General features: G+C 32.3%; 2 long non-coding RNA genes across 12 annotated transcripts; both read right to left on the reverse strand.

The window, feature by feature from the left end:
* Positions 1–3,147: 3,147 nt before the first annotated feature.
* LOC143256822 (uncharacterized) lies at positions 3,148–11,704 on the reverse strand. Of its 3 annotated transcripts, XR_013031551.1 has the most exons (3): positions 7,961–11,683; positions 4,094–4,298; positions 3,148–3,278 (listed from the first exon to the last, which is right to left on the reverse strand). It is a non-coding gene; the product is annotated as an uncharacterized LOC143256822 (long non-coding RNA). The 3 variants fall into 3 exon arrangements; XR_013031552.1 differs by lacking the exons at positions 3,148–3,278; positions 7,961–11,683 and adding an exon at positions 11,690–11,704 and having other exon boundaries at positions 3,309–4,298; XR_013031550.1 differs by lacking the exon at positions 3,148–3,278 and having other exon boundaries at positions 3,309–4,298.
* A 10,663-nt stretch (positions 11,705–22,367) lies between these two features.
* On the reverse strand, positions 22,368–34,941 carry LOC143256823 (uncharacterized). 9 transcript variants are annotated; one of them, XR_013031560.1, is made up of 6 exons: positions 34,529–34,775; positions 33,437–33,500; positions 29,723–29,819; positions 27,092–27,296; positions 24,279–24,615; positions 22,368–22,584 (listed from the first exon to the last, which is right to left on the reverse strand). It is a non-coding gene; the product is annotated as an uncharacterized LOC143256823 (long non-coding RNA). The 9 variants fall into 9 exon arrangements; XR_013031557.1 differs by lacking the exons at positions 29,723–29,819; positions 34,529–34,775 and adding an exon at positions 34,798–34,892; XR_013031561.1 differs by lacking the exons at positions 29,723–29,819; positions 33,437–33,500 and adding an exon at positions 26,100–26,903 and having other exon boundaries at positions 34,529–34,785.
* Positions 34,942–58,425: the final 23,484 nt, after the last annotated feature.

Raw genomic sequence — 58,425 nt, forward strand, 5'->3', positions numbered from 1 at the left:
ATATTATTATTTGTATTTATTTTCTTAAACTTGTCTCAAAGCTACAGAGGACTGTACGAGTAAAAACATTTATTGATAAATAAGAATATAACAGAACACAACTGCTTAATGTTAGGAAGATATAAAAAATTTAAATTTGAAATATTATAATGTCAAGTTCTTGGTACTGGTTACATATATACATGCGTGAAACCTTAACTTTTATCATACATTAAAGTAAATAAAGTTTCATTAGATAATGTGAAACATAAATAAAACAATACATTTTCTCTGGGATTAAAAATCGATAAATAAAAAAAATATCGGTATTGTTTTAGTTTGTTTCCAAAATCGAGGGAGACATCTTCAGAGTTGTAGTTAGCTATCGAAATCGTGCTGAGCTGGAACTCCAAGAAGCAGCTGCTAGTCAAAATAATACATAATACAGATTCCAGTACTGTGAAATACATCCGAGACACTGATCCTGTAGTCCAGAGCTTAGCTATGCCCCTAGATAGCTGTAAACTTAGTTATAGTGACGTATTCTTTATATATCACCCCTTTTCATTTGTTCTTGTTTTCCAGCATATACATCCACTTGAAGAGTATGTATTGGTACCTTTTCAAGCCATTAACGACAGTAGATGTTCACTTTTAACGTAAACACTGTCACACGTTTCATTTATTTGTTTGAAAATAGAAAAGAAAAGAACATCTGTAAATTGAAAAACTGCAAAGCAAAATAGAAAAACACAAAAAGGCTAGTATATCACCACTTTTTACCAAAGTAACCACACCAGTGTTAAGGAAGCTCAGTAGGACTTTCACCTCTACACTTACCAAGTGACCCATCAGGTATAGTTTCTCAAAGTTTTCATTGTACTTCTTTACATATTCTTTGACATAATAGTGTGAACAGTCTTGTCATACGAGAATCGGATAATGAAATAGAACCGATCTCTTCGTTTTTACATTTATTTCAGTCTGGACTCAGGTAAGATATCAAGATACGTTTCATTCAGATGCAAATATTCACTCTCATCCTATTCATCAATATTTATTACATCATCAATTAGGTTAATATGTCTCATATTTATTAATTTAGTTTCAAATGCATTAAGTAATTCATGAACGTTCACTGTAAAGTCTTCCAAGACTAGTAAAAGTTAAGGTAACATCTAATACAACACATTACCGAAACTGCGTATCCACGTATTGTTACCCTAACAATCATCTGTTATGACACTGAGTCAGTCTTATGTATTTCATAGTTTGAAAAATGTCTAAAATTCAGCTACAAGGTCGAAGCATTTTTTAAATAAAGTGGTTAAAACTCTAGAAAAGTTAGAAATATAACATTATAATATATTTAAAACTTGAATCTGATTTTTATATTGTACCTAGTTGTTTTCATCTTTTCCTTGATGACTAGTTAAAATAATTGTGTTTCTGTACTATTAACATTAGTAGTTTCAGATAACTAGTGTCAAATACATTCCATAAAAAGGAATCAGAGAAATGGAAATTGCGTTTTTAAATCAAGAACTTACAATGATGACAAGTCACTCCTTGGAGTACTTACACTGATGACAAGTTTGGTGAGATCTCCAGTACTTTCACTGATGACAAGTTTGATCAGATTAAGTACTTACACTGATGACAAGTTTGATGAGATCCAGTACTTACACTGATGACAAGTTTGGGAGAGACCTCCAGTACTTACACTGATGACAAGTTTGATCAGATTAAGTACACTAACGACAAGTTTGATGAAATTCAGTACTTACACTGATGACAAGTTTGGTGAGATCTCCAGTACGTACACTGATGACAAGTTTGGTCAGATGTGTGTTTTGGATTATTTTGTAAAGATGGTAAAGCCATATCATTCTACATAATGATATAAACAAAGTTATTTCTATTTCGTTAGATCACTGTGTTACCGGAGATCAGCAGTGTAAGTACTGGATCTCATCAAAATTGTCATCACTGTAAGTTCAAATGTTGCTTATTTCATTACCAACAGGTAATTTTAACATGGTAACAAAACTAACATGCTAGCCAGCCATGGTAACAAAATTAATGTTTTAATCAACGTTTATTGTTATCCAAATCAGATATGTGATGATTGGACTTATGATCTGAAACTGATCATCTCAGCTCACACTATATCCACTAGATTTGCATAAGCTTCTCTCACTTGCCTCTTTCAAAGTCAATCACAGAATTTAAAGTATTTCAAATTGTTTCTGAACAATGTCCAGACCTCAGTAAAGAAATATTGATGTTTTACCACTTGAAAAACCATCAGATGAATGAAAACTGGCTGATCAGAGCAGGTTAATACAAGTTGGTTACATGTACCATTAGCATGAATGTAGCACTATATACAAACCAATATTACACATCTGGACAGCTTCATTCAAAACACAAACAGATGACCAGTATCTGCCAATTTAGGTCACCCACAACTAAAACTATTACCAGAGAACCAGTCTTAACAATGCCATCCGTTTACCAGACATAGCGGAAACTGGATAATGTGTCAATGTACAGACGGTTAGAGCCAGACTTTACGTGGTAAACTGAATGATGTATCAGTTATGGATGGTTACACACTCAGTGAGGTGTATTGTCATCACAACAAGTGACACAAGATATTTTTACAGATAAGTTAACCATTTAGAGATAGTTTGTGGGCTAATTTCGGTATAGTTATTACATGGACCATAATTTAATAGATGATGTACATACTATGTACAGCTGTCAATGTACCCCTACTTAATTACCAGGGTTCTTAAGAGTACATCATAGGTTATAATAGCTATAAACTTTATAATGTTTATGTACAGTTATACAAACCAATAATTTTTAGAAATACATTTTGATATATATCTCTGCTGTGTTAGTACTTATTTTGTTTTTAATGTAATTACTAATGGTGTTTGTCTGATAATTTTATAGATATAATAAACTGTTATCAGTCCCATATCACTGTGTTGTTTTATAAATGTATCTATTGTTGAAGGAGTTATTCATACAAAGCTTTTAGTTGAATTTTATTCAGTTTGTTTAAAGTTAGGCACAAAACTAAACAATGAGATATGTTTGCTCTTCCTACCATGGGTATCGAAACCAGTTTCTAGCAATGTAAGTCCGAACACATACTGCTGTGAATTTTATTCAGTGATTTGGAAAGTTACAATATGTCATCATTCTAATAACATTCAATTATTAATACTTTAAACAGCAGGCATAATTCATGTTGTGGTTCCAGAAGATAAACAATCTTTAAAAACCTGAGAAATAAAAAATAAACACACATGTACACAGAAAGTGAAGCCATTTTTATATCAATACAAACCAAAGCTAAAACTACTGTAAGAAATGTACTAGAGAATAGTGAGTGTTTAATTTCAAATAATGAAAAGTTACTTATCTATAAATTCAAATATTGAATTACACCATTAAAAGGACTGAAAACAAACCAGATTCATATGAAACAGTTGTCATAAAAACACTGTCTTTTCACTTTACCAATACTGAAGTAAAAAATGATTAACACTTGACAATATAATTATGAAGAATTTAACAATCATTAAGTCATGAAATAATCCAAATAATAACACAACACTAAGCAGTCTTGCTTATCCAGAAATCAGCCCTTCTTCAATAAAATTATTATCAACAATTCTTAACACTATATACAAACACTGTTCTTAGTTCATATCCTAACTCTTCTTATATAGTCTACACCAACATTTGTTCTCCTCTCTTCTCTCATGAATTATATTATTGGATAATGATGTTATTGTGCAGTAAAGGCCCTCTCTCTACCAATAGGAGAGTGATGTCAATTCCATGTTTGCTAGCTCCATCTGTACTCATAAATCTTCATTATTGATGAGAAAAGAAGTCGTAAGTTCCTAAAACAAAGTATACACATCAGGAAACTTGTGAGTGAAGTGGCTATTTAATAGGTGGAACAGGGTACAGATGGTCTACTATGAGGTACATCGCTCTTAATACATTATAATCTGTAAAGCAGATTCACTGGATAGATGTTCATGAGGTCGAGTGTTTAAAAATAAAGAGTTAAAGATCTGGTACTTACTCTATTATTGATATATAAAACCACCATGAAATTGTCAGAATGGATAATAATCAAACCATCCACTAACATTGGTACGAAATGTAAACATCTCCGTTTGATAGAATAAAGGTCGAGCACACTGATGTGGAGGAATTGCTTATGCTGGCCCAGATGTCTGAGGTGAGATAGCTATTCAGAGATGTACCACAACCAGAAAGATAAGCATCTGTGAAGAGATGTAGGTCTGGTTTGAATTGATTGTGATTTATGACATAAAACTACTTCATAAGTAGCTGAAGCCTCAAATATTGATCAACATTGGGAATAGAAACCTGGATTTTAGTGTTATAAGTCCATAAACTTAAAATTGATCCATCGATAACCCAACAGTACAAAAAACTAAAATAAATAGTATACGTCTGCATGTAAAATATAAGTAACTTTTACACGTGAAACTGGTTAATGTCGTCCTTGTGTACAGTGAGCTTATAATATAAATCAGTCAGTTATGAAGTTAACTGGAAATTCTTTGTTTTCCAGAACGAGAGTTTAGGTGGCAGTTGCATGAAAGCTAGTGTCACGCAAATACTTAAGAAAGATGCTAACAGAAGATAAAATATTTCTCTGAAATGGTAAGTATCTAATTGAAACAAATTTTTATGTAAGAAAATGTTAACTTTCCAAAATCAGATCTGTGGTGACTAACCAGCAGGAGATAATACAAGGGGTGGGGGGTTCCATCTTCTCCTTTACATTTGATGATGTGTTAAAATCTTCCTTTTTTGTACTTTTATGTTTTGCATGTTGTTTGTTAGTGTTTCCTTTATTTTATAGTTGTTTATTAACTAAAGTTTCAAGATTCACTCTAGATGAAATTGAATCTTGAATTTCATATGAATTTTAATACCCTTTTCACTGAGGAAAATTTTCAAAACATTTCTCAATGGGGCTGAATTTTCTTCCTTTTATTTTAGGTTGATCCACTTCTAATCTGTCTTATACTGAAATTATTTCTATTTTGAGAGTCATGTCTATGATGGAAGTCCCTATACCTTTGACTCATACTTACTTTCACACGTTACTGAGTATGATTGAATGAATGGAAGATTTCTGTAGGTTCACTGAAATTCTCTATCAATCCCTATCTATTCTACAAGATCCTTTGTATCAGTTGAATACTCAACGTCTGTATACATTTACCACCTATCTAAGAAAGAAAAGCCTCTCTTTTTTGGGCCTTCGTACCACATCCTTCAGCTCAGATGGTAAATTAATTTATTCAGGATTATACCAAGTTATCCACATACCTGCCAATTTCCACACATTAAAATTATATAGATATGATGAAAAATCATACGTACAGTTACAGAACAACTTATTACACATTGATTTTCTAAGACAATTATCATAAACTCTTGCATTTCAAACTTTCCAACATCATTTAGGGTTTAATAAACACCATAATAAACAGAAAAAAGTTTAAACAAAACATCACTGGTGATGAAAAATGAATTAAGAAGTGTCATGAGATAAAAGTAAAGATACAGAATGGAACACAGCTGTGAAATGATGTACACATAATGAGAGAAGATACAGAATGGAACATAGCTGAGAAATGATGTACACATAACAAGAGAAGATACAAACTGGAACATAGCTGTGAAATGATGTCCACATAATGAGAGAAGATACAAACTGGAACATAACTGAGAAATGATGTCCACATAATGAGAGAAGATACAGAATGGAACACAGCTGTGAAATGATATACACATAATGAGAGAAGATACAGAATGGAATATAGCTGTGAAATGATGTCCACATAATGAGAGAAGATACAAACTGGAACATAACTGAGAAATGATGTCCACATAATGAGAGAAGATACAGAATGGAACATAGCTGTGAAATGATGTCCACATAATGAGAGAAGATACAGAATGGAACACAGCTGTGAAATGATATACACATAATGAGAGGATGGCTGAATACTGTCCTCAAGAGGAAACGAAGTTGACAAAGCCTTGAGTTGTAGATGGAAATAAATAAACAAGCTAAATTTCCCATTGAAAACGGGAGATGAAAGAGATTAAAACCATAGGAAGTGAAGTTGTAGGCTGCATAATGAAAATCACTAATATATGAAAATAAGCTGTTACGTCATCAACATGTAACTACTTTACCTAGCCATTGTTGAGATTTGACTTATGTGAGGTAGTTCTTCTCTCACAATAGAGACAGAAATAGTAATACAAGCTTGTAAGTTCATAAGCTTAAAAATATAAGTCAAAAACCAAAGTAAATCTCTATCATTTAAAAATGCATCTTTCGAATGCAGAACTATATAGGGAGCTAACAATTTGGTAGGTGGTGTCCACTCTAACTGTTAGAAAGCAAATGTATCATCCCACTTTTGCCACTCTCTTGCTTTACATGTGGCTTTTGGACAAGCTGCACATGTACTTTCCATTCCTATATCCTTTGTTCCATATCAGAGAAGATTATAACTGGCTGAGTATTCCACAATCTACAAAATCCTACTGATTATTTTGTGAGAGAATTGGTTTTAGAAAGGAATTTGACCAACCAAATAATAATAGTTGACTAAAGAACCCTCATCATACATTCTCCAGCTGGTTTATTCCTGAGAGGTCTGGTACAGAAAAAGAGATGGATCAGTCTAGATGTATTGGTAAATAAGATAAACCAGACAGCATATCTACAGTTAAGAATGTCATACTCATTTTTACATACAATTTAGTGACCTAGACTTTCAAGATGGAAGAATAATATACCTGGTTAGTGTGTTTTCTCACTGGCTTATTTCTCTTACAAAAATAACATTCCAACCAGATTCTTTGGACACTTTCCGAGGACTGCTTGTCTAGGTTCCTAAACCAAGTAAATGTGAGATCCCCAGTGACATTCCTGTTGTTACATTAGTTTCAGTAAGATATCGAATCAAAGTTAATATTTTCTTACAGTGAAAATATATTTCTGACAGATACTATACTCTCCTCACACTTCTGGTGCTTCTTTTCTGACTAATACAGAATTGAAGAATGTGTACTACAGTAAACAGGAAGTTAGCTGTGATAGTGGTGTGTGTTTTAGTGAAGAGTTGTTCTTGGACATTTACATGCTACAACGCAGCTAAATCACATTGAAACGTAAAGTAGGTGGGAGTTTCAAGGCTAGGAGAGAGTATAAACATTTTCACTCTTTGAAGGTTGCAATGAACAATAAGAATTCTTATTGAAAATAGTATGAAAACTGATATTTTAGGGTATGTACAGTGATATGATATAACTTCCTATGTATACATAACACATAAACCATCAGTTATAAATATAACTAGAAAAATAAAACTGAATATAACACATGGCAACCGATAATGTACTTAATATTTAAAATTAATTTATAAATAAAATCAGGTATAATAACTTTATATCAAACACAAAATATTTAAATAAAAATGTTGTTGAATAACTTATTGAAAAAATATGTCGAGGAATAAATATTTTTGCAAGTATAACATCGCATACAACATGAAATTATATTGTGTGTGTGTTATTATAACATTATATAACATTAAATTATATTGTGTGTGTTATTATAACATTATATTGTGTGTGTGTGTGTGTTATTTTGTAATAAAGCCATATCGAGCTATCTGACATGTTCACTGATGACAATGAAAACCCTGATTTTATCCTTGTAATTCTGTAGTAAAGTGCTGTACCACCTCGGGTTTCCAAGAATTTCCAGGTATGTCAGTGTTTTTAAATATTTTAATCTAACCAAGACTGTGCTAACGTATCTACTTAAATAGATGTTACAAACTTGGGACTTCCTAATAGAGCCACAAGTCTATTCATGTGTTATTACTGATATAGTCACCAATATGGTTGCCTTCAAACTTTACTCATCTTGGCTCATTTATTGTAGATGATATTTAAGTCACAGTGTGGGGATGCTTTCTCGGTAAACACAGATGAATTCCTTTGAGATGGACCAAAATTACCAAGAGGTCCATCATATACTTTGAACTTTAAATACGAACAATTAATGTGGACTTAAATCGAGAGGTGAAAATGTAAAAACATGTACAAATTACATGGTTAGCAATTAAGTAATAAAGATATTTCACGAGGAAAACATCAGTACTTATTAAAAACTAGATTTATTTTAATATGTTAAATATCATGAGATCAGTTAAAATAATCTATGAAGTTTAAAAACGTATTATATTCAATTTTTACAAACTTATCACTGAGAAAGAGAATATGTTTTGGAATAAATTATCTATCACAAGTGTCAATCATGTCTTAGCTGTGTACAGTTTCAAAAATTAATGTTTTCATTGTTTATTGTACAAAAAATTACTTGAATAAATATCTCTATAAATGATTCCTTTTTAGTGATTATTTGTTAGTGCTCGTAAAAAGTTTATCATATCATATTTTACTTCATCTTTCATTATATTTTAATTTTTTACATATATTTTTCTTTTATTCTTACCTATCAATTTAACTTGTAATGAGACATATCTAATATTTATACAATAAACAATATTTAACAGTTTTACAGACATTTCAGTTTGAATAGTTTGATCTAAAACAGCTTCGTTTTTTTTTTTTTTTTTTTTAAAGAATTTCCAACTCATAAATGAGACACCAAGACTGAAATTCTAATAAACATTTGGCCTGGTTTTTGAATAAATTTGGTATTAATTGAAATGTCATATATTGTTACTAGTTTTTGCCAAATGTTGGTTATTTTTCTGCCTATATCGGAAATATATGGTATGCAACAGTATATGGTTTCATGATTTTTTGATTTGTAAGGTATATTTACTTTTGTTGGTTGATTTTCCTTTATGTCTAGGTGTGTGCGTATTATATTTAACTATGGTTTGTGGAGGAAACTTGTTGATGTTGATGAAGTATTGTTTTATTTTGTCTAATTCATCATTAATTTAATCTGGTGAGCATGTTTCGTTTCTTAGTGTGTTGAGTTTTTGTTCTGTTTCATGTGCTGTGTCCCAAGGTATGTATAGTCCGGTATGGATGATTTTTCGGTGGATTTCTGTTTTAAATTGCGTGTCGGTTCTTGTAATTTTGAGTTAAGAAATGATATTTGATTGCTTTCTTTCTGTTCACATGTGAAGTTAATGTTGGGATATATAGAGTTAATGTGATTAAAAAAAATTAAGCGTGTGTTGTGTGGATGTGAATCTCGCAATCATGTCGTCTACATATCTGTACCAGTTTAGTGGCGGATGTAATGCTGTGTTCATTGCTTGTGTTTCAACTTGTGTCAGAAAAATATTGGCTAGAATTGGTGATACTTGGTTGCCCATGCTTAGGCAATTTGTTTGTATATAGTTGTGGTTGTTGAACATGAAGTTTGTCTTCATTGTTGTGAATTCTATGAGGGTTGCTGGGAATGTCTATTGATGAGTTAGAGTCTCGAATACAGAGTTCTAAAGCTATCTTACAGGTTTCAGTGGTTGGGACTTCTGTAAAGAGGGATATAACATTGAAACTGGCCATTAAGGCTTTATGATTAAGTTGATTAAGATTAGACTTGAAATTAAAAGAGTCTTTGATGAATGAGTTGGCTGATGTTACATATTTGGAGAATGCCCATGCTTTGTATTTACCAAGATTGTAATTAAACAATTCATATGTGGATGTTATTGGTCATATTGGATGATCTGGTTTAAGAGGTTTGGGGATGCCGATTATTTGTGGTGTGTGTGAGTCGGTCTTGCGTAGGTAGGAATAAAGTTTTTGAAACTGTGTTGGCTTTTTCATTTTTAGTAGTAATTTGTTCAGTTGCATTTCATGTGTCTTTGTTGGATTTGTGTGTATTGGTTTTAATTTGTTTTTTCTCCGATAGGATGTTCTTTATTTTTTGGATGTATTCATTCATGTTCATTATGACTATAACGTTTCCTTTATCTGCTTTTAAAATTTTTATGTTTTTGTCTTGTTTTAGGTTTTAATGGAATTAATGTCTCTTTTGTAAGATTGTTTTTAGCTTTCTGTTGTGAAATTATGTTGACGGTTTAGTGAGAAAATTATTTGAAAAAATCGTTTAAAATGTTGTTTTTAGGTGTTTTTGGAAAATATAAATTTTTAATTTTTTTGGGAAGTTTGGCTGTCGAAAGTCAATAAAATTGTCAGAGTTGTCTTTCTGTTGGTTGTTTTCTGAGGAAAGTATCACAAGTCTCCTGGCTAGGTCTTCTAAACATGTTTTAATTTCTAATGTTGGACCTTAGAACCAACCTAGAAAGTAACCAATATTTGGCAAAAACTAGTCGCAAAATATGACATTCTAGTTAATACCAAATTTATTCAAAAACCAAGCACAAATCTAAGTTCTATATTATGTAAAAACTACAATGACAAACACCACACCAATATTATTTATAAAATACAATGTGATAACTCCCACGACTTCTATATTGGAGAAACAAGTAGAAAAATGGAAACCACATTCAAAGAACACAAACAGTCACTTTCACACGTTTTCAAACACTGCAATTCAATCTTTGGCTTTCCTTCCATCCAACAGTTCCTCAACTGCAGAAGTAAAACCCTGGAATTTATTCTTCAACAGAACAGAATTATTATGATCAATTTCCTAACTTTTAAGTCAAATAGTGTTCTTTCTGCCTTCCTGATTGTCAATGTTAGTTGATATATCTTTTCCATGTAAATGTTTAAGCTCCTCCTGAAATCTTACTGTCATTCTCCACAGTCTACACTTTACCTGCCTCTTCTTTAATGAGGATAATCTCAATTTACAAATTCTACACATAAATTGCACATCTTCATTACTAGCTTCCTTCAAAATACCTGCCAGTCCAAAGCTCCCAAATGAAATCCCGTCATTGTGCTCGTTACATCTGACAAACTCTTTGAACGCTTGTCTCCAAGTCTTAACCGTTGTATTGATACTTGCAGCCTTACAGTTATCAATACTAATTAGCATAATCTTTTGCTAACAGCTACTACTGAGCTTAACATTTAAGAACCAATTACATTATTTTTTTTATCTCTACTCCTTCTTCACAATAACGTAATGAAGTTTAGCTATATAGAACTTTATAAATTAGTATAACTGTCAACATACGTGAGGTTAATAACAAAATATTGTAGTCTGATTTATAATCTACCTATTTTTATAGGCTGGATCTAAACTAGCGATCTTACTTGAAGTAATAAAGTTAATTCTTAAAACACCAAAAGATATTAAAACTTTTATAATAGGCTCGTTACAGTTACTTGAGTTCACTAATTTTTGCTGTAATAATAAAATACGAAGAGAAAAACAGTTTTAGTAAACTATATTTTAGATTATATTTACTTAATATAAAAATATATTTATCCTGTTCCACGATTTATCACAAGCTTATCTTTAACAAAGCCTAAAGTACCGTTACAATGTTAAGCCTATTTAAAAATTAAACCTTGTTGTAAAATCAACACATTTTAAATTTTAAGTTTAAATTGTGACCATCTTTCTTTTATTTACAAATCAGACTATATCTAGTTGTTATTTAACCCAAATGACTTCGAATTTTAATATCAAGATTAATAAACTCACAAATTTATAAGAGCGCATCTCAAAACTCAGATTTGATGATGAGCGTTAACATCTAAAAATATACATATATATTTGATAGCGTTTAAACGACAAAAAGCAACCAGAGCGTTGAGAGAATTTTTGTTCAATCGGAACTTTAGAATGAACAGATTTAAATAATAACAAATGCAACGAAATGTACAAAATAACATTTGATACACACGTGTTAGAAAAACTACTGTAAAGAAAGTCTCAGATATAAGAATAAACCATTAATATAATGATAAATATGAAATATTATTACTTCATCAGCTTTTGTGTCCTTTCCAACAATATAGTAAGCTACTTTAGAAATACTCAACAATATACACCGTATCTTAGGAACCAAACTATCACTACACTAAGTATCGAAGTCTCTGTGAAAAAACAACTGCGGCGTATATTTCACAATATTAATTTAACTAACATAATTACAAAGGCTCTTTGGAAGATTTTAGTTGACATTATAATGATGTCTATTCTGGAGTGTTTAACTCATGTATTTGTGTTGCTTCTAATATGCTGTTGGAAGGATATCTTAATCTTGAATTTCTTTAGGGGTTTAATCGTAACATCAATAATGGCTTCTATATGCTATTTAATTAAAGTAATGATGGCTTCCAGTAAATGTAAAACCATGGAAGATATGAAAGATGCTTTAAAATATATGTCTAAAGAAATCTGTACGGATATCTTGATATATCTGATTATAGTTGAGGTAGCTGACCTACGACGACTACATTACGTATCCATGATGAATATCGCAAGATACCTGATTAACGTAGTTGTGGTGGTTCTCCTAATCTGTTTAATTACCTCAGCCATGATAAATGCACTAAAACATTCAAATAATGTCTTTATAGTGGTTATCCTAAGTTGTTTCCTTAATATAATCCTGATGGTTCTCAGCAGATGTTTGACGAACATTGTCATGATAGCCGTATTAATATGTTTAACTTCATTATTCATATTAATTGTTTTGATGCGTGTGACTAAAATTGGAATAATAGATATCGTGAGATACTTACCTGAAAAGGTGATGATCAGTATCTTAGAGAAACTGATTAAAGTAATAATAATGATTACACTCCGATTTATAATAAAAAAAATACATGATAGCTGTCCCATATATCTCATTTTACGTAGTAATTAAGGTTAAAATATTTTTTTTTAATTTAATACGGAAATGATTAGTGATGTCGATAAACACCCACGTGTAGAGAAATTTCTATGCAAAAACGGCTCGTTTGGGTTGAGAAATTATTTTACATGAAAGAGCGAACAACGTTTCGACCTTCTTCGATCATCGTCAGGTTCACAAAGAAAGAGGTAACTGACCGGAAGCTGACCACATGTTTGGAAGGGGTTGTGCAACTGAGTGTCGGAATGTAGAGGTCGGTGTTAGATGTTTGAATATATAATTTTATTTATTTTATTATATTAATATAGCTATAAAGGCATTCCTTTATATTGGTTTATTTTGGGTTTAAGTTGTTGTATAAGTAAGGCTTCATTAATTTTGCGTTTGTTTATGTTTGTTTCTTTATTTAGTATTTGAGTGTTTTCTATGGTTATGTTGTGTTTATTTGACTTGCAGTGTTCGAAAACGTGTGAAGGTGACTTTTTATGTCCTTTGAATCTGGTTCCCATTTTTCTACTTGTTTCTCCAATATAAACGTCGTGGCAGTTATCACATTGTATTTTATAAATAATGTTGGTGTGGTGTTTGTCAGTGTAGTTTTTACATGGTATAGACCTCAGTTTTGTGCCTGGTTTTTGAATAAATTTGGTATTAACTGGAATGTCATATTTCGTTACTAGTTTTTGCCAAATGTTGGTTATTTTTCTGCTGATGTCAGGAATATATGGTATGCAGGAGTATATGGTTCAGTGATTTTTTGATTCGTGAGATATATTTACTTTTGTTGATTTTGCTTTCTGTCTAGGTGTGTGCGTATAATGTTTTCTACGGTTTGTGGAGGAAACTTATTGATGTTGATGAAGTATTGTTTCATTTTGTCTAATTCATAGTTAATTTTATCTGGTGAGCATAGTTTTATGGCTGTGTCTATTTGGTTTCTTGATGGTTTTGTGAGACAATTCTTTGAAAAAATCGTTTAAGATGTTGTTTTTTGGTGTTTCTGGAAAATATAAATTTTTAATTTTACCTGGGAAGTTTGGCTCTTGGATGTCAATAAAATTATCTAAGTTGTCTTCTATCTGTTGGTTGTTTCCTTGTTTTTGTTTTCTGTAGAAAGTATCACAAGTCTCCTGGCAAGATTTTCTAAACATGTTTTGATTTCTATAGTTGAAATGTACCTAGGTGCTATTGCGAAGTTGAGTCCTTTGGGACTCAGCACATGAAACAAAACAAAAACTCAACATACTAAGAAACCAAATAAACATAGCCATAAAACTATGCTCACCAGATAAAATTAACTATGAATTACACAAAATAAAACAATACTTCATCAACATCAATAAGTTTCCTCCACAAGCCGTAGAAAACATTACACGCACACACCGAGACAGAAAGCAAAATCAACCAACAAAAGTAAATATATCTCACGAATCAAAAAATCACGAAACCATATACTGCTGCATACCATATATTCCTGACATTAGCAGAAAAATAACCAACATTTGGCAAAAACTATCAACGAAATATGACATTCCAGTTGATACCAAATTTATTCAAAAACGAGGCACAAAACTGAGATCTATACTATGTAAAAACTACACTGACAAACACCACACCAACATTATTTATAAAATACAATGTGATAACTGCCACGACGTCTATATTGGAGAAACAAGTAGAAAAATGGGAACCAGATTCAAAGGACATAAAAAGTCACCTTCACACGTTTTCGAACACTGCAAGTCAAATAAACACAACATAACCATAGAAAACACTCAAATACTAAATAAAGAAACAAACATAAACAAACGCAAAATTAAAGAAGCCTTACTTATACAACAACTTAAACCCAAAATAAACCAATATAAAGGAACGCCTTTATAGCTATATTAATATAATAAAATTATATATTCAAACATCTAACACCGCCCTCTACATTCCGACATTCAGTTACACAACCCCTTCCAAACATGTGGTCAGCTTCCGGTCAGTTACCTCTTTCTTTGTGAACCTGACGATGACCGAAGAAGGTCGAAACGTTTTTCGCTCTTCCATGTAAAATATTTTCTCAACCCAATCGAGCCATTTTTGCACATGTAGTTATGATGATTGTTACGAGAAAAAAAAAAAAATCGTATATAGAGAATATAAATTCTTTGATAATTATCAAAATTTTTGTAATCAGTCAAGTAGACTAGTATATGGGAATAACATATTAAGAAAAATTTAGTGTTTAGTAAACATCAAAGATATCACACACTGTAAAGAACAACATGGAAATGAAATCCAAAGAGCTATTGAAGTGAGTGTAAAATCTTCCAAATAAACAATTTATTCATGTCTTATCTGAATGATGTTAAACGTTTTATAAACTTAAGAAACACCGAGATAAATTAATTCAGTCAGTATTTATTAGACGATTAGGTGTGACAGCATTATTACAGCTAATTATCTGATTGATAGTTGTACAGAAATATTTGTTCATGCTGATTACTGAATAAAGAAATAGAAGTGAATGAGTACAAGTGAATTTGTAACAAAATATTACATAACAACTATGCATTTCAAAAAAAAATTATAAATAATTTAATTATGGGTTCAAAGCCAGGGTGTTTTTTAAAGTAATTATGACAATAAAAGTACTTTTTTTGCGTTTATTTCTTTTGTATGCAGTAAGATTTTTACAGCTTCTTTGAAGGGAAGAAAAATCTGAAGGAATATTACGTGTTTAAGTACAAATTATTCAAAGAATAGTCAATGAACTCCGATGCATGGAGGATGTTGGATGAGCGGTTAAGCTTATGCTAACAGTAATATTTAGCTGAGTTAAGAAAACTACAACACATAACCACGATTTTGTGTTAAGATATCTAAAAAGGAGAAAACTGACAGAACCAGAATGTGTAATATTTATAATGAAGATTACACTGAAACCAGAAAATAACCAGTATAGTGATTATTTTTATCACAGTTATTAGGGTGATAACCGTGATTTACTTTAACCATTGACTTGTGAAATACTCTCAATCACTGTAGAGCACGTGGCAAAATACCAAATGACAATTACTGTATCTTTGGTTTTAATAGTTTAGAAACGAAATTTATGGTATATTGATAATGATACAAAATACAGTTAAATTTGAACTCAACATCAAAGTAAACTATCATTAACTGATTACTACTTGGTCCTAGTTATTTAAGAGATTGTGATATAAGTAAAATAGTTTTGTTGTAGAGATTGGCTTTAGTTTTAAGAAAGGAGGTTTTAGGGTTGTTTAAGAGTTCTTCTGGTTTATATGAATTTTACTTCAAAGGTTTTCATCGTTTCTTTGTATTAGTTTCTTATCAAAACACCTTGGATGTGATAAAATGAAATCAAAATTGGCGACTAAAGTGTTAGCTACACTTAAAGCGTTGATAAGAATTTTACAGCAAATATCCATTCACTGGTTAACCAGTTTCTGTTCAGTTTAGAGTATTATGATGAATAAAACAACAACAACAAAACATCAATGCGTAGCTTATTTAACTGAATATTTAATGTACATTCTTATCAATACTGTCAGTGTAGCTACCAGTTTGGCCTTCAGTTTTTATTTTATTCTTTCAAGCTAAGTTAAAAGACTTGATAGTTATTTTAGGTTTGTCAGAAAACCGGGAGGTTCTCAAAAATGAATGATTTTGTATTCGCCCCCTTTTCTGGCTTTCAGTAATTTTGATGGGTTTATGGTTGTTTCTCTGATAAGTTGATTTGTCGTGGTTCAGGCGTGAAGAAAAACTATAAAGGAGGAGAGTTGTCTTCTTGATGGTGATTTGACAAGGGGTGTTTTAAAACTTTCTGCCTGAAATCGATAAACCGATCACGAGCAGCAGATCCAAACAGCAGAGACCCGTCTCATGTAGACCAGCGCATCACGTCTCAAAGAAGACACAAAGCCAGAACTTGAGTTTATTGCATCACAAAGGTCAGTTACATATTACAATTTCACATACAATTATATGCATGGTAATTAACTTTATACTTAACAGAAATTTACAACATATTTTGTTTATAGAGTTCATAGATACAAAACATAAATTATAAAATTACTAAACATTGAATATATTGGTAAAATAGAAAACATAACCTCACATTGAATAATATAAACAAGATACACATGATTATTAATGAATATATTTGGTCCATTGTTTCTTATGGCCATTAAACTGATAAAAGAGGAAGGTAGAGCCACAAGGTAAAACTCTCAAGTTGGTTGTTTTAGTGAGTGCTTGTTTTGTGACTAATGTGATTTAAGGGAGGAAAAAACTTGGTCCATGAGGCGGCGGGTGTTTGTGCAACATTGAATAGGTTATTTCGGGTTTTGGTCTTATTTTAGTATAATGACGTTGAATTTCTTGTTTTCTATAAGTAAGAGCCGATTGTATAGACGTGAATTCGGTAGGCAATTCGTACTGCTTTTAGTTGGGTAGACTCAAGTGGCACAGCGCAATATCTGCAAACTTAAAATGGCAGAAACTATAGTGGGCAAAGCACAGATAACCCCTCGTGTAACTTTGTATTTAATAACAAACAACAACCTCAAGCCAAGTTTTACAAAGATGTGAGGCATGTTGTATGTTACTGGACATTCGTATTCCACAACAGATTTTATATAGGCATTTTATATTATCATTATCGAAACCCGGTTTTTAGCGTTGTAAGTCAGCAAACATACCGCTGAGACACTGGGAGTAAAGGTAAATAGACAAAACACTGCAATTTTTTAATATGTACTGTTTTTATAATAGAAAAGGTAGATTGACAAAATACTGCACTTTCTTGGAATGTTCTGTTTTATAACACAAAAGGTAGATAGACAAAATACCACACTTACTTGGAATGTTCTGTTTTATGATACAAAAGGTAGATAAACAAAATACCGCACTTTCTTGAAAAGTTAGCTAGACATAGTATTGCATTTTCCTTGAATGTCATTTTATAATACAGAAATATAAATAAATACTACACTTCTCTCAAAATATTGTATTCTGTAATTTTGAATAATTTTGGCTTCTTTTAACTACGAAAGAAAATTACATTAATTAACAAACGAATATATACTGACCAAATAGGAAAGGAATTCGAGTTAATTTTTTTTATTCTTTATAGCAGGGGCGTAGATATTTTACACCCAATGGGGTAGGGTATAATTTTTTCAACCACTTACGTGGATTCTTCAATTTACAAATTGGTAATCTCTGATTACGTGAACCTGAAAGCTGTAAACATGTAGTCACAGAGTAATCTTGTTGCCACGATACTTGCATGTATACTTAGGCCTACTGACTGATACTTACGAACTATCGCTTAGATGGAAAAGCTTAGAAGCACGCCTATGTTGAAGATGTACATTTCGGCTACTGAAAAAGCCTACGTCTAGGCCTAATTATGTAATTCAATTGGTAAGAACACGAGAATCACAAGAACAAACACACAATTTGTAGGCCTGTGACACAATAAAACAATTCAACAAACCAAACTGTAGGGGGGTGATGATTGTATGCAATATACCTTTCAACTAAAATGAAGGGGAGATGTATACCCTCCATCCACCCCAGGATCTACGCCGCTGTTCCATAGTTTACAATATCACAGTGAATCCGGTAAGGTTAAGTTTTATTGGTTTTTGCACAGATGTACGAAGACAGACCACGATATCTACAATACTAAAGTCTGTAACATCCACATTGGTAAGACCTACTTGTGATTAGTGTTGTGTTACCTCAGCTGCATAATATTAAAAAAAGGGAAATACGATAAACACAACACTTTATTAGTACTAAAATACATGTAAAATGATAATAAATACACGTTGTTTTAACATAAGGATATACTGTTAGTGCAATCAGTACAAACATTTTAAATAATTAAAACTACAAAGTCGTTTATTTTCAGATTAAGTTTAAGAAAGCCTTCTTCTTGTAGCCCATGCTAGATGTAGAGCAACAAACAGTTAATTGAGTATATCCAACACAGGTTAAGGAACCGTGTCATCTGAAGCATGTGCTCTACTAGTCACTGCAAATAATGAGAGTTTTCCAGGCTAGTAAGCAAGTAGACACCTAAGGAACTTGATAAGGAAAGCATTAACAATGAGAGACGTCTGTTTTAACCACTAGGAGGAACCGGGTAGACTACTGTTACAGCTTTAGTTCGAAGTTACGTGTGTCTTGACCGCTAAGAGGAACAAGGTAAGCTACTTTTACAACTTCAGTTTGAATTTACATCTATCTTAACCACTAGGAGGAACCAGGTAATCTATTGTTAGAACTTTATTTAGAAGTTACGTCTGTCTTAACAATTAGGAGGAACTAAGTTAGCTGTTGTTAGAACTTTAGTCAGAAGTTACGTCTTTCTTAACCATTAGGAGAAACCAAGTTAGCTATTCACTTGATGTATCAGATTAAGTTTAAGAAAGCCTTCTTCTTGTAGCCCATGCTAGATGTAGAGCAACAAACAGTTAATTGAGTATATCCAACACAGGTTAAGGAACCGTGTCATCTGAAGCATGTGCTCTACTAGTCACTGCAAATAATGAGAGTTTTCCAGGCTAGTAAGCAAGTAGACACCTAAGGAACTTGATAAGGAAAGCATTAACAATGAGAGACGTCTGTTTTAACCACTAGGAGGAACCGGGTAGACTACTGTTACAGCTTTAGTTCGAAGTTACGTGTGTCTTGACCGCTAAGAGGAACAAGGTAAGCTACTTTTACAACTTTAGTTTGAATTTACATCTATCTTAACCACTAGGAGGAACCAGGTAATTTATTGTTAGAACTTTATTTAGAAGTTACGTCTGTCTTAACAATTAGGAGGAACTAAGTTAGCTGTTGTTAGAACTTTAGTCAGAAGTTACGTCTTTCTTAACCATTAGAAGAAACCAAGTTAGCTATTCACTTGATGTATCAGATTAAGTTTAAGAAAGCCTTCTTCTTGTAGCCCATGCTAGATGTAGAGCAACAAACAGTTAATTGAGTATATCCAACACAGGTTAAGGAACCGTGTCATCTGAAGCATGTGCTCTACTAGTCACTGCAAATAATGAGAGTTTTCCAGGCTAGTAAGCAAGTAGACACCTAAGGAACTTGATAAGGAAAGCATTAACAATGAGAGACGTCTGTTTTAACCACTAGGAGGAACCGGGTAGACTACTGTTACAGCTTTAGTTCGAAGTTACGTGTGTCTTGACCGCTAAGAGGAACAAGGTAAGCTACTTTTACAACTTTAGTTTGAATTTACATCTATCTTAACCACTAGGAGGAACCAGGTAATCTATTGTTAGAACTTTATTTAGAAGTTACGTCTGTCTTAACAATTAGGAGGAACTAAGTTAGCTATTGTTAGAACTTTAGTCAGAAGTTACGTCTTTCTTAACCATTAGAAGAAACCAAGTTAGCTATTCACTTGATGTATCAGATTAAGTTTAAGAAAGCCTTCTTCTTGTAGCCCATGCTAGATGTAGAGCAACAAACAGTTAATTGAGTATATCCAACACAGGTTAAGGAACCGTGTCATCTGAAGCATGTGCTCTACTAGTCACTGCAAATAATGAGAGTTTTCCAGGCTAGTAAGCAAGTAGACACCTAAGGAACTTGATAAGGAAAGCATTAACAATGAGAGACGTCTGTTTTAACCACTAGGAGGAACCGGGTAGACTACTGTTACAGCTTCAGTTCGAAGTTACGTGTGTCTTGACCGCTAAGAGGAACAAGGTAAGCTACTTTTACAACTTCAGTTTGAATTTACATCTATCTTAACCACTAGGAGGAACCAGGTAATCTATTGTTAGAACTTTATTTAGAAGTTACGTCTGTCTTAACAATTAGGAGGAACTAAGTTAGCTGTTGTTAGAACTTTAGTCAGAAGTTACGTCTTTCTTAACCATTAGAAGAAACCAAGTTAGCTATTCACTTGATGTATCAGATTAAGTTTAAGAAAGCCTTCTTCTTGTAGCCCATGCTAGATGTAGAGCAACAAACAGTTAATTGAGTATATCCAACACAGGTTAAGGAACCGTGTCATCTGAAGCATGTGCTCTACTAGTCACTGCAAATAATGAGAGTTTTCCAGGCTAGTAAGCAAGTAGACACCTAAGGAACTTGATAAGGAAAGCATTAACAATGAGAGACGTCTGTTTTAACCACTAGGAGGAACCGGGTAGACTACTGTTACAGCTTTAGTTCGAAGTTACGTGTGTCTTGACCGCTAAGAGGAACAAGGTAAGCTACTTTTACAACTTTAGTTTGAATTTACATCTATCTTAACCACTAGGAGGAACCAGGTAATCTATTGTTAGAACTTTATTTAGAAGTTACGTCTGTCTTAACAATTAGGAGGAACTAAGTTAGCTATTGTTAGAACTTTAGTCAGAAGTTACGTCTTTCTTAACCATTAGGAGAAACCAAGTTAGCTATTCACTTGATGTATCAGATTAAGTTTAAGAAAGCCTTCTTCTTGTAGCCCATGCTAGATGTAGAGCAACAAACAGTTAATTGAGTATATCCAACACAGGTTAAGGAACCGTGTCATCTGAAGCATGTGCTCTACTAGTCACTGCAAATAATGAGAGTTTTCCAGGCTAGTAAGCAAGTAGACACCTAAGGAACTTGATAAGGAAAGCATTAACAATGAGAGACGTCTGTTTTAACCACTAGGAGGAACCGGGTAGACTACTGTTACAGCTTTAGTTCGAAGTTACGTGTGTCTTGACCGCTAAGAGGAACAAGGTAAGCTACTTTTACAACTTTAGTTTGAATTTACATCTATCTTAACCACTAGGAGGAACCAGGTAATCTATTGTTAGAACTTTATTTAGAAGTTACGTCTGTCTTAACAATTAGGAGGAACTAAGTTAGCTATTGTTAGAACTTTAGTCAGAAGTTACGTCTTTCTTAACCATTAGGAGAAACCAAGTTAGCTATTCACTTGATGTATCAGATTAAGTTTAAGAAAGCCTTCTTCTTGTAGCCCATGCTAGATGTAGAGCAACAAACAGTTAATTGAGTATATCCAACACAGGTTAAGGAACCGTGTCATCTGAAGCATGTGCTCTACTAGTCACTGCAAATAATGAGAGTTTTCCAGGCTAGTAAGCAAGTAGACACCTAAGGAACTTGATAAGGAAAACATTAACAATGAGAGACGTCTGTTTTAACCACTAGGAGGAACCGGGTAGACTACTGTTACAGCTTTAGTTCGAAGTTACGTCTGTCTTAACCACTAGGAGGAACCAAGTTAGCTATTGTTAGAACTTTAGTCAAAAGTTACATCTTTCTTAACGACTAAAATGAATCAAGTTAGCTATTGTTAGAACTTTAGTTACAGAATAATCCGTTGAAACATCAACAGTTATACTATTAAAACAGTTTTATTATAAACCTTTGTAAGTGCTGTTTTCAAGCGTAGTTTACGTTATTATAGATAAGCACTGACAAACATAATCCATCTGGTTTACGTGTTATAAAGGAACGATATCAAAATTCAAACAATAACTCTATTTAATGTGTTTATATACATGAACCTTCCTGTTAGTGTATAGGTATATCATATTAAACATGAAAAGGACTTTCGTTACAACAGTCTCTTCACTTCAACATAATATCAACAATCCAACACAACTTTTACACTCCATTGATTTTAGCCATCCATGTAGAATGCAGACTCTGGACTCCATAAGTATTATATTTTAAGCAAAAGCTGTTAAAACAAAGAAATGAAACAGTTTTAATAAAAATAATACAGTCACACACACACACACATATATATGTATACACACGTACAAAATAATACACTAAAATATATATATATATATATATATACACATTTACAAAAACAAAGCATGTTTTCGTGTTCTCCATACTGAGGTGTTTTTTTATTAATTTTGTGAGATAACAGCTGCTAGCAAACTGAGAAATTCGTCCCTAAAATCTAAAGATGTCTTTGATGTAAAGGAATGTATCGTGTATTAGGGTTAGCGAGCCTAGAAGATCACTTCCTGATATAGGTTAAATAACGTTCGTTATCACCTTTATTATTTATGTAAAATATTTTCCTAATTTTACAAAACTGATCCTCCTGATTTCTTGCAGCAGACGTAAAATAACGAAAAGACAAAAAGTTAAGAGTCATTCTAGATCGCGTTAAAACACACTATAAAGAATCTCACTGAATCTAGTCTTGTTTTCAGAGATTCAGACTTGTAATAGTTTGGCCTATATAGCCCTATGATATTTAGGTTACGTACCCTTTGGCAAGAGAAGCGTTAACAAGGAAATTAAATAAAATATTGCCATGATGCTCCTAGTTCTGGTTTCTTGTGTCAATATTCCTCCAGTGTAAAGTAGGTGTTGAGATTCTTGAACGTTACCACAGGGTAAGTGAGAAAACCATATACCTAGTCCTTCAGTATTACTACAGTAACAACAGAATGTTTATACCTAGTCCTCCAGTGCTGCTACAATAACAACATAACGTATATACTTAGTCCTTCAGTGTTACTACAATAACAATATAACGTGTATAACTAGCCTTTCAGTGTTACTACTATAACAACAGAATGCATGTACCTAATCCTTCAGTGTTAGTATAATAACAACATAGTGTATATACCTAATCCTTCAGTACTACTGTGGTAAAAACGTGATGTGTACCTAGTCCCTCAATGGTACCACAGTTACGACAGAGTATTATATATACACACACATCTAATCTTTCAGTGGCACTACAATAATAACAGAATGTATATGCCTATTTCACCAGTGGTATGAAAATAATAGGAATTTCCTCAAAACTCTTTAACAGAACATTCGGGCTACCTTTAAAACAGACTTATTTTTTCACAGCCTTCCTTTTCCAAAGTTAAAATTGATAATCTACAGAAGGGGATTTTTCACGTTTATTAGAAAAAGTCAAAATTTTCCTATTTGTTCATATTATTATTTTACAAGTCTATAGCAAAATGAACTGTTTCTTTCGCAATAAAACCAAAACAGACAACTATACCAAACGCTGTGAATGTCCATGACCTATCTAAAAGTTGATTATTTTTCATTGAAAGTTGATCTCCGTGGTTACAACTAGATAATAGATGTGATGTTGTTCTGAGGGGTTGCATGTGTACACGACGCGTGTTTACACCAAATCTGAGAAACAAAAAAATTTGGGTCAGTACATAATTGCAAGACACAAAGCTTTATTTAAAACACTGTTTTAGTCGTATTTATTGTATTTGAAAAGGCTGCTTCTTTACTGGTAGAGTTTTATTACGTGTTCACTGAGGGTTGTGTCTTACTCTAGACATATTTAACTATTACTGTACATTAGAAAAAGCCAACGTATAAATAATTAAAAAGCATAATTTAAAATTATGTTTGATCAGATTAAGTACTTACACTGATGACAAGTTTGATGAGATCCAGTACTTACACTGATGACAAGTTTGGTGAGATCTCCAGTACTTACACTGATGACAAGTTTGATCAGATTAAGTACTTACACTGACGACAAGTTTGATGAGATCCAGTACTTACACTGATGACAAGTTTGGTGAGATCTCCAGTACTTACACTGATGACAAGTTTGATCAGATTAAGTACTTACACTGATGAGAAGTTTGTGAGATCTCCAGTACTTACACTGATGACAAGTTTGATCAGATTTAGTATCTACACTGATGACAAGTTTGATCAGATCCACTACTTACACTGCTGATCTCGGTAACACAGTGATCTAACGAAATAGAAATAACTTTGTTTATATCATTATGTAGAATGATATGGCTTTACCATCTTTACAAAATAATCCAAAACACACATCTGACAATATAAAATATCACAAGTATTTTGTTCAAATGTTGCTTATTTCATTACCAACAGGTAATTTTAACATGGTAACAAAACTAACATGCTAGCCAGCCATGGTAACAAAACTAATGTTTTAATCAACGTTTATTGTTATCCAAATCAGATATGTGATGATTGGACTTATGATCTGAAACTGATCATCTGAGCTCACACTATATCCACTAGATTTGCATAAGCTTCTCTCACTTGCCTCTTTTAAAGTCAATCATAGAATTTAAAGTATTTCAAATTGTTTCTGAACAATGTCCAGACCTCAGTAAAGAAATATTGATGTTTTACCACTTGAAAACCATCAGATGGATGAAAACTGGCCGATCAGAGCAGGTTAATACAAATTGGTTACATGTACCATTAGCATGAATGTAGCACTATATCCAAACCAATATTACACATCTGGACAGCTTCATTCAAAACACAAACAGATGACCAGTATCTGCCAATTTAGGTCACCCACAACTAAAACTATTACCAGAGAACCAGTCTTAACAATGCCATCCGTTTACCAGACATAGCGGAAACTGGATAATGTGTCAATGTACAGACGGTTAGAGCCAGACTTTATGTGGTAAACTGAATGATGTATCAGTTATGGATGGTTACACACTCAGTGAGGTGTATTCTCATCACAACAAGTGACACAAGATATTTTACAGATAAGTTAACCATTTAGAGATAGTTTGTGGGCTAATTTCGAAATAGTTATTACATTGACCATAATTTAATAGGAGATGATGTACATACTATGTACAGCTGTCAATGTACCCCTACTTAATTAAGACATCTTAAGATGTCTTAAGAGTACATCATAGGTTATAATGGCTATAAACTTTATAATGTTTAGGTACATTTGTATAAACAAATAATGGCTATAAACTTTATAATGTTTAGGTACATTTGTATAAACAAATAATGGCTATAAACTTTATAATGTTTATGTACAGTTATAAAAGAAATAATGGCTATAAACTTTATAATGTTTATGCACAGTTATAAAAAGAAATAAAGGCTATAAACTTTATAATGTTTATGTACAGTTATAAAAAGAAATAATGGCTATAAACTTTATAATGTTTATGTACAGTTTTATAAATCAATAATTTTTAAAAATACATTTTGATATATATCTCTGCTGTGTTAGTACTTATTTTGTTTTTAATGTAATTACTAATGGTTTTGGTCTGATAATTTTATAGATATAATAAACTGTTATCAGTCCCATATCACTGTGTTGTTTTATAAATGTATCTATTGTTGAAGGAGTTATTCATACAAAGCTTTTAGTTGAATTTTATTCAGTTTGTTTAAAGTTAGGCACAAAACTAAACAATGAGATATGTTTGCTCTTCCTACCATGGGTATCGAAACCAGTTTCTAGCAATGTAAGTCCGAACACATACTGCTGTGAATTTTATTCAGTGATTTGGAAAGTTACAATATGTCATCATTCTAATAACATTCAATTATTAATACTTTAAACAGCAGGCATAATTCATGTTGTGGTTCCAGAAGATAAACAATCTTTAAAACCTGAGAAATAAAAAATAAACACACATGTACACAGAAAGTGAAGCCATTTTATATCAATACAAACCAAAGCTAAAACTACTGTAAGAAACGTACTAGAGAATAGTGAGTGTTTAATTTCAAATAATGAAAAGTTACTTATCTATAAATTCAAATATTGAATTACACCATTAAAAGGACTGAAAACAAACCAGATTCATATGAAACAGTTGTCATAAACAAACACTGTCTTTTCACTTTACCAATACTGAAGTAAAAAATGATTAACACTTGACAATATAATTATGAAGAATTTAACAATCATTAAGTCATGAAATAATCCAAATAATAACACAACACTAAGCAGTCTTGCTTATCCAGAAATCAGCCCTTCTTCAATAAAATTATTATCAACAATTTTAACACTATATACAAACACTGTTCTTAGTTCATATCCTAACTCTTCTTATATAGTCTACACCAACATTTGTTCTCCTCTCTTCTCTCATGAATTATATTATTGGATAATGATGTTATTGTGCAGTAAAGGCCCTCTCTCTACCAATAGGAGAGTGATGTCAATTCCATGTTTGCTAGCTCCATCTGTACTCATAAATCTTCATTATTGATGAGAAAAGAAGTCGTAAGTTCCTAAAACAAAGTATACACATCAGGAAACTTGTGAGTGAAGTGGCTATTTAATAGGTGGAACAGGGTACAGATGGTCTACTATGAGGTACATCGCTCTTAATACATTATAATCTGTAAAGCAGATTCACTGGATAGATGTTCATGAGGTCGAGTGTTTAAAAATAAAGAGTTAAAGATCTGGTACTTACTCTATTATTGATATATAAAACCACCATGAAATTGTCAGAATGGATAATAATCAAACCATCCACTAACATTGGTACGAAATGTAAACATCTCCGTTTGATAGAATAAAGGTCGAGCACACTGATGTGGAGGAATTGCTTATGCTGGTCCAGATGTCTGAGGTGAGATAGCTATTCAGAGATGTACCACAACCAGAAAGATAAGCATCTGTGAAGAGATGTAGGTCTGGTTTGAATTGATTGTGATTTATGACATAAAAACTACTTCATAAGTAGCTGAAGCCTCAAATATTGATCAACATTGGGAATAGAAACCTGGATTTTAGTGTTATAAGTCCATAAACTTAAAATTGATCCATCGATAACCCAACAGTACAAAAAACTAAAATAAATAGTATACGTCTGCATGTAAAATATAAGTAACTTTTACACGTGAAACTGGTTAATGTCGTCCTTGTGTACAGTGAGCTTATAATATAAATCAGTCAGTTATGAAGTTAACTGGAAATTCTTTGTTTTCCAGAACGAGAGTTTAGGTGGCAGTTGCATGAAAGCTAGTGTCATGCAAATACTTAAGAAAGATGCTAACAGAAGATAAAATATTTCTCTGAAATGGTAAGTATCTAATTGAAACAAATTTTTATGTAAGAAAATGTTAACTTTCCAAAATCAGATCTGTGGTGACTAACCAGCAGGAGATAATACAAGGGGTGGGGGGTTCCATCTTCTCCTTTACATTTGATGATGTGTTAAAATCTTCCTTTTTTGTACTTTTATGTTTTGCATGTTGTTTGTTAGTGTTTCCTTTATTTTATAGTTGTTTATTAACTAAAGTTTCAAGATTCACTCTAGATGAAATTGAATCTTGAATTTCATATGAATTTTAATACCCTTTTCACTGAGGAAAATTTTCAAAACATTTCTCAATGGGGCTGAATTTTCTTCCTTTTATTTTAGGTTGATCCACTTCTAATCTGTCTTATACTGAAATTATTTCTATTTTGAGAGTCATGTCTATGATGGAAGTCTCTATACCTTTGACTCATACTTACTTTCACACGTTACTGAGTATGATTGAATGAATGGAAGATTTCTGTAGGTTCACTGAAATTCTCTATCAATCCCTATCTATTCTACAAGATCCTTTGTATCAGTTGAATACTCAACGTCTGTATACATTTACCACCTATCTAAGAAAGAAAAGCCTCTCTTTTTTGGGCCTTCGTACCACATCCTTCAGCTCAGATAGTAAATTAATTTATTTAGGATTATACCAAGTTATCCACATACCTCCCTATTTCCACACATTAAAATTATATAGATATGATGAAAAATCATCATGCATACAGTTACAGAACAACTTATTACACATTGATTTTCTAAGACAATTATCATAAACTCTTGCATTTCAAACTTTCCAACATCAGTTTAGGGTTTAATAAACACCATAATAAACAGAAAAAAAGTTTAAACAAAACATCACTGGTGATGAAAAATGAATTAAGAAGTGTCATGAGATAAAAGTAAAGATACAGAATGGAACACAGCTGTGAAATGATGTACACATAATGAGAGAAGATACAGAATGGAACATAGCTGAGAAATGATGTACACATAACAAGAGAAGATACAAACTGGAACATAGCTGTGAAATGATGTCCACATAATGAGAGAAGATACAAACTGGAACATAACTGAGAAATGATGTCCACATAATGAGAGAAGATACAGAATGGAACATAGCTGTGAAATGATGTCCACATAATGAGAGAAGATACAGAATGGAACACAGCTGTGAAATGATATACACATAATGAGAGGATGGCTGAATACTGTCCTCAAGAGGAAACAAAGTTGACAAAGCCTTAAGTTGTAGATGGAAATAAATAAACAAGCTAAATTTCCCATTGAAAACGGGAGATGAAAGAGATTAAAACCATAGGAAGTGAAGTTGTAGGCTGCATAATGAAAATCACTAATATATGAAAATAAGCTGTTACGTCATCAACATGTAACTACTTTACCTAGCCATTGTTGAGATTTGACTTATGTGAGGTAGTTCTTCTCTCACAATAGAGACAGAAATAGTAATACAAGCTTGTAAGTTCATAAGCTTAAAAATATAAGTCAAAAACCAAAGTAAATCTCTATCATTTAAAAATGCATCTTTCGAATGCAGAACTATATAGGGAGCTAACAATTTGGTAGGTGGTGTCCACTCTAACTGTTAGAAAGCAAATGTATCATCCCACTTTTGCCACTCTCTTGCTTTACATGTGGCTTTTGGACAAGCTGCACATGTACTTTCCATTCCTATATCCTTTGTTCCATATCAGAGAAGATTATAACTGGCTGAGTATTCCACAATCTACAAAATCCTACTGATTATTTTGTGAGAGAATTGGTTTTAGAAAGGAATTTGACCAACCAAATAATATTAGTTGACTAAGGAACCCTCATCATACATTCTCCAGCTGGTTTATTCCTGGGAGGTCTGGTACAGAAAAGAGATGGATCAGTCTAGATGTATTGGTAAATAAGATAAACCAGACAGCATATCTACAGTTAAGAATGTCATACTCATTTTACATACAATTTAGTGACCTAGACTTTCAAGATGGAAGAATAATATACCTGGTTAGTGTGTTTTCTCACTGGCTTATTTCTCTTACAAAAATAACATTCCAACCAGATTCTTTGGACACTTTCCGAGGACTGCTTGTCTAGGTTCCTAAACCAAGTAAATGTGAGATCCCCAGTGACATTCCTGTTGTTACATTAGTTTCAGTAAGATATCGAATCAAAGTTAATATTTTCTTACAGTGAAAATATATTTCTGACAGATACTATACTCTCCTCACACTTCTGGTGCTTCTTTTCTGACTAATACAGAATTGAAGAATGTGTACTACAGTAAACAGGAAGTTAGCTGTGATAGTGGTGTGTGTTTTAGTGAAGAGTTGTTCTTGGACATTTACATGCTACAACGCAGCTAAATCACATTGAAACGTAAAGTAGGTGGGAGTTTCAAGGCTAGGAGAGAGTATAAACATTTTCACTCTTTGAAGGTTGCAATGAACAATAAGAATTCTTATTGAAAATAGTATGAAAACTGATATTTTAGGGTATGTACAGTGATATGATATAACTTCCTATGTATACATAACACATAAACCATCAGTTATAAATATAACTAGAAAAATAAAACTGAATATAACACATGGCAACCGATAATGTACTTAATATTTAAAATTAATTTATAAATAAAATCAGGTATAATAACTTTATATCAAACACAAAATATTTAAATAAAAATGTTGTTGAATAACTTATTGAAAAAATATGTCGAGGAATAAATATTTTTGCAAGTATAACATCGCATACAACATGAAATTATATTGTGTGTGTGTTATTATAACATTAAATTATATTGTGTGTGTTATTATAACATTATATTGTGTGTGTGTGTGTGTGTTATTTTGTAATAAAGCCATATCGAGCTATCTGACATGTTCACTGATGACAATGAAAACCCTGATTTTATCCTTGTAATTCTGTAGTAAAGTGCTGTACCACCTCGGGTTTCCAAGAATTTCCAGGTATGTCAGTGTTTTTAAATATTTTAATCTAACCAAGACTGTGCTAACGTATCTACTTAAATAGATGTTACAAACTTGGGACTTCCTAATAGAGCCACAAGTCTATTCATGTGTTATTACTGATATAGTCACCAATATGGTTGCCTTCAAACTTTACTCATCTTGGCTCATTTATTGTAGATGATATTTAAGTCACAGTGTGGGGATGCTTTCTCGGTAAACACAGATGAATTCCTTTGAGATGGACCAAAATTACCAAGAGGTCCATCATATACTTTGAACTTTAAATACGAACAATTAATGTGGACTTAAATCGAGAGGTGAAAATGTAAAAACATGTACAAATTACATGGTTAGCAATTAAGTAATAAAGATATTTCACGAGGAAAACATCAGTACTTATTAAAAACTAGATTTATTTTAATATGTTAAATATCATGAGATCAGTTAAAATAATCTATGAAGTTTAAAAACGTATTATATTCAATTTTTACAAACTTATCACTGAGAAAGAGAATATGTTTTGGAATAAATTATCTATCACAAGTGTCAATCATGTCTTAGCTGTGTACAGTTTCAAAATTAATGTTTTCATTGTTTATTGTACAAAAATTACTTGAATAAATATCTCTATAAATGATTCCTTTTTAGTGATTATTTGTTAGCGTTCGTAAAAAGTTTATCATATCATATTTTACTTCATCTTTCATTATATTTTAATTTTTTACATATATTTTTCTTTTATTCTTACCTATCAATTTAACTTGTAATGAGACATATCTAATATTTATACAATAAACAATATTTAACAGTTTTACAGACATTTCAGTTTGAATAGTTTGATCTAAAACAGCTTCGTTTTTTTTGTTTGTTTTTTAAAGAATTTCCAACTCATAAATGAGACACCAAGACTGAAATTCTAATAAACATTTGGCCTGGTTTTTGAATAAATTTGGTATTAATTGAAATGTCATATATTGTTACTAGTTTTTGCCAAATGTTGGTTATTTTTCTGCCTATATCGGAAATATATGGTATGCAACAGTATATGGTTTCATGATTTTTTGATTTGTAAGGTATATTTACTTTTGTTGGTTGATTTTCCTTTATGTCTAGGTGTGTGCGTATTATATTTAACTATGGTTTGTGGAGGAAACTTGTTGATGTTGATGAAGTATTGTTTTATTTTGTCTAATTCATCATTAATTTAATCTGGTGAGCATATTTCGTTTCTTAGTGTGTTGAGTTTTTGTTCTGTTTCATGTGCTGTGTCCCAAGGTATGTATAGTCCGGTATGGATGATTTTTCGGTGGATTTCTGTTTTAAATTGCGTGTCGGTTCTTGTAATTTTGAGTTAAGAAATGATATTTGATTGCTTTCTTTCTGTTCACATGTGAAGTTAATGTTGGGATATATAGAGTTAATGTGATTAAAAAAAATTAAGCGTGTGTTGTGTGGATGTGAATCTCGCAATCGTGTCGTCTACATATCTGTACCAGTTTAGTGGCGGATGTAATGCTGTGTTCATTGCTTGTGTTTCAACTTGTGTCAGAAAAATATTGGCTAGAATTGGTGATACTGGGTTGCCCATGCTTAGGCAATTTGTTTGTATATAGTTGTGGTTGTTGAACATGAAGTTTGTCTTCATTGTTGTGAATTCTATGAGGGTTGCTGGGAATGTCTATTGATGAGTTAGAGTCTCAAATACAGAGTTCTAAAGCTATCTTACAGGTTTCAGTGGTTGGGACTTCTGTAAAGAGGGATATAACATTGAAACTGGCCATTAAGGCTTTATGATTAAGTTGATTAAGATTAGACTTGAAATTAAAAGAGTCTTTGATGAATGAGTTGGCTGATGTTACATATTTGGAGAATGCCCATGCTTTGTATTTACCAAGATTGTAATTAAACAATTCATATGTGGATGTTATTGGTCATATTGGATGATCTGGTTTAAGAGGTTTGGGGATGCCGATTATTTGTGGTGTGTGTGAGTCGGTCTTGCGTAGGTAGGAATAAAGTTTTGAAACTGTGTTGGCTTTTTCATTTTTAGTAGTAATTTGTTCAGTTGCATTTCACGTGTCTTTGTTGGATTTGTGTGTATTGGTTTTAATTTGTTTTTTCTCCGATAGGATGTTCTTTATTTTTTGGATGTATTCATTCATGTTCATTATGACTATAACGTTTCCTTTATCTGCTTTTAAAATTTTTATGTTTTTGTCTTGTTTTAGGTTTTTAATGGAATTAATGTCTCTTTTGTAAGATTGTTTTAGCTTTCTGTTGTGAAATTATGTTGACTGTTTAGTGAGAAAATTATTTGAAAAATCGTTTAAAATGTTGTTTTAGGTGTTTTGGAAAATATAAATTTTAATTTTTTGGGAAGTTTGGCTGTCGAAAGTCAATAAAATTGTCAGAGTTGTCTTTCTGTTGGTTGTTTTCTGAGGAAAGTATCACAAGTCTCCTGGCTAGGTCTTCTAAACATGTTTTAATTTCTAATGTTGGACCTTAGAACCAACCTAGAAAGTAACCAATATTTGGCAAAAACTAGTCGCAAAATATGACATTCTAGTTAATACCAAATTTATTCAAAAACCAAGCACAAATCTAAGTTCTATATTATGTAAAAACTACAATGACAAACACCACACCAATATTATTTATAAAATACAATGTGATAACTCCCACGACTTCTATATTGGAGAAACAAGTAGAAAAATGGAAACCACATTCAAAGAACACAAACAGTCACCTTCACACGTTTTCAAACACTGCAATTCAATCTTTGGCTTTCCTTCCATCCAACAGTTCCTCAACTGCAGAAGTAAAACCCTGGAATTTATTCTTCAACAGAACAGAATTATTATGATCAATTTCCTAACTTTTAAGTCAAATAGTGTTCTTTCTGCCTTCCTGATTGTCAATGTTAGTTGATATATCTTTTCCATGTAAATGTTTAAGCTCCTCCTGAAATCTTACTGTCATTCTCCACAGTCTACACTTTACCTGCCTCTTCTTTAATGAGGATAATCTCCAATTTACAAATTCTACACATAAATTGCACATCTTCATTACTAGCTTCCTTCAAAATACCTGCCAGTCCAAAGCTCCCAAATGAAATCCCGTCATTGTGCTCGTTACATCTGACAAACTCTTTGAACGCTTGTCTCCAAGTCTTAACCGTTGTATTGATACTTGCAGCCTTACAGTTATCAATACTAATTAGCATAATCTTTTGCTAACAGCTACTACTGAGCTTAACATTTAAGAACCAATTACATTATTTTTTTTATCTCTACTCCTTCTTCACAATAACGTAATGAAGTTTAGCTATATAGAACTTTATAAATTAGTATAACTGTCAACATACGTGAGGTTAATAACAAAATATTGTAGTCTGATTTATAATCTACCTATTTTTATAGGCTGGATCTAAACTAGCGATCTTACTTGAAGTAATAAAGTTAATTCTTAAAACACCAAAAGATATTAAAACTTTTATAATAGGCTCGTTACAGTTACTTGAGTTCACTAATTTTTGCTGTAATAATAAAATACGAAGAGAAAAACAGTTTTAGTAAACTATATTTTAGATTATATTTACTTAATATAAAAATATATTTATCCTGTTCCACGATTTATCACAAGCTTATCTTTAACAAAGCCTAAAGTACCGTTACAATGTTAAGCCTATTTAAAAATTAAACCTTGTTGTAAAATCAACACATTTTAAATTTTAAGTTTAAATTGTGACCATCTTTCTTTTATTTACAAATCAGACTATATCTAGTTGTTATTTAACCCAAATGACTTCGAATTTTAATATCAAGATTAATAAACTCACAAATTTATAAGAGCGACCATGATGATGAGCGTTAACATCTAAAAATATATATATATATTTGATAGCATTTAAACGACAAAAAGCAACCAGAGCGTTGAGAGAATTTTTGTTCAATCGGAACTTTAGAATGAACAGAGTTAAATAATAACAAATGCAACGAAATGTACAAAATAACATTTGATACACACGTGTTAGAAAAACTACTGTAAAGAAAGTCTCAGATATAAGAATAAACCATTAATATAATGATAAATATGAAATATTATTACTTCATCAGCTTTTGTGTCCTTTCCAACAATATAGTAAGCTACTTTAGAAATACTCAACAATATACACCGTATCTTAGGAACCAAACTATCACTACACTAAGTATCGAAGTCTCTGTGAAAAAAACAACTGCGGCGTATATTTCACAATATTAATTTAACTAACATAATTACAAAGGCTCTTTGGAAGATTTTAGTTGACATTATAATGATGTCTATTCTGGAGTGTTTAACTCATGTATTTGTGTTGCTTCTAATATGCTGTTGGAAGGATATCTTAATCTTGAATTTCTTTAGGGGTTTAATCGTAACATCAATAATGGCTTCTATATGCTATTTAATTAAAGTAATGATGGCTTCCAGTAAATGTAAAACCATGGAAGATATGAAAGATGCTTTAAAATATATGTCTAAAGAAATCTGTACGGATATCTTGATATATCTGATTATAGTTGAGGTAGCTGACCTACGACGACTACATTACGTATCCATGATGAATATCGCAAGATACCTGATTAACGTAGTTGTGGTGGTTCTCCTAATCTGTTTAATTACCTCAGCCATGATAAATGCACTAAAACATTCAAATAATGTCTTTATAGTGGTTATCCTAAGTTGTTTCCTTAATATAATCCTGATGGTTCTCAGCAGATGTTTGACGAACATTGTCATGATAGCCGTATTAATATGTTTAACTTCATTATTCATATTAATTGTTTTGATGCGTGTGACTAAAATTGGAATAATAGATATCGTGAGATACTTACCTGAAAAGGTGATGATCAGTATCTTAGAGAAACTGATTAAAGTAATAATAATGATTACACTCCGATTTATAATAAAAAAATACATGATAGCTGTCCCATATATCTCATTTTACGTAGTAATTAAGGTTAAAATATTTTTTTTTTATTTAATACGGAAATGATTAGTGATGTCGATAAACACCCACGTGTAGAGAAATTTTTATGCAAAAACGGCTCGTTTGGGTTGAGAAATTATTTTACATGAAAGAGCGAACAACGTTTCGACCTTCTTCGATCATCGTCAGGTTCACAAAGAAAGAGGTAACTGACCGGAAGCTGACCACATGTTTGGAAGGGGTTGTGCAACTGAGTGTCGGAATGTAGAGGTCGGTGTTAGATGTTTGAATATATAATTTTATTTATTTTATTATATTAATATAGCTATAAAGGCATTCCTTTATATTGGTTTATTTTGGGTTTAAGTTGTTGTATAAGTAAGGCTTCATTAATTTTGCGTTTGTTTATGTTTGATTCTTTATTTAGTATTTGAGTGTTTTCTATGGTTATGTTGTGTTTATTTGACTTGCAGTGTTCGAAAACGTGTGAAGGTGACTTTTTTATGTCCTTTGAATCTGGTTCCCATTTTTCTACTTGTTTCTCCAATATAAAGGTCGTGGCAGTTATCACATTGTATTTTATAAATAATGTTGGTGTGGTGTTTGTCAGTGTAGTTTTTACATGGTATAGACTTCAGTTTTGTGCCTGGTTTTTGAATAAATTTGGTATTAACTGGAATGTCATATTTCCTTACTAGTTTTTGCCAAATGTTGGTTATTTTTCTGCTGATGTCAGGAATATATGGTATGCAGGAGTATATGGTTCAGTGATTTTTTGATTCGTGAGATATATTTACTTTTGTTGAGTTTGCTTTCTGTCTAGGTGTGTGCGTATAATGTTTTCTACGGTTTGTGGAGGAAACTTATTGATGTTGATGAAGTATTGTTTCATTTTGTCTAATTCATAGTTAATTTTATCTGGTGAGCATAGTTTTATGGCTGTGTCTATTTGGTTTCTTGATGGTTTTGTGAGACAATTCTTTGAAAAAATCGTTTAAGATGTTGTTTTTCGGTGTTTCTGGAAAATATAAATTTTTAATTTTACCTGGGAAGTTTGGCTCTTGGATGTCAATAAAATTATCTAAGTTGTCTTCTATCTGTTGATTGTTTCCTTGTTTTTGTTTTCTGTAGAAAGTATCACAAGTCTCCTGGCAAGATTTTCTAAACATGTTTTGATTTCTATAGTTGAAATGTACCTAGGTGCTATTGCGAAGTTGAGTCCTAAGAAACCAAATAAACATAGCCATAAAACTATGCTCACCAGATAAAATTAACTATGAATTACACAAAATAAAACAATACTTCATCAACATCAATAAGTTTCCTCCACAAGCCGTAGAAAACATTACACGCACACACCGAGACAGAAAGCAAAATCAACCAACAAAAGTAAATATATCTCACGAATCAAAAAATCACGAAACCATATACTGCTGCATACCATATATTCCTGACATTAGCAGAAAAATAACCAACATTTGGCAAAAACTATCAACGAAATATGACATTCCAGTTGATACCAAATTTATTCAAAAACGAGGCACAAAACTGAGATCTATACTATGTAAAAACTACACTGACAAACACCACACCAACATTATTTATAAAATACAATGTGATAACTGCCACGACGTCCATATTGGAGAAACAAGTAGAAAAATGGGAACCAGATTCAAAGGACATAAAAAGTCACCTTCACACGTTTTCGAACACTGCAAGTCAAATAAACACAACATAACCATAGAAAACACTCAAATACTAAATAAAGAAACAAACATAAACAAACGCAAAATTAAAGAAGCCTTACTTATACAACAACTTAAACCCAAAATAAACCAATATAAAGGAACGCCTTTATAGCTATATTAATATAATAAAATTATATATTCAAACATCTAACACCGCCCTCTACATTCCGACATTCAGTTACACAACCCCTTCCAAACATGTGGTCAGCTTCCGGTCAGTTACCTCTTTCTTTGTGAACCTGACGATGACCGAAGAAGGTCGAAACGTTTTTCGCTCTTCCATGTAAAATATTTTCTCAACCCAATCGAGCCATTTTTGCACATGTAGTTATGATGATTGTTACGAGAAAAAAAAAAAAAATTCTTATATAGAGAATATAAATTCTTTGATAATTATCAAAATTTTTGTAATCAGTCAAGTAGAATAGTATATGGGAATAACATATTAAGAAAAGTTTAGTGTTTAGTAAACATCAAAGATATCACACACTGTAAAGAACAACATGGAAATGAAATCCAAAGAGCTATTGAAGTGAGTGTAAAATCTTCCAAATAAACAATTTATTCATGTCTTATCTGAATGATGTTAAACGTTTTATAAACTTAAGAAACACCGAGATAAATTAATTCAGTCAGTATTTATTAGACGATTAGGTGTGACAGCATTATTACAGCTAATTATCTGATTGATAGTTGTACAGAAATATTTGTTCATGCTGATTACTGAATAAAGAAATAGAAGTGAATGAGTACAAGTGAATTTGTAACAAAATATTACATAACAACTATGCATTTCAAAAAAAAATTATAAATAATTTAATTATGGGTTCAAAGCCAGGGTGTTTTTTAAAGTAATTATGACAATAAAAGTACTTTTTTTGCGTTTATTTCTTTTGTATGCAGTAAGATTTTTACAGCTTCTTTGAAGGGAAGAGAAAAATCTGAAGGAATATTACGTGTTTAAGTACAAATTATTCAAAGAATAGTCAATGAACTGCGATGCATGGAGGATGTTGGATGAGCGGTTAAGCTTATGCTAACAGTAATATTTAGCTGAGTTAAGAAAACTACAACACATAACCACGATTTTGTGTTAAGATATCTAAAAAGGAGAAAACTGACAGAACCAGAATGTGTAATATTTATAATGAAGATTACACTGAAACCAGAAAATAACCAGTATAGTGATCATTTTTATCACAGTTATTAGGGTGATAACCGTGATTTACTTTAACCATTGACTTGTGAAATACTCTCAATCACTGTAGAGCACGTGGCAAAATACCAAATGACAATTACTGTATCTTTGGTTTTAATAGTTTAGAAACGAAATTTATGGTATATTGATAATGATACAAAATACAGTTAAATTTGAACTCAACATCAAAGTAAACTATCATTAACTGATTACTACTTGGTCCTAGTTATTTAAGAGATTGTGATATAAGTAAAATAGTTTTGTTGTAGAGATTGGCTTTAGTTTTAAGAAAGGAGGTTTTAGGGTTGTTTAAGAGTTTTTCTGGTTTATATGAATTTTACTTCAAAGGTTTTCATTGTTTCTTTGTGTTAGTTTCTTATCAAAAACACCTTGGATGTGATAAAATGAAATCAAAATTGGCGACTAAAGTGTTAGCTACACTTAAAGCGTTGATAAGAATTTTACAGCAAATATCCATTCACTGGTTAACCAGTTTCTGTTCAGTTTAGAGTATTATGAAGAATAAAACAACAACAACAAAACATCAATGCGTAGCTTATTTAACTGAATATTTAATGTACATTCTTATCAATACTGTCAGTGTAGCTACCAGTTTGGCCTTCAGTTTTTATTTTATTCTTTCAAGCTAAGTTAAAAGACTTGATAGTTATTTTAGGTTTGTCAAAAAACCGGGAGGTTCTCAAAAATGAATGATTTTGTATTCGCCCCCTTTTCTGGCTTTCAGTAATTTTGATGGGTTTATGGTTGTTTCTCTGATAAGTTGATTTGTCGTGGTTCAGGCGTGAAGAAAAACTATAAAGGAGGAGAGTTGTCTTCTTGATGGTGATTTGACAAGGGGTGTTTTAAAACTTTCTGCCTGAAATCGATAAACCGATCACGAGCAGCAGATCCAAACAGCAGAGACCCGTCTCATGTAGACCAGCGCATCACGTCTCAAAGAAGACACAAAGCCAGAACTTGAGTTTATTGCATCACAAAGGTCAGTTACATATTACAATTTTACATACAATTATATGCATGGTAATTAACTTTATACTTAACAGAAATTTACAACATATTTTGTTTATAGAGTTCATAGATACAAAACATAAATTATAAAATTACTAAACATTGAATATATTGGTAAAATAGAGAACATAACCTCACATTGAATAATATAAACAAGATACACATGATTATTAATGAATATATTTGGTCCATTGTTTCTTATGGCCATTAAACTGATAAAAGAGGAAGGTAGAGCCACAAGGTAAAACTCTCAAGTTGGTTGTTTTAGTGAGTGCTTGTTTTGTGACTAATGTGATTTAAGGGAGGAAAAAACTTGGTCCATGAGGCGGCGGGTGTTTGTGCAACATTGAATAGGTTATTTCGGGTTTTGGTCTTATTTTAGTATAATGACGTTGAATTTCTTGTTTTCTATAAGTAAGAGCCGATTGTATAGACGTGAATTCGGTAGGCAATTCGTACTGCTTTTAGTTGGGTAGACTCAAGTGGCACAGCGCAATGTCTGCAAACTTACAATGGCAGAAACTATAATGGGCAAAGCACAGATAACCCCTCGTGTAGCTTTGTATTTAATAACAAACAACAACCTCAAGCCAAGTTTTACAAAGATGTGAGGCATGTTGTATGTTACTGGACATTCGTATTCCACAACAGATTTTATATAGGCATTTTATATTATCATTATCGAAACCCGGTTTTTAGCGTTGTAAGTCAGCAAACATACCGCTGAGACACTGGGAGTAAAGGTAAATAGACAAAACACTGCAATTTTTTAATATGTACTGTTTTTATAATAGAAAAGGTAGATTGACAAAATACTGCACTTTCTTGGAATGTTCTGTTTTATAACACAAAAGGTAGATAGACAAAATACCACACTTACTTGGAATGTTCTGTTTTATGATACAAAAGGTAGATAAACAAAATACCGCACTTTCTTGAAAAGGAGAAACAAAGTTAGCTATTCACTTGATGTATCAGATTAAGTTTAAGAAAGCCTTCTTCTTGTAGCCCATGCTAGATGTAGAGCAACAAACAGTTAATTGAGTATATCCAACACAGGTTAAGGAACCGTGTCATCTGAAGCATGTGCTCTACTAGTCACTGCAAATAATGAGAGTTTTCCAGGCTAGTAAGCAAGTAGACACCTAAGGAACTTGATAAGGAAAGCATTAACAATGAGAGACGTCTGTTTTAACCACTAGGAGGAACCGGGTAGACTACTGTTACAGCTTTAGTTCGAAGTTACGTGTGTCTTGACCGCTAAGAGGAACAAGGTAAGCTACTTTTACAACTTCAGTTTGAATTTACATCTATCTTATCCACTAGGAGGAACCAGGTAATCTATTGTTAGAACTTTATTTAGAAGTTACGTCTGTCTTAACAATTAGGAGAAACTAAGTTAGCTGTTGTTAGAACTTTAGTCAGAAGTTACGTCTTTCTTAACCATTAGGAGAAACCAAGTTAGCTATTCACTTGATGTATCAGATTAAGTTTAAGAAAACCTTCTTCTTGTAGCCCATGCTAGATGTAGAGCAACAAACAGTTAATTGAGTATATCCAACACAGGTTAAGGAACCGTGTCATCTGAAGCATGTGCTCTACTAGTCACTGCAAATAATGAGAGTTTTCCAGGCTAGTGAGCAAGTAGACACCACAGGAACTTGATAAGGAAAACATTAACAATGAGAGACGTCTGTTTTAACCACTAGGAGGAACCGGGTAGACTACTGTTACAGCTTTAATTCGAAGTTACGTGTGTCTTGACCGCTAAGAGGAACAAGGTAAGCTACTTTTACAACTTTAGTTTGAATTTACATCTATCTTAACCACTAGGAGGAACCAGGTAATCTATTGTTAGAACTTTATTTAGAAGTTACGTCTGTCTTAACAATTAGGAGGAACTAAGTTAGCTATTGTTAGAACTTTAGTCAGAAGTTACGTCTTTCTTAACCATTAGGAGAAACCAAGTTAGCTATTCACTTGATGTATCAGATTAAGTTTAAGAAAGCCTTCTTCTTGTAGCCCATGCTAGATGTAGAGCAACAAACAGTTAATTGAGTATATCCAACACAGGTTAAGGAACCGTGTCATCTGAAGCATGTGCTCTACTAGTCACTGCAAATAATGAGAGTTTTCCAGGCTAGTAAGCAAGTAGACACCTAAGGAACTTGATAAGGAAAGCATTAACAATGAGAGACGTCTGTTTTAACCACTAGGAGGAACCGGGTACACTACTGTTACAGCTTTAGTTCGAAGTTACGTGTGTCTTGACCGTTAAGAGGAACAAGGTAAGCTACTTTTACAACTTCAGTTTGAATTTACATTTATCTCAACCACTAGGAGGAACAAGGTAATCTATTATTAGAACTTTATTTAGAAGTTACGTCTGTCTTAACAATTAGGAGGAACTAAGTTAGCTGTTGTTAGAACTTTAGTCAGAAGTTACGTCTTTCTTAACCATTAGGAGAAACCAAGTTAGCTATTCACTTGATGTATCAGATTAAGTTTAGGAAAGCCTTCTTCTTCTAGCCCATGCTAGATGTAGAGCAACAAACAGTTAATTGAGTATATCCAACACAGGTTAAGGAACCGTGTCATCTGAAGCATGTGCTCTACTAGTCACTGCAAATAATGAGAGTTTACCAGGCTAGTAAGCAAGTAGACACCTAAGGAACTTCATAAGGAAAGCATTAACAATGAGAGACGTCTGTTTTAACCACTAGGAGGAACCGGGTAGACTACTGTTACAGCTTTAGTTCGAAGTTACGTGTGTCTTGACCGCTAAGAGGAACAAGGTAAGCTACTTTTACAACTTCAGTTTGAATTTACATCTATCTTAACCACTAGGAGGAACAAGGTAATCTATTGTTAGAACTTTATTTGGAAGTTACGTCTGTCTTAACAATTAGGAGGAACTAAGTTAGCTGTTGTTAGAACTTTAGTCAGAAGTTTCGTCTTTCTTAACCATTAGGAGAAACCAAGTTAGCTATTCACTTGATGTATCAGATTAAGTTTAAGAAAACCTTCTTCTTGTAGCCCATGCTAGATGTAGAGCAACAAACAGTTAATTGAGTATATCCAACACAGGTTAAGGAACCGTGTCATCTGAAGCATGTGCTCTACTAGTCACTGCAAATAATGAGAGTTTTCCAGGCTAGTGAGCAAGTAGACACCTAAGGAACTTGATAAGGAAAACATTAACAATGAGAGACGTCTGTTTTAACCACTAGGAGGAACCGGGTAGACTACTGTTACAGCTTTAGTTCGAAGTTACGTGTGTCTTGACCGCTAAGAGGAACAAGGTAAGCTACTTTTACAACTTTAGTTTGAATTTACATCTATTTTAACCACTAGGAGGAACCAGGTAATCTATTGTTAGAACTTTATTTAGGAGTTACGTCTGTCTTAACAATTAGGAGGAACTAAGTTAGCTATTGTTAGAACTTTAGTCAGAAGTTACGTCTTTCTTAACCATTAGGAGAAACCAAGTTAGCTATTCACTTGATGTATCAGATTAAGTTTAAGAAAAGCCTTCTTCTTGTAGCCCATGCTAGATGTAGAGCAACAAACAGTTAATTGAGTATATCCAACACAGGTTAAGGAACCGTGTCATCTGAAGCATGTGCTCTACTAGTCACTGCAAATAATGAGAGTTTTCCAGGCTAGTGAGCAAGTAGACACCTAAGGAACTTGATAAGGAAAACATTAACAATGAGAGACGTCTGTTTTAACCACTAGGAGGAACCGGGTAGACTACTGTTACAGCTTTAGTTCGAAGTTACGTGTGTCTTGACCGCTAAGAGGAACAAGGTAAGCTACTTTTACAACTTTAGTTTGAATTTACATCTATTTTAACCACTAGGAGGAACCAGGTAATCTATTGTTAGAACTTTATTTAGGAGTTACGTCTGTCTTAACAATTAGGAGGAACTAAGTTAGCTATTGTTAGAACTTTAGTCAGAAGTTACGTCTTTCTTAACCATTAGGAGAAACCAAGTTAGCTATTCACTTGATGTATCAGATTAAGTTTAAGAAAGCCTTCTTCTTGTAGCCCATGCTAGATGTAGAGCAACAAACAGTTAATTGAGTATATCCAACACAGGTTAAGGAACCGTGTCATCTGAAGCATGTGCTCTACTAGTCACTGCAAATAATGAGAGTTTTCCAGGCTAGTAAGCAAGTAGACACCTAAGGAACTTGATAAGGAAAGCATTAACAATGAGAGACGTCTGTTTTAACCACTAGGAGGAACCGGGTAGACTACTGTTACAGCTTTAGTTCGAAGTTACGTGTGTCTTGACCGCTAAGAGGAACAAGGTAAGCTACTTTTACAACTTCAGTTTGAATTTACATCTATCTTAACCACTAGGAGGAACAAGGTAATCTATTGTTAGAACTTTATTTAGAAGTTACGTCTGTCTTAACAATTAGGAGGAACTAAGTTAGCTGTTGTTAGAACTTTAGTCAGAAGTTACGTCTTTCTTAACCATTAGGAGAAACCAAGTTAGCTATTCACTTGATGTATCAGATTAAGTTTAAGAAAGCCTTTTTCTTGTAGCCCATGCTAGATGTAGAGCAACAAACAGTTAATTGAGTATATCCAACACAGATTAAGGAACCGTGTCATCTGAAGCATGTGCTCTACTAGTCACTGCAAATAATGAGAGTTTTCCAGGCTAGTAAGCAAGTAGACACCTAAGGAACTTGATAAGGAAAGCATTAACAATGAGAGACGTCTGTTTTAACCACTAGGAGGAACCGGGTAGACTACTGTTACAGCTTTAGTTCGAAGTTACGTCTGTCTTAACCACTAGGAGGAACCAAGTTAGCTATTGTTAGAACTTTAGTCAAAAGTTACATCTTTCTTAACGACTAAAATGAATCAAGTTAGCTATTGTTAGAACTTTAGTTACAGAATAATCCGTCGAAACATCAACAGTTATACTATTAAAACAGTTTTATTATAAACCTTTGTAAGTGCTGTTTTCAAGCGTAGTTTACGTTATTATAGATAAGCAGTGACAAACATAATCCATCTGGTTTACGTGTTATAAAGGAACGATATCAAAATTCAAACAATAACTCTATTTAATGTGTTTATATACATGAACCTTCCTGTTAGTGTATTGGTATATCATATTAAACATGAAAAGGACTTTCGTTACAACAGTCTCTTCACTTCAACATAATATAAACAATCCAACACAATTTTTACACTCCACTGATTTTAGCCATCCATGTAGAATGCAGACTCTGGACTCCATAAGTATTATATTTTAAGCAAAAGCTGTTAAAACAAAGAAATGAAACAGTTTTAATAAAAATAATACAGTCACACACACACACACATATATATGTATACACACGTACAAAATAATACACTAAAATATATACAGATACAGAATGGAACACAGCTGTGAAATGATATACACATAATGAGAGAAGATACAGAATGGAATATAGCTGTGAAATGATATACACATAATGAGATTAATGGCTGAATACTGTCCTCAAGAGGAAACAAAGTTGACAAAGCCTTAAGTTGTAGATGGAAATAAATAAACAAGCTAAATTTCCCATTGAAAACGGGAGATGAAAGAGATTAAAACCATAGGAAGTGAAGTTGTAGGCTGCATAATGAAAATCACTAATATATGAAAATAAGCTGTTACGTCATCAACATGTAACTACTTTACCTAGCCATTGTTGAGATTTGACTTATGTGAGGTAGTTCTTCTCTCACAATAGAGACAGAAATAGTAATACAAGCTTGTAAGTTCATAAGCTTAAAAATATAAGTCAAAAACCAAAGTAAATCTCTATCATTTAAAAATGCATCTTTCGAATGCAGAACTATATAGGGAGCTAACAATTTGGTAGGTGGTGTCCACTCTAACTGTTAGAAAGGAAATGTATGATCCCACTTTTTCCACTCTCTTGCTTTACATGTGGCTTTTGGACAAGCTGCACATGTACTTTCCATTCCTATATCCTTTGTTCCATATCAGAGAAGATTATAACTGGCTGAGTATTCCACAATCTACAAAATCCTACTGATTATTTTGTGAGAGAATTGGTTTTAGAAAGGAATTTGACCAACCAAATAATATTAGTTGACTAAGGAACCCTCATCATACATTCTCCAGCTGGTTTATTCCTGGGAGGTCTGGTACAGAAAAAGAGATGGACCAGTCTAGATGTATTGGTAAATAAGATAAACCAGACAGCATATCTACAGTTAAGAATGTCATACTCATTTTTACATACAATTTAGTGACCTAGACTTTCAAGATGGAAGAATAATATACCTGGTTAGTGTGTTCTCTCACTGGCTTATTCCTCTTACAAAAATAACATTCCAACCAGATTCTTTGGACACTTTCCGAGGACTGCTTGTCTAGGTTTCTAAACCAAGTAAATGTGAGATCCCCAGTGACATTCCTGTTGTTACATTAGTTTCAGTAAGATATCGAATCAAAGTTAATATTTTCTTACAGTGAAAAATATATTTCTGACAGATACTATACTCTCCTCACACTTCTGGTGCTTCTTTTCTGACTAATACAGAATTGAAGAATGTGTACTACAGTAAACAGGAAGTTAGCTGTGATAGTGGTGTGTGTTTTAGTGAAGAGTTGTTCTTGGACATTTACATTCTACAACGCAGCTAAATCACATTGAAACGTAAAGTAGGTGGGAGTTTCAAGGCTAGGAGAGAGTATAAACATTTTCACTCTTTGAAGGTTGCAATGAACAATAAGAATTCTTATTGAAAATAGTATGAAAACTGATATTTTAGGGTATGTACAGTGATATGATATAACTTCCTATGTATACATAACACATAAACCATCAGTTATAAATATAACTAGAAAAATAAAACTGAATATAACACATGGCAACCGATAATGTACTTAATATTTAAAATTAATTTATAAATAAAATCAGGTATAATAACTTTATATCAAACACAAAATATTTAAATAAAAATGTTGTTGAATAACTTATTGAAAAAATATGTCGAGGAATAAATATTTTTGCAAGTATAACATCGTACAACATGAAATTATATTGTGTGTGTGTTATTATAACATTATATTGTGTGTGTGTGTGTTATTTTGTAATAAAGCCATATCGAGCTATCTGACATGTTCACTGATGACAATGAAAACCCTGATTTTATCCTTGTAATTCTGTAGTAAAGTGCTGTATCACCCCAGGTTTCCAAGAATTTCCAGGTATGTCAGTGTTTTTAAATATTTTAATCTAATCAAGACTGTGCTAACGTATCTACTTAAATAGATGTTACAAACTTGGGACTTCCTAATAGAGCCACAAGTCTATTCATGTGTTATTACTGATATAGTCACCAATATGGTTGCCTTCAAACTTTACTCATCTTGGCTCATTTATTGTAGATGATATTTAAGTCACAGTGTGGGGATGCTTTCTCGGTAAACACAGATGAATTCCTTTGAGATGGACCAAAATTACCAAGAGGTTTCAGAGATGTCACAGAAAATTAAAGTATATCTAAGGGTAAAAATGTAGTACTACTCAGTTACACAGTTTACCACATCACTCTAAATAACAAAACATCACTGGAGAACACAAGTTAAAGCAAAATATACTTTGAACTTTAAATACGAACAATTAATGTGGACTTAAATCGAGAGGTGAAAATGTAAAAACATGTACAAATTACATGGTCAGCAATTAAGTAATAAAGATATTTCACGAGGAAAACATCAGTACTTATTAAAAACTAGATTTATTTTAATATGTTAAATATCATGAGATCAGTTAAAATAATCTATGAAGTTTAAAAACATATTATATTCAATTTTTACAAACTTATCACTGAGAAAGAGAATACGTTTTGGAATAAATTATCTATCACAAGTGTCAATCATGTCTTAGCTGTGTACAGTTTCAAAAAATTAATGTTTTCATTCTTTTTTGTACAAAAAATTACTTGAATAAATATCTCTATAAATGATTCCTTTTTAGTGAATATTTGTTAGCACTCATAAAAAGTTTATCATATCATATTTTACTTCATCTTTCATTATATTTTAATTTTTTACATATATTTTTCTTTTATTCTTACCTATCAATTTAACTTGTAATGAGACATATCTAATATTTATACAATAAACAATATTTAACAGTTTTACAGACATTTCAGTTTGAATAGTTTGATCTAAAACAGCTTCGTTTTTTTTGTTTGTTTTTTAAAGAATTTCCAACTCATAAATGAGACACCAAGACTGACATTCTAATGAACATTTGGCCTTGTTTTTGAATAAATTTGGTATTAATTGAAATGTCATATTTTGTTACTAGTTTTTGCCAAATGTTGGTTATTTTCCTGCTGATATCGGGAATATATGGTATGCAACAGTATACGGTTACATGATTTTTTGATTTGTAAGGTATATTTACTCTTGTTGGTTAATTTTCCTTTATGTCTAGGTGTGTGCGTATTATATTTAACTATGGTTTGTGGAGGAAACTTGTTGATGTTGATGAAGTATTGTTTTATTTTTCTAATTCATCATTAATTTTATCTGGTGAGCATATTTCGTTTCTTAGTGAGTTGAGTTTTTTGTTCTGTTTCATGTGCTGAGTCCCAAGGTATGTATAGTCCGGTATGGATGATTTTTCGGTGGATTTCTGTTTTAAATTGCGTGTCGGTTCTTGTAATTTTGAGTTTAAGAAATGATATTTGATTGCTTTCTTTCTGTTCACATGTGAAGTTAATGTTGGGATATATAGAGTTAATGTGATTAAAAAAAATTAAGCGTGTGTTGTGTGGATGTGAATCTCGCAATCGTGTCGTCTACATATCTGTACCAGTTTAGTGGCGGATGTAATGCTGTGTTCATTGCTTGTGTTTCAACTTGTGTCATAAAAATATTGGCTAGAATTGGTGATACTGGGTTGCACATGCTTAGGCAATTTGTTTGTATATAGTTGTGGTTGTTGAACATGAAGTTTGTCTTCATTGTGGTGAATTCTATGAGGGTTGCTAATTGGTTGCTGGGAATGTCTATTGATGAGTTAGAGTCTCGGATACAGAGTTCTAAGGCTATCTTACAGGTTTCAGTGGTTGGGACTTCTGTAAAGAGGGATATAACATTGAAACTGGCCATTAAGGCTTTATGATTAAGTTGATTAAGATTAGACTTGAAATTAAAAGAGTCTTTGATGAATGAGTTGGCTGATGTTTCATATTTGGAGAATGCCCATGCTTTGTATTTACCAAGATTGTAATTAAACAATTCATATGTGGATGTTATTGGTCATATTGGTTGATCTGGTTTAAGAGGTTTGGGGATGCCGATTATTTGTGGTGTGTGTGAGTCGGTCTTGCGTAGGTAGGAATAAAGTTTTTGAAACTGTGTTGGCTTTTTCATTTTTAGTGGTAATTTGTTCAGTTGCATTTCATGTGTCTTTGTTGGATCTGTGTGTATTGGTTTTAATTTGTTTGTGTCCGATAGGATGTTCTTTATTTTTTGGATGTATTCATTCATGTTCATTATGACTATAATGTTTCCTTTATCTGCTTTTAAAATTTTTATGTTTTTGTCTTGTTTTAGGTTTTTAATGGAATTAATGTCTCTTTTTGTAAGATTGTTTTTAGCTTTCTGTTGTGAAATTATGTTGATGGTTTAGTGAGAAAATTATTTGAAAAATTTGTTTAAAATGTTTGTAGGTGTTTCTGGAAAATATAAATTTTTAATTTTTTTGGAAAGTTTGGCTATTGAAAGTCAATAAAATTGTCAGAGTTGTCTTTCTGTTGGTTGTTTTCTGAGGAAAGTATCACAAGTCTCCTGGCTAGGTATTCTAAACATGTTTTAATTTCTAATGTTGGACCTTAGAACCAACCTAGAAAATAACCAATATTTGGCAAAAACTAGTCGCAAAATATGACATTCTAGTTAATACCAAATTTATTCAAAACCAAGCACAAATCTAAGTTCTATATTATGTAAAACTACAATGACAAACACCACACCAATATTATTTATAAAATACAATGTGATAACTCCCACGACTTCTATATTGGAGAAACAAGTAGAAAAATGGAAACCACATTCAAAGAACACAAATAGTCACCTTCACACATAAGAAAATAACCAACATTTGGCAAAAACTAGTCGCAAAATATGACATTCTAGTTAATACCAAATTTATTCAAAAACCAAGCACAAATCTAAGTTCTATATTATGTAAAACTACACTGACAAACACCACACCAACATTATTTATAAAATACAATGTGATAACTGCCACGACTTCTATATTGGAGAAACAAGTAGAAAAATGGGAACCAGATTCAAAGGACATAAAAAAGTCACCTTCACACGTTTTCGAACACTGCAAGTCAAATAAACACAACATAACCATAGAAAACACTCAAATACTAAATAAAGAATCAAACATAAACAAACGCAAAATTAAAGAAGCCTTACTTATACAACAACTTAAACCCAAAATAATCCAATATAAAGGAACGCCTTTATAGCTATATTAATATAATAAAATAAATAAAATTATATATTCAAACATCTAACACCGCCCTCTACATTCCGACACTCAGTTACACAACCCCTTCCAAACATGTGGTCAGCTTCCGGTCAGTTACCTGACAATGACCGAAGAAGGTCGAAACGTTGCTCGCTCTTCCATGTAAAATATTTTCTCAACCCAATCGAGCCATTTTTGCACATGTAGTTATGATGATTGTTACGAGAAAAAAAAAATCGTATATAGAGAATATAAATTGTTTGATAATTATCAAAATTGTTGTAATGTAATCAGTCAAGTAGACTAGTATATGGGAGTGACATATGAAGAAAACTTTAGTTTTTAGTAAATATAAAAGATATCACACACTGTAAAGAACAACATGGAAATGAAATCCAAAGAGCTATTGAAGTGAGTGTAAAATCTTCCAAATAAACAATTTATTCATGTCTTATCTGAATGAGGTTAAACGTTTTATAAACTTAAGAAACACCGAGATAAATTAATTCAGTCAGTATTTATTAGACGATTAGGTGTGACAGCATTATTATAGCTAATTATCTGATTGATAGTTGTACAGAAATATTTGTTCATGCTGATTACTGAATAAAGAAATAGAAGTGAATGAGTACAAGTGAATTTGTAACAAAATATTACATAACAACTATGCATTTCAAAAAAATTATAAATAATTTAATTATGGGTTCAAAGCCAGGTGGTTTTTTAAAGCAATTATGACAATAAAAGTACTTTTTTGCGTTTATTTCTTTTGTATGCAGTAAGATTTTTACAGCTTATTTGAAGGGAAGAGAAAAATCTGAAGGAATATTACGTGTTTAAGTACAAATTATTCAAAGAATAGTCAATGAACTCCGATGCATGGAGGATATTGGATGAGCGGTTAAGCTTTTGCTAACAGTAATATTTAGCTGAGTTAAGAAAACTACAACACATAACCACGATTTTGTGTTAAGATATCTAAAAAGGAGAAAACTGACAGAACCAGAATGTGTAATATTTATGATGAAGATTACACTGAAACCAGAAAATAACCAGTATAGTGATTATTTTTATCACAGTTATTAGGGTGATAACCGTGATTTACTCTTATTCAGTTACGTTTTTTCGTTTTGTAGACCTAACAAACGAAATATTTTTATAACTTTTCTATGAAATATTATTTTAAGTAACTATTCTATTTCTAACAAACAAAATACTTTCTTTTCTTAACAAAGCTAATATTTCGTTTTTAAACATATCAGACGGGCTGGCATGGCCAAGCGCGTAAGGGTGTGCGACTTATAATCCGAGGGTCGCGGGTTCGCGCCCGCGTCGCGCTAAACATGCTCGCCCTCCCAGCCGTGGGGGGTGTATAAAGTGACGGTCAATCCCACTATTCGTTGGTAAAAGAGTAGCCCAAGAGTTGGCGGTGAGTGGTGATGAGTAGCTGCCTTCCCTCTAGTCTTACACTGCTAAATTAGGGACGGCTAGCACAGATAGCCCTCGAGTAGCTTTGTGCGAAATTCCCAAACAGACAGACCGATAAACATATCAGTGAACTATTCATAAATATCTCGTTAGTTTTTAGGCCTAACAACAACAGTATTGCTGTAAAAATCACCATTTGTGGGCTGGAGAGACTAATACTTTTTTGTAGTTTTCATTACGAAAACAGTGCGATGAATTTGTTTTTGAATTTCGCGCAAAGCTACTCGAGGGCCATCTGCGTTAGTCGTCCCTAATTTTGCAGTGTAAAACTAGAGTCATCACCACCCACCGCCAACTCTTGGGCTACTCTTTTATCAACGAATAGTGGGATTGATCGTCACTTAAAACAGTTCTAACAGGTTTTAAGAACTGTGGAGTGACATGCATTAAAATATGTGAAAATTATATGAAAAATATGCATGGAACTGTAGATCTAACTGTAATACTATCACATTGAAATAGTGTGCAATTTTTATCTGTTGTACTGTCACAGAGACATAGTGTGCAAGTTTTATCTGCAGTTCTGTCACAGAGAAATAGTGTGCAATTATTATCTGCAGAATTGTCACAGAGAAATAGTGTGTAATTTTTATCTGCAGTACTGTCACAGAGAAATAATGTGCAAATTTTATCTGCAGCAACAGAAGCATTGTAAAATATAACAGACGTATGTTAGCACTCAGTAAAATATTATAGAAAAAAACAGAAATAGAGTAGAACACTAGAAATATGGTAGAACACAACAAATTCATAGAAGAATGCAATACAATAGTATCATAGTAGAACACAACAGAAATTTTAAAACACAATTGAAAAAAAAATTGAAACTAGGTCTTGTTATTAGGTAAAAACGTGTTTATTTATTATATATATCGTGTCAAAGCTACACAAGGGTTAGCTGTCACTAGTAATGAAAAAAAATCTCTAACAGAATTTACACCTGTGTATACGAAAGATATGCAAACTAATAGGTAATTATATTACTAGTGAAATTATTCAATTCAGTTAGAAATAGAACATTATAAAATAACTAATAGGGCCATCAACACATTGTTAAAAATATTTAAAATGTTTCGATAAAGTTTTGTAGTGATCAAGTACGTGTACAACAAACAAGGTTACAAACTGTATATATATATATGTATATTTCAGTGTCTGTGTAAACTACTTGTACCTACTGATGACAAAACATTCTCCATACATTACAGATTTGTTGCTACGTTACACTTGCAACAACGTTTTCTTACTTATCCATCTGAGCCTTCTTTATATGTTACCACCTCAAAGAGAATTCATCATTATCACGTTTAATGTTTTCTTTGTTATTGGGAATATTACTGATTGAAACAATATCTCATTGAATAAAATTATTTATATTTTAAATATGTCCATGTTATTTTTGTTCATTATTTTTAATTATTGTTATTGGGAAAATTACTGATTGAAACAATATCTCATTGAATAAAATTATTTATATTTCAAATATGTCCATGTTATTTTTGTTCATTATTTTTAATTATTTAAAAACCAATGTCCAAATTTGAGGATACAGTAAAACAAAACAGATCTTTCTTTAAATCACTTCTGGATTTTGATGTCCGTTATTTTTTTTTTTTTTTTTAACTTTTTAAAAAGCTTCGTCTTCACTGAATTGTACATTTTATTTTTAGTCCTCAAAAGACTCGGATCAGTAATTTGTGTACACGAATTTACGTGTAGTCAGGAGTTTCTGTAAATTTTATGTTTATTTGTTGTTCTTAAGCATAAAGCTTCAACATGAAATACCTTTGTTTTGCCCACCATAGGTATCAAAACCAGATTTCTAGCGTCATATAAAACATAAATTACTTCTTTCTTCAAATAAATGACATTTCCCAAATTGAGCGTTAATTATTGTTCTTGGAGTTGTCACTACGAGTGTGTTCAACAGATAAACTGTAGCGGTTTGTATTCAATTATTTAGTTTGGGACACAAGAATATTTGTGAACAGCTTGCTTATATTTTAAAATACATAATTAATGCTATGCTGTATGCCATATGTTACCGACATCAGCGAAAAAATAACCAACATTTGGAAAAAAATTATAACAAAACACAACATTCCGGTAAACACCAAATTTATTGAAACACCAGGTACAAAACTAAAGTCCATAGTATGTAAAAACTACACTGACAGACACAACATAATTTATAAAATACAATGCAATAACTGCCACGACATCTATATTTGAGAAACAAGCAGAAAAATAGATTCAAAGAACACAAAACACCTTCACACGTTTTTGAACACTGTAAATCAAATAAACACAAAATAACCATAAAAAAACATCCAGATATTAGGTAGGGATACAAATATAAACAAACGCAAAATCAAAGAATCCTACTTACACAACAACTGAAACTAAAATTAAACCAATGTAAAGGAACCTACATAACCTAACATCCACCTACAACGTCCTCTACAATCCTGTACCCGTTTATATTCTCGTCGCTATGACGTGTCTGTCAACGGATACATTCAAATTTTCTCTTTCTTAACCTGAAGATGACCGAGGAAGGTCAAAACGTTGTTCTCTCCTTATCAATAAAACTGTTAACATTCATAGTAGCCATTCTGAGATACATTTTTATTTCAAGTTTCTCTTCATCAAGAATAACATTGTTGTTGAATGAAAACGGCGCTACATATATTCTTACATTGGTCTTCTAAAGCATAAAAAGGGTTTGATATCTTACAATAAAGATAAACCATTAAATGGATATATGTAGGTGTAAACATCCATCATCTTGAGTTAATTGGCTTGATAACCCTCTTTGAGGGTATAATGGATTATTTTCGTGTAGCGTTTTTGTACATCCTGAAGTAGAACAGATTTCCATTTTTTCTCACAGACTTTTTGACTTTAAATATGAAGACACAAGTGTACACCCAATTAAATAAATTAATTTCTATCGTCCGAAAAGAAAGGATTGAAACTTTGAAATGCGCAAAACTAAGAGTACCAAAGAGACATTGTCTTGTTCACAAATTAGGCTTAAAGTACCTACCAACAAATACATTCATAATGTTTAAGAAATAATCTTTCTGTTCAAACAATACTATTTTAAATTATTATTTTATTTATGTACTTAGTAAGTATATTACTCTGTTGCAGTTTCGCAAATATGCAAATTGCTGGAACGTTTTCATTTTAGGCATAAAAAATCACTGTAATACATGCAGTGTCCCCTGTCGGCCAATAAAGATAAACATTATTTTAAAAAGTAAATACATTATTAAGGTTTATAGCACACACAACAGAATATATTTAAAACATACACTGCTGGTCAAAATCTTAAGGCCAATGAACAGAAAGAAAAATATGCATTTTGCATTGTTAGACTCAACCACTTATTTGAGTAGAGCTTCGAAAGATAAAAATAAGAAAAAGGAAAATAAAAATAAAAACTTTTGAAATTAGCCTAAACATTAGCTGGTCAAAAGTTTAAGACTATAATGAAACGAAGCATTAATCAGTAAACATGTAACGAAATTTAGTAATTTGTGTTCAAGCATTAGCGTTGTCAACATCTTCCACTGACATCTCCTGTGTTACATTGGGTAAAAATATGACAAAGACGAAAAAGTTGAGAGAGTTTGAACGTGGCAAAATTGTCGAGCTGCGAAAGCAAGGTCTCTTTCAACGTGCCATCGTTGGTGAGATTGGGCGTAGTAAAACTGCTGTTGCAAATTTCTTAAAAGACCCTGAGGGATACAGAACGAGAATTTCAAGTGGTCAGCCTAAGAAAATTTCGCCGGCATTGAGCAGGAGGGTTCGATGGGTTGTCCGGCAAGACATCAGTCGATCGTCGAACCAGATTAAGGCCCTTAGGGACACAGAATACAGCTTAGGAACAAGAAGACGGCATCTACGAGAGAAAGGCTTCAAAAACCGTAAACGTTTTCAAAGGCCTCGCCTCCTTCCACACTACGAAAAGCTCGATTAAATTTTGCTGAGAAGCACGAAATATGGGACATAGAAAAGTGGATGAAGGTTTTGTTCTCTGATGAGAAAAACTTAACCTAGATGGTCCAGATGGCTTGTAACGTTACTGGCACAATTAGGATATCCCACCAGAGACATTTTCTACACGACACAGTGGAGGAGGTTCTATCATGATCTGGGATGCTTTCTCCTTCCATGGAACAATGGAGCTTCAGGTTATATAGGGGTGTCAAACAGCAGCTGGCTACATTGGTATGTTGGAGGGAGCATCCTTATTGACTGAAAGCCCTCGCTTGTTTGTAAATAACTGGATCTTTCAGCAGGACAACACTGCAATCCACAACGCCTGCATGACAAAGGGCTTTTTCATGGCAAATAACGTGATTCTTTTGGACCATCCATTGATAACATTTGGGGGTGGATGGCAAGGGAAGTCTATGGAAATGGACGTCAATTCCAAACAGTGCATATCTTCATGAAGCCATCTTTACCACTTCAAATAACATTCCAGCCAGCCTTCTGCAAACACTTATACTGACCATGCCAAAGTGAATGTTTGAAGTTATTCGCAATGACGGCCATGCAACTCACTTCTGAGACCTCTCTTTGGGCGTTTCCTACCCTGTTTAGGACTTCTTTTTGGTATTGTCTCAAACTTTTGACCAGCTAGTATTTAGACTATTTTCACAGTATTCGCATTTTCCCTATTAAATGCTAAAATAGCTTTTTTATTCTTATTTTCATCTTTTGAAGCTCTACTCAAATAATTGGTTGAGTCTGACAATGGAAATTCCATGTTTTTTCTTTATATTCATTGACCTTAAGATTTTGGTCAGCAATGTATTTATCTTTTGAGCATACATACGGTTTTCTAAAAATCATATTTCATCAGAATCTCTGATTTATTAAGATAAGACCCAGAATTTACTGAAAAAAAGAAATAAAAAAGATAGCTGAATAACATCTCTCATTGTTCAGTTGACTTCAATCAAGAGATTAATTGAAGATATTAAAGAATTCTCATTCACCATTGAAATAATGCCCATAATTAATTTCTAACATTCTTTAATAACTTTTGAAATGCTATTAAGAACCTTTATAGTTCAACTTCAGAAGTTACAAATTGTTAACTATTTCTCAGCAGCTTTGAGAAGGTTAAACTTTTCATTTCCAATTAATCTAATTAGTTTTTGGTTTGTTTTTTAATTTCGCACAAAGCTACATGAGGACTATCTGCTAGTTGTCAATAATTTAGAGGGAAGGTAGCTAGTCTTCACCACCCACTGCCAACTCTTGGGCTACTCTGTCACCAATGAATAATGGGATTGGCCATCACATTATAATGCCCCCACGGCTGAAAGGGCAAGCATGTTTGGTGTGACATGGATTCGAACGCATGACCCTCGGATTATGAGTTGAGTGCCTTAACCACCTGGTCATGCAGGGCCTCTTTTTGTTTTTTGAAGTATAATATTGTTCACAGCAAATGTGCTGGAAAAAAAATGACCATTTTAAAATTATGTTGTTTTAAAACCTTACAAATAAAAAGATAGTTTATTTTAAAGCAAAAATATTATATTAAAGAATGAACGAGATTACACTCATATTCGGTTTTAGATTCTGACCCAAGTTTTAAAACAGAAAATACATGGATTTCACTCCAGGTGAAAGAGCATGATGTTCATAATATTTTTTTTGTTATGAGAATTGTATGGTTACACAAAACCATGTAACATAACGCAGTAAGATTATTTCACTTTTATTCTGTAAAAATGTATTTCAAGTGTGGTAGAATCTACATTATTCCAACAGGCAAACAAATAATTATCAAATTATTTTTCAATTTATCAACAATTAATCAGTGGTGACGAAAAAACCCATTTGTAAAGAAAAATATATATGTAAAACGGCTGGTTTGGGTTGAGGAAAAAAAAAGTTCAAACCAGCAGTTTTACATATATATTTTTATCAATAATTAATTCTATTTTATGTGTATGAGAAAAATAAGTGAAAAGATGGAAAGTATACTTACATCTTAAAACTTTTCTCCCCTTCTATACATGTACCAGTGTATGTTGTTTTTTATTTCTTATAGAGCTACATGTACAAGTGTATAATGTTTTTATTTCTTATAGAGCTACATTTGCCAGTGTATGTTGTTTTTTATTTCTTATAGAGCTACATGTACCAGTGTATGTTGTTTTTTATTACTTGTAGAACTACATGTACCAGTGTATGTTGTTTTTTATTTCTTATAGAGCTACATGTACAAGTGTATGTTGTTTATTTATTTCTTACAGAGTTACATGTACCAGTGTATGTTGTTTTTTATTTCTTATACAGCTACATGTACCATTGTATGTTGTTTTTTATTTCTTATAGAACTACATGTACCACTGTATGTTGTTTTTATTTCTTATAGAGCTACATGTACCAGTGTATGTTGTTTTTTATTTCTTATAGAGCTACATGTACCAGTGTATGTTGTTTTTATTTCTTATAGAGCTACATGTACCAGTGTATTTTGTTTATTTATTTCTTACAGAGTTACATGTACCAGTGTATGTTGTTTTTATTTCTTATAGAGCTACATGTACCAGTGTATGTTTTTTTATTTCTTATAGAGCTACATGTACCAGTGTATGTTGTTTATTAATTCTTATAGAGCTACATGTACCAGTGTATGTTGTTTATTAATTCTTATAGAGCTACATGTACCAGTGTATGTTGTTTATTAATTCTTATAGAGCTACATGTACCAGTGTATGTTGTTTTTATTTCTTATA

Source organism: Tachypleus tridentatus, chromosome 7 (assembly GCF_004210375.1).
Source record: "Tachypleus tridentatus isolate NWPU-2018 chromosome 7, ASM421037v1, whole genome shotgun sequence".
NCBI lineage: Eukaryota > Metazoa > Arthropoda > Merostomata > Xiphosura > Limulidae > Tachypleus > Tachypleus tridentatus.